Raw genomic sequence first — 72,089 nt, forward strand, 5'->3', positions numbered from 1 at the left:
TCATCAGAATGTAAAAAAAGGCACTGTTGATGATAAGTTGATCATCATCAATGGTGAGTTGGTGATGAGAGCAAAAATTCAGGAATGGGCTAAGACAGTGGCTTCTATGAAAAATGCCTCTGGTTTTGAAAAGAAAAATACATATAGAGAGACTTCTTCTAAATTAGTGTATTAAGTTATTTATCTATTGTTGTTTCCTTAATGGTCAAAAAAAGAAAACTTCTAAAAGAAGTTTGGATCCAAATCCAAGTGGAATGTTGTATTTTCAAATCCATGTTCAAGTATGATCTGGGCAAGTTTGTAGAATTGATCTGCTTGAGGATATCATTGAAGATGCAAGAAATAACAAGGTAGTCTTGCTAGTTTTTCAATTTGTTTATTATGATCATAAGCCACTAATAGTGCAAGTTTACAGAAATTCTTCCTTATTTAACTTTTTGTTGTTAAAAACCCTTCCTTATAATCTCAGGGCAGTGAAAACAAAACCACCTTGCTGTTAAACCTTTTTCAATACTCTGTGTGAGAAATTTGTGCTAAAATTTCTCTGATTTGGTTAATTTTCTCTGCCTTGTTTAAGTTTTTCTGTGTTGTTCAATTTCTCTAGATAGATAGAGGGATTTGAATGTTGATCTAGAGAAATTTGTGAAAGGTTCAAGGTTTTTTATATTAGTCCAGAGATCTAGATAAATTTGAATATTAGTCCAGAGAAATTTCAAAAAGGTTCAAGGATTTTTGATGTTAGTCCAGAGATCCAGAGAAATTTGATGTTAGTCGAAAGATATTTGAATGTTAGTCCAGAGAAATTAGTCCAAAGAAATTTGAATGTTGAAGGTCTTGAACCCAGAGAAATTCCAAGGATTACTTTGTATGTTGAATTCATTATGAATATAGACATAAATATGGTTATTGGATCAAGTCTCTTTTTGTAGTATAAGAATAATGTTGGATCAAATCACTGAAGCCATCAAACTGCAGACAACACAAGTGAATTTCTCTAGTTGGAGGGGATTTTCTCTAGGATTGAGTAAATTTCTCTAGGGTGGAGAGGGAAATTTCTCTGGGTTGAATCCAGAGAAATTCTTTGGTGAGATTTTCTCTGTGATGTATCCAGAGAAATTTGGAATTTTCTCTGGATCAATGTTGAGGGACCTAGACATTATGAAAATATTGAGTGTCCTTTATGTTATAAAATCTTAATACTAGGGACCTTAAAAAAAATTCCTTTTTTTTTTTTTTTTTTTGGTTTAGAAAAGGAAATTAGTAATCACTATTTGTAATCAAATTGAAAACGTGATTACTAATAATTTTTTTTTTTTGAAAAACTATACTACCAACAAAGCTTTTCTAGTAATAAAATAATATTAGGACAAATTACAAAAAAAAAATCCTAAAATTTGACTCGAATAATACAATAAATTCATAACTTCATCAATTTAAATTTCAAATTTTCAATAGCATACCAATTCTAAATATTTGTCCATCTTCGTCTAAATAGACTAACAGTTGAATTTCTTTTTAACACACGTCATTACTTTATTTGACATTTTACATTAGAATAATATTATATGTACTAATTAATGTACTAACTAATGTACTAATTAATGATATGACATAATTTAGGAGGTTTTTGATATTTATAATTTACATAATGAGTGAGATCAATAATAATATCATAACTAGTATTGGTACACTAATTAGTACACTAATTGATACATATCGCACCACCGTTTACATTAATATAAAATAAATATAACTTTTACTCTAAACCCAACCCACCTTATTCTGAACCCTTCCCTCACTTTGTTCCAGCTGCCCACCTCTAGTTGTCCTTTTTTCTCCATCGCCTCTTCATCCTCCTTGTAGAACCACCTTCCCTTGTTGTCTTTCCATCACCCAGCAACCACACTCTTTACATCACTCTTCTATCATCTAGCAACCAACTTCCCCACACTGCCCTTACCCTACTGACCCATCTACTCAGGCATTCCAATTGATGGGGGATCTAGATGATCCAAACCATGGATCCGACTAGATTGAGTGTTTTGATCGGAGTTTTGCAAAGTGAGAATATGAAGATGGACCAAGTTTTGGGATTTGAGAGAAAGGGATGATGGTCGCTTCCACTAGCGACCGCTACCTTTTCTCTTTCCACTGGCGAAACACAGTGTAGCCTTGGCTCTTGTGTCATTACTATTCCAAATAAAGTCGAAGCAAACAAAGTAGAACTATATTTGAGGGATGGAGGGAAGGAAGGAAAGGTGTTGGGGGGGTTAAGATGGATTGCAATTTTGAGGAGGTGGAGAACTATATTTGAGGGAGGAAGGGAGTGAGGGAAAGGTGTTTGGGTCGTTTTTATTTGAATAAGTAAGAAATAAAATAAAAAAAGAAATGATTGTAATTTCTGTTTTTCTTGTTTGATTAGATTTCATAAGAGAAAAGAAAAAAAATTATTTTATTTTATGTTATATTATTAAAATATATTTTTTTTATATTTTGTCAATCATTTTATTTCTTTTATTTTTACAAGAACAAAATTAGTATAATGAAAATATAAAAATCTGTTAATTTCTTTTCTCTTTTAATCTCTTCACTTTTGAGAAGATTGAAAATGAGAATTATAAGAGAAATGAGTTTTTTTCCGTTCCTTTCCATTTTTTTTTTCATTTCTCTCCACTTAAGTTATCTAAACAAGTAAGAAAAATACATACCGTTCTTTTTTTTTATTTTTTTCTTTTCTCTTCAAATCACTCAATCCAAACATATTGTAAAGAATGGAGGCAAGTGGTTGGGGAAATTTGGGTTAGCAATGGCCAATGGAAGGAAATGAGCAGGTTTAGTGCACGGGATGGGGTGGGGTATGGTATGGTATGGTATAGTAACCCACATTCTTGTCTTAATCATGTTCATGTGCATTTGCATTATTTTGTCTTGTTAAGCTTGCATTTGTAGACTTAGACTTGTTTTGCCTAGGTAAAGGTTCTTGTCTTGTCTTGATGCTATCATGTTTTGCCTAAGTATTGTATGCATGCCTTGTTCCTTGCTTGGTGTTGCCTCAAGCCTAGGTCATGTCAAGCCTGTGTCATCTTAAGCCTAGGTCATGTCAAGCCTATGTCATCTTAAGCCTATGTCATGTTAAGCCTAGGTCATGTCAAGCGTATGTCATCTTAAGCCTAGGTCATCTATCCTTGCTGTCTCAAGCCTAAGTCACACCTTTGAACCTCTCACACCTAGGCCATTGCACGCCAACACCTAGAACCATCTTGGAACCACTTTGGTTGACCTCCACCTTCACCCTGGCATATTGGCCGAGATGTCATCATTTAGGCCGATATGTGCATCACCTAGGCCGAGATGTTATCATCTAGGCGTCCTAGATCTTTGATCCTTGCACCTAGCGATCTTGTTCCTGGACTGGTATGACCTAGATCGAGGTGTGGCACAGTTAGGCCAAGTGTTATCCTTCTTGGCCGAGATCAGTGAGACCTTATTTGCCGAAGCCTATGTCCTAATCTGAGATCATTGCCTTGTTAGAGTGCCCATGCCACCTTACTTGTTATACATACTTTGTCATACTCTTGTCTTGTCATTCTGGCACCTTTTTTAGGAGATCCAACCAGACGTTGCCACGTGTCCCAGTAAAGGGTTAAGTCAGCTAGCAGTAGAGAAAACATATCATTTGCTATATCTTTGCCCTAGAAGAGAGAGAAGCTCGAGGAAGAGGAAGAGAAAGAGAAGTTCTTAGAGTGAGAGAGCTAGATTCCAAGCTTAATCTTCACACATTGAACCGTTAGATTCGTGTTTTGAGGTTAGATTCTTGATCTACTCTTGTTGTTCTTTATGTTAATCTGATCACATTGCATGATCTACCACGATTCACGAGCCATGCATCGATTTAAAGTTTGTTTTAGAAAGAGAAAGTGATGTTCATGTGTTCTTGAAGAAAAATCATGTTTTGATCTGAAAGTTTGTATCAAGATCCATGTTTTCGTGTTTGTTTTCATGAAATCTCCAAGTACGGGTACCCAGGTCTATGTTTTTGAACTCATGTCATGAAATCTCAGATTTTGGAATAAAAGTTATGATTTTAGCATTCATGTTTTTCATGTTCATGTTCTTCAAGAGGAAACCCAGATTTCCAGACTTCATTTGCCTAAGTGTGGTCACTGAGACCACTCTTGCCTAGATCTCACACCTAGGCCAAGCATCGTATCTCACCTTGGCCTACCTTGCCTGATCACTCGCACCTTAGCCTATCTTGCATGCACACCTAGGCCAACCACCACACACCTAGGCCGACCATGGTACACCCTTGCCAGCACCTTGTAACATCTCGGCAGGCAGCCGCACACCTAGGCCTAGGAGACCACACCTCGGCCAAGAGGTGTGGGACTTCGTCTAAGAACTAGGCCATTTTTGCCTAGATCGTTTCTGTGCATCCATTCCAAGACCTAGTTGGTACCCAACATGTTTTCCCTAGATGAAAAACAGTGTTTTAACTCCCAACACATGTTTTGCTTTGTCTTGACTTGGTTTTGGAAAGAATTACCGGGATCATTTTCACTCATGTAAAGCTTGTTTTAAGAATGCATTGCACAACCATCTTTGCACATTATTTCTTGTCTTCTTGAAATGCATTCAGTGGACTTTGCCATGTATTTGTAGGTGTTGGATCCTTGCTTTAATCCCCACACCCGAAGAGCTATGTGAGTGATATTTTAATAAAGCTATGTTATAATTAATAAAAGCTTTGCTTTGCTTTGTTTTGGAAAAGTATTTGATCAAGCATGAATGATTATCCCTAGTTTTTGTATCAAGTATTATATTTGTTTTGATGACATTCTTGGAACGTCCTTCCGTGCTAGGGGACGTTAAGCCTATGTAGCACCTTTGTTGAGATATCTTTTTTGCCACCGACGGTCTTGTACGGGTGAGTTTGTCTAATCGATCTCGGGTCGGCCATCGACGGTCGTGAACGGGTGTGCTTTGATTCCGAGATGATTATTCCCTTGTTTTGCCATCGATGGTTTTCCGGGTGGGTTGTCTAACCGATTCCGGGTCGGCCACCGACGGTCGTGAACGGGTGTGCTTCGATTCCGGGACGGTTATTCCTTTGTTTTGTCCGGAATTTCATCCTTTGGTATTATGTAGATGTTATTAACATCCAAGAAGCTTTGAAAGACTTTGATTGATGAACTTGATTCATCCCATGTTTTGTTATAAGCTATGATATGTATTGTTTTGATAAAGATCTCGGATATCATTCATTCAAACCTTTATTACTAATATCATTCACTGAGTATCCAAGCTCACCCTCCCCTTTATATATATGCAGGTGACGAGCAAGAAGGCGGTGATGCCTAAGATGTTATGTGCAAGATGTTTTGATTCATGTTTTGTATCATCTTGAAGATTATGCTTCTTAGTTTGTAACTCATTTCTTTTTGTATATTTCGGCTTGAGAAGCTTTTTGATCAAGATGTAACATGTACTTTATTTTATTCGTGTTCAAGTTATAAAACCATGTTAAGATATATGTCATTTCATTTGATCTATGCACAATTCTTATATGGACTACTTAGATTTAAATTTATTGCTTCCGCACATATAAACCCCATATGTATACTCTGATTGTGTGTGAATTTTTGTGTTGGCCTTTGGTAATCTCGGATTATTGGCCATCACAGCACCATTCTACTAGGGGCGGAATGGGGTCGTGACATATGGTATGGTGGATAAGGGGGGAGGGGGGAGAACTTAAGTTATAAGGGAAAAGAAAATAAATAATTGTGGTTTTTTTCGTTTTTATTTGAATAAGTAAGAAATAAAAGAAAAGAAATGATTGTGATTTCTCTCATTCTTGTTTAATTAGATTTCATAAGGGAAAAGAAAAGAAATTATTTCATGTTATGTTATTAAAATAATTTTTTTTATATTTTATCAATCATTTTATTTCTTTTATTTTTACAAGAACAAAATTGGTATAATGAAAATATAAAAATCAGTTGGTTTCTTTTCTCTCTATCTCTTCACTTTTGAGAAGATTGAAAATGAGAATTATAAGAGAAATGAGTTTTTTTTCCGTTCCTTTCCAATTTTTTTTTTTTCATTTCTCTCCACTTAAGTTATCTAAACAAGTAAGAAAAATACATATCTTTCTATTTTTAGTTTTTTTCTTTTCTCTTCAAATCTCTTAATCCAAACATATTGTAAAGAATGGAGGCAGGTGGTTGGGGAAATTTGGGATAGCAATGGCCAATGGGAGAAAAGGAGATGGGTTTGGTGCAGGGGATGGGGTATGGCATGGTATGGTGGAAGGGGGGGGGGGGGAAAGAACTTAAGTTAAAAGGAAAAAGAAAAGAAAAGAAATAATTGTGGTTTTTTTTTTGTTTTTATTTGAATAAGTAAGAAATAAAAGAAAAGAAAAGAAAAGAAGTGATTGTGATTTCTCTCATTCTTATTTAATTAGATTTCATAAGGGAAAAGAAAAAAAATTATTTTATGTTATATTATTAAAATAATTTTTTTATATTTTGTCGACCATTTTATTTCTTTTATTTTTACAAGAACAAAATTGGTATAATGAAAATATAAAAATTTGTTGGTTTCTTTTCTCTCTATCTCTTTACTTTTGAGAAGATTGAAAATGAAAATTATAAGAGAAATGAGTTTCTCTCTATTTTTTTTTTCTTTTTTCTTCACTTAAGTTATATAAACAAGTAAAAAAATACATATCTTTTTATTTTTTATTATTTTTTTTCTCTTTACATCACTTAATCCAAACATATTGTAAAGAATGGAGGCAGGTGGTTGGGGAAATTTGGGTTAGCAATGGGAGGAAAGGAGGAATCTGGATCCTCTCCTTAACTTTCTTACTTGATTTCTTACTTACTGGACTGTTGAGCCTACTTTTAGACCCAATTTCGATGATCTGAACCATTTACATTTTAAGATTTGTTGAGCATATCATATCTGTAAAAAATCAAGTTGATCGGATATCAGAAAGTATGTGTTCGGAAAATTGTTTATTAAATTTAAAAAAAAAATGATTTTTAGTTAGATGATCCAAACACATAGTTTCTGACATCCGATTAACTTGATTTTTTACAGGTATGATATATTTAATAAAACTTAAAATATGAACAGTTCGAATTATCAAAATTTTGGGCCCAATAACCTAACAAATAAGGAATCAAGGAGAAAAGTAAAGGAGAGAATCTTGATTCGGGAAGGAGATGGGTTTGGTGCAGGGGTGGGGTATGGTGGAAAGGGAGGAAAGTTGCATAGGAATGGCGGTGGAAATGGCCAAATGTAAGAATAAAAAAAACATAAAAATAAAAATACGCCGATTCCGTTAGTTGTGTTTAACGAAAATAGACGGGGGTTTGAAATTAAAACCAAATAGAAAGAATAATGTTTGAATTGATAAAATAAAAATTTTAATTTTGGTTTGTTATTAGAGTCAAATCTTTATTTATTTTTTTATTTTATAATTTATCCATAATATTATTTTTATACAGAAAAAAATTGAAAATCACCTTTTAATTTTATTTATTTATTTTTTATCATTCACATTTTATCTTAATAGGAGAATAAACTAAAATTTCATCTTATTTTTGTAAAGAAAAATTGTTTAGAACACTAAACGAGGAACATTAAAAAACCACTTTGTTTGGTTTGAGTTTTCTAAAACCCTTTTCAAAAAGTTTTCATACTTTTTTTCATTTTTTTTTTCAAATATTTTTTTTAAAATAATTTTTTCCAATTAAACTTTTTTCAAATATTTTTTTAATTAATTTTTTTTCAATTATAATATGTGTGATCCCATTGTCATAAATAATAAATATAAATATAAATATTTTAGGCTTGAACAAACATATTTTTTAGTTTATGTTTTAAATTTTTTTTAAATATTTTGTCTAAACCAAATACGTTTGTAATTTATGTTTTTTTAAAAATAAACAGAAACCAGTTTATAAATTTTTTATAAACATAAACTAAAAATGTAAATGTTACCAAACGCTATCTTAGTGTTTAGGGATAATTTTTTTTTTAATTTTATTTTAGGGTTTATGGTTTAATTCTTAAAATTTATTTATTTTTATTTTTGGGTTTAAGATTTAGGGTTTAAAATTTATAGTTTAATTCTTAAAATTTATTTATTTTTATAAATCCTAAACCCTAAAATAAAAAATAAATAAATTTTAAGAATTAAACCTTAGACCCTAAAATAAAAAAAATAAATTTTATCCCTAAATAGTATAATAAAAAAAATTAAAAATTAAAAATTAAAAATAATTATTTTATATAGTTGATTATTATTTGTTATTATAAATTATTATTATATATATTTAGAGTTGGTCTGGGGTGACCTAAAAAAGTGTACTTTTTGTCTTTTTACGAAAAGATGTGTAAAAAAGTAGAGAGGTCATGTAATAGAAAAAAGATAAAAAGATAGATTATATAGTCTATGCCAAACCAGCCCTTAATATAGGTTTCAATTTTATGAAATAAAATTTATATATATATATATATATTAAATTATAAATATTTATTAAAATTTATATATATAATGTGCGTGTGTGTGAGTCATGTGTGTGTTTGCGTCAGAGAGTCATAGAGAGAGTGTTTGTGAGTGCGTGTGTTTGGTGCATTGAAAGCGTGGTTTCTAACTACGTTTTTTTTACAACACAGTTTAATTAAGAAAGCGTGGTTAGAAATCACGTTTTTTGAAAAAAAAAAAAATTAAAGCCTCGTTTGGGGAGTGGCTATTTTAGCCAAAAAGCTAAAAAATCAACTAAAACTAGTCACATCACCTCTCTACTTTTCTATACATCTTTTCTTAAAAAGTCAAAAAATTACTAAAATAGTCTGTTCCCAAACGAGGCCTTAAAAACGTGATTTGAAACCACACTTTATGATTAATTTAAAAGTGTGATTTGTTAATTAAAAGCATAATTTTTATTATTTCACAAATTTTCTACAAGATAAATCTAAAAACAGTAAAAATGTGATTTGTAATAACGTTTTAACTTAATTTGAAAATTTGCTAAGGCTAATTTGTCCTGTCGAGGGAAATGAGCCCCCAACCTACTTACCTACCCACCCACCCACCCACCCACCCACCCATTCACTAAACCAGCTCAAATCACATTTGTGTGTTTGTGGTTGGATTGACTACTCTATTCTCTTTTCTACCCTACGTATCGTACTCGAATTTCATCCGAAACCAGTTCAAATCGCATATCCGCTTGTCTGTATTCTCTGTATGTATGTAAAATACAATATATATATATATATATATGTGCGTGTGTGAATAGTGTCTGTGTCTCTGTATGTAAATGTAAAATAGTTATACTTGTTGTCGTTGCTGCTGGCAGAATTAGTCGGAGCTGTTTTTCACAGGAAAAGAAAAGAAAAGAAAATGTTGTCTTCGACTGAACACCCTCGTGTCATCACCTGCAAAGGTACGTAAACCTTTCTCATCATTTCAAGTTTATTGTGAAATTGTTCTAACGATTTGCGTACATTTTCAAAAAACCAAGCTGTTTTGTTATATAGATTTTATTGTTTTATTTTTATTTTTAAACCCAAGCAGCGGCGGTGGCATGGGGAGCTGGAGAGGCTTTAGTAATGGAGGAGGTGGAAGTGAGCCCACCCCATCCCATGGAGATTCGGATAAAGGTGGTTTGCACCTCCCTCTGTCGCAGTGATGTCACCGCTTGGCAGTCTCAGGTTCTCTCTCTCTCTCTTTCATCAATTAGTTTTGTTAAATAAATTTCATGCTTCTTTCATCCCTTTATCTGCTCACACATGCTATGTTGAAGGATCATACATGTTTGTACCATATGCAAGTTATTCACAAATGCCATAACTCAATACTATTGAGTCTAACTTAAAATTAACTACTGAGAATAGATGGCTTGTTTGATTAGTGTCAAGAACAAGTGTTGTGAATAATAGATGACTTGTATGATTAGTTGCTTGTGTAGGAGTTACCCACTTATTATCAATTAGGGTAGATTAGCCCTGCATCCAATAGCTTAAAGGCCTCTACTTTCATTTAAAATTCTAATAAGGCTTAAGCCTTATGATTGGCAGCAATCACGTTCATTCAAGTGTTGGGTTCAACCATGGCATTACCATTCACTTGACACAAGTGTACTAATGCTTCAAGCTAAGGTTGTTGAAGCATTGAAAATCCCATTCATTGCTTTTAATGGTTTAGTAGCAATCATTTGTGCACCGTTGCACCATTACCACATAGCTCTAGCACTAATGCTTTACCCTTTTCTATTACATCCTTTTTACTTTAATTGCCAAATTATTCAGTATCACATTGAGCAATGAGGTTCGTGTATTTTCTCTAATGAATCCTGTAGCATACATTGTGCAAAAGGATGTCTTACTCTTCACTTGTTGCATTGTGCAAAAGCATGTCTTCTCTTCACTTGTTGAATTGTGCACAAGCATGTCTTACACTTCTTTACTGGTACAATGCTGGAAACCTTCACTTTTTTTACAGTTCTCGGTATGGGCCTTTTAACAATAGAACCATGCATCACACTTTTGTAAACATGTAATGGCTATTTGACATCAGACCAAGCAATGAAGTTCCTGTACTTGGGCAATAAAAGCACGTCTTGCTCTTAGCTTGGGGAATGTGTGGAAATTGCAGTGCAAATTCTTCAAGATTTTTATGTTCCTTTCTATTTATATTTGTTTCTTTTCCTTCTGTTTTGGGTAACCTAAATCATTCTTGTACATTCATACTCTTTCTTTTCCTTTTAAACATTTCTATTGAACTTATTTTATGACCATTCACACTATGAAGTTTGCATGTCTAACACGTATGTTTGTTTGTGCAGGCACATGCTTCAATATTTCCTCGGATTTTTGGCCATGAAGCTTCAGGGTCATTTCTATATCTTTTCCGTTGGAATTTGAACAACTATTCTTACAGGCCAAAAGACACCTTACAAAAGTTTTAGATAATTTTACAAAGAATGTCTTACTGTTGGGTCGTTGTTAAGTTATTCATTGGCTTTTCATGAGATAATTCAATTGAAATATAGAAACTCTTCCTTCTTGTTTCTTGATCTGTTTGGGATTTTTATAAATGACAAAGACATTATGGTATGCAGTAGTATGGACACCGGAAAGGGGATCAATTGTTTATAAAAGAATTAATCTTTGCAAAAGAGAGTTTTTTGTCATATTTTAAGTCCTTGTTCAAGAGTCCCTGTTTTTGGCAATGAAATAGGAGCAGCTTTTGAAACTTCATTTAAATGGCCTTGGTTTGATCAGTTCAAGTTCCATCTTGTTGGTTGAGATTCTATTTTATGTGACGAAAGAAGATGGTGGACTTGAGATGGACCTTTGTTACTTAGTAACCAAGATTGTTGAGGTAAATGGTTGTGAAAATTCGTGGTGGAAAATAATTGCATTGAAAAGTTGTTCATTTGGAAAGGTGAAGTAGTAGAAAGGTTGGAGAAATTGTTTGGAAAAGAATTGATATCTGCGATGCTTACATGTTTTATGCCCCTATTTAAGATTATGCCTTTTATGGCCATGAGATTGTAAAAGCTTTTGAGACTTTCTTTGATTATATTGGGGGGATGAGTTCAAGTTCCATCTTGCTAACTGCTATTGCTGGAAGAATTCTTGTAAAGAATTGCTTACCTTCTTCAAGGATTTGCCCTGTATATATATTATATTGAAGTGATACTAAGTAGGAAAGGAAAAATAAGAAAAAAGAAATAAGAATAAAACCCTAACAACTCAAAAAACCTATGATACATCAATTAGGTTTCACTCCATGGTTCTTACTCAGTTTTCTACCATTACTAAAATTCTTCGCTTTGATTTGGGGGGTGAGTATCTATTGTTTGAGTTTACAGAGCTTTTAGCTGGTAATGGTACTACCCATCAGTCTGTGCGTAACGGTCGAACTGAACGGAAACATCGCCACCTCCTCAATATAGCTTGATCTCTGCTTCTTTCATCTTCTGTGCCATCTATGTTCTGGGGAGAAGCTGTGCTCGCTGTTGAATATCTTCTCAATATGATCCGTACCCCTTTTCATTCCAGTTCCTCCCTTTATGAGTGCCTCCTTGGTGTCGTTCTCACTTACTCTTTTCTTCGTGTCTTTGACTCTGCATGTTTTGTTCTTCTTCCCAAATGGGATCGCTCCAAGCTGAGTTCCCATTGTGTCTTATGCGTGTTTTTAGGGTATGACATTCATTAGAAGGGTTATTGATGTTATAACCCTGTGACAAAAAGCTCTATGTTTCTCGACATGTCACCTTCTTAGAAAAATTACCCCACTTCACTTTTTTTTCCCCTCCTGCTTCCATTGCCAAGGATAAATTGGTTTATATTGACCTCTTTCTTCCTGATGTACACCCATATAAGTTCGTCTTTGACCTTGAGGTGTTTGACCTACCTCCTGCCAGCTCCTTAGCATTTTCACCGGCTACTCTTCTTGTCTACAAGCATTGCAAGGCCCCTCTATGTTCCCCCTTCTCTGACTCTGTTGCTTCTACTTTTGTCTCTCTGGATCCCGCTCCTCCTGTGCCTCATTATCCCCCTCAGAAACATCATTCCCGGTAAGATTTGGTTTGGCTAATACATGTTTTCATTTCTTCTATCGTTCTTTTCTTTCTTATCTTCATACTTATTATGAGCCCAAGTCCTACAAAGAAGCTTTCCATGTGGGTTACTGCCGTGAATGAGGAGTTAACGATTTTGGCTAAAACTCAGACTTGGGACTTGGTTCCTGGTTCCGTTGCCTGCTAGCAAGAATCTCGTGGGTTGCAAATAAGTCTACAAGGTTAGGACTCTTTCTAATGGCTCTTTTGAACACTACAAAGCCCCGTTTGACTGCAGAGGGGTTTTCTTAAGAATATGGGATAGATTATGGAAAGACTTTTGCTCCAGTTGCCAAGATGACTACTATTTAAACTCTTATTTCTATTGTTGCTACACATCAATGGCCTTTGTTTTAATTAGATGTCAAGAATGCTTTTCTTAATGGACATTTTGCTGAGGAAGTATATATGCGACCTCCCCCTGGCCTTTCTCATCCGTGGGCTTTGTTTGTCATCTTCATCGTGCCCTTTATGGTCCCAAGCAATTCCCAAGGGCATGGTATGAGCGATTTCAGTCTGTTGGTCACCAGATTGGTTTTTGTCCTAGCCTACATGATTATGCTGGTTTTGTTCTTTGTATTTTTGCTGGTCTTGTTTTTCTTTTCTTATATGTGGATGTTATGATCATCAGTACGTCCAACTCTAGTACTATTTAGGAGGTCAAGCACTAGCTTTTTTAGGAATTTGAGATAAAAGATTTGGGATCCTTTCGGTATTCTTGGTATTGTGGTTGCCTCTTCTCCTATTGAGTATCTTTTGTCTGTGACTAAATATGCTAGTGATATCCTTTCTCTCGCCAATCTCATTGAAAAGAAGATTGTGGACACTCCTATTGAATTGCATGCAAAGTTTTCTGTTTCTGATGGTGTTTCTCTTGAGGATCCTACTGTATATTGTGAGTTAGTTGGCTATCTTGTTTACCTTACTGTGACTTGTCCAGATTTCTCTTAAACTGTTCATATTCTTAGCTACTTTGTCTCTGCTTCCCGTTCCACCCACTAGGCAGCCTTGTTACGTGTACTTCGCTACATTCAAGGTACTTTATTACAGTGCACATTGTTGTCTTTCTCTTTGGATTTTACCCTTCATGCCTATGCTGATGTTGATTAGGCTGGTGATATTTTGATCGAAAAACTACCTCCGATTTTGTGATTTCCTTGGCGATTCTCTCATATCTTGAAAAAGTATGAAACAATCTATTGTTGCTTGCTCCACCACTGAGGCTGAGTATGCGCATGCCACTTTTGAAGTGATTTGGCTTCGCTGGCTTCTTTCTGATATGGGTGTTTCTCTGTCTTACCAGACTCTGTTATATTGTGACAATTAGAGTGCTGTTCAAATTGTCCATAATTCAATTTTTCATGAGTGCACGAAGGACGTTGAGATAGATTGTCACTTTGTTTGGAAGCATCTTCAGGCTGACACTCTTACTCTCCCTTTTGTTCCCTCCTCTCTCTTGTTGGCCGACTTCTTTACGAAGACTCACACTACTGTCCGCTTTCATTTCCTTCTTAACAAATTTTCGATACTTTCTACACTTACATCCTATGAAATATGCATTATGTTGTTATTTTATCTTTCACTTAAGGGTAGTTTTGTCCTATAATATGTAATTAGGTCTTTTTTCTTTATTTGGTTTACTTAAATGAGATGGAATGGAATGGAATAGGCATTCCTTTAGCTCCCTTATGGAATGATCATTCCATTATAATGGTGAATGATGATTCCATTTTCAATGAATTTGTCATTATTTTTTTAGTCTAACCAAACATGGGAATGAACATTTGGACGGAATGATCATTCCACTCCACTCCATTCCAGTGGACCAAACACTACCTTAGGGTTTTGGTTGTTTTCCTATTTATGTTGTACTTCTGTCTTTTGCTTATTATTGATTCAATACAATACATATATTTTGGTGACCTCTTGTAGCACTATCAATCATGGGATCCAGAATAATTCTAATTCCAACATTGTTTGTGTAAAAAAGGATGTTGAATTTTGGATAGACATTCCTTGCTTATTAAACAAAATTTGGTGCAGCAAAATGGTTATGAAAATTTGTGGTGGTAAATAATTGTATGTAAAGGTGTTCACTTGGCAATGTAGTTGAAACTAGGAAAGTGGTGGACTTTTGACTATAGAATCATTAAGCCTTTGAAATCTGTCATGTATGGAAGCATATATATATTTTTTTCTGAATTCTTGAAGCCTATATATGCTTCCTTACTGGCTTTTTATCCAAACTGGAGTTCAGGATAAGAGTTGGAATAGGAGTTTGCTACTTATGCTACTTTTCAGTCGAGGATTGAGAGCTATTTGTATTCCAGAATTTGTGGATTGCTTCAATGTTTTGAGTTCCTTGTATAATTGGTTCTTGCCTTGCCTTTTCCTTTTTTTATTTTTTCCTTGTTTTATTTTTTATTGAAAATTCATTTATAAATGTTTTGGATCATCCAAACAAAATTCATCTGTTGGATCCTAAGGTATGTTGAGGATTGAAGACTATATTCCATGGGTGATGGAACTTATTAGAATTATGTTATATTATATGGACTGTATTATGCACCAAACTTACAATGACTAAATCAGACTAGATCAGAATTATTGATATTTTCAGATACTTTCAGTATTCAATAACAAGTTTTGTAAGGAATCTAGTTATGTTAATGCTTTTCACCCCTAAAATATATAATCAAAGAAATGCTGAAGTTTCAGTGGCATTTTGTAGGATTGTTGAGAGCGTGGGGCAAGGAGTATCTGAATTTGAGCAGGGGGACCATGTGCTTACGTTATTTACTGGAGAATGCATGAGCTGCAGACATTGTACCTCTGGTAAAAGCAACATTTGCCAAGTACTGGGTTTGGAAAGGAGAGGTGTAATGCATAGTGATCAAGGGACACGCTTCTCAGTAAAAGGGAGGCCCATCTATCATTATTGTGCGGTTTCAAGTTTCAGTGAGTATACAGTTGTGCACTCTGGATGTGCTGTCAAAGTCAGCTCAGTTGCACCTCTGGAGAAAATATGTCTTCTTAGTTGTGGAGTGGCAGCAGGTAAAATTTCTTTTGTAACGGTATTTTTATCAAGTCGGATTATCTTCAAGTCCTCAGTTTTTGTTTCTGTGCGCAATCCATAAATTTTGCCTGCCTTTGCTTTTTGCCAACTAGTGCCTTTGTTTCAACTTCAGGAACCCTAGCTTTTACACCTGTTAGATAGTGTCTCACAAACCAGGAAATGAGGCTAACAAGCTAAGTTCCATATTTCTTTTACACTCTCAAGTCCTACTGAATTTTGGGGTAAATATAGGGTATTGTGGCTTGAATGGAATTTTTACATTAGAGTTTATGGAAGGTTCTTTATATTGGACTGGATTGGATTTTGAAATAATTTTATTTTATTTGACATCCTTACCAGCATGGATCTCTAGGGTTGAACTTTGTCTATGTTGAATGCAGTTGCATCATTAAGTCGTGTTGGCATGGCTTACTTTTAGAGTTTAGAACTATAGATACTTCAAAATTTATGGTTACAAACTCTTTCTAATAAGCTTGATGGGAAGATTCTTAGAATGGGTAATTTGATAAAGAGAAAGAAAGTCCTTTATTTTTATATTCATGAGGGGGTAGGGAAGTCGGTGGATCATCTTCCCATTCAAGTAGAGTGGCAGGGAAGATGTGTTTTTTTCCTTGTCTTCATTTGGTGTGTCTTGGGTATTTAATAGATCAGTGGCTGATTTTTTCATGGCTGAAGGGGGTGCAGATTTCGTAAGTGGAGAGAGATTAGCATGGTTGGTAGCTCCTCTTTTTGAATGTCTTGTACAAGGGGAGAGGAGGGTTTAGATATCATTGTTCATTTGGTGGTATAACGAAATCTATACATGATAAAAACAAACATCTTTAGGCTGTGTTTGATTTGCGGATTGGATTTGGCAGGATAAGGCATCCTACGACTATGGATCTTGGTCCTTGGCTTTAGTATCCCGCTTATCTGATGTTTGTTTCATCCAATATCTTTATATATATATATATATATATAAGGAAAGAGAAGAACAGGGAAAAAAGAAAGAAATCTGGTTCTCAATGTTCGAGTATGTGTGAATGTAGAATCCCACTTCGGATAAATAGTAATAGAGATAGGTCTTAATATACATAAGATGGGCTCTCTACTTATATTTTAAGTGGGTATGAGTTCCAAATAATAAATGTTGGGCCTTGATGTTAAGCATATGGGCTCTGAAGTTTCTCCTCCACGGATTGGGCTAGTGATTGTTGTGCACTAGTGGGCTTCCCGATTTCCTAACAACTGGTGTCAAAGCTGATGGCATATGATCCATGGGCGGGCTCTTCTGGAGCATCGATGTTGGTGGGCTTGCATGAAAACTCTTGATGGAGCAAAGAAAATTCTTGGTGCACGTGGCAAAGTTGGACCATGACAAGGTGGCTCTCAATGGAGTATGGTGGTTCACAATGGAGTGTGTGGAGGTAGGGGTGCAACTCGGGCGGGCTCAACCCGAGCAACCCGAGCCCAGCCCGAGTTTTTTTAGGGCTTGGGCGACTATATCTTGTAATCTGGACGGGCTTGGGCAGATTTTTGATGTCCGAATTGCAATTCGGGCCGGGCTTGGGCAGAACCAATGGCCAACACGAGCAACCCGAACCCGAATTCAATTTAATATATTATATAATATATAATATATAATATATATATAATTTAATAAATTATGTAATATATATAAATTAAGTAAAAGAGTTAGTCTTAATTTTTATTTTTATTTTTTTTTTGGTTAGTTTTCTATTAAGTAAAAGAGTTAGTCTTAATTTTTATTTTTTATTTTTTTTTTGGTTAGTTTTCTACCATTAGATTAGCATCTTTTATGTCTACCCTTAGATCTACCTACAGGTTTCTGAACTCGGGCAATTCGGGCAATTCGGGCAACCCGAGTTCAAAATACAAAGCTTGGGCCGGGCTTGGGCAACAATGTTCGGGTTCATGGTCGGGCTTGGGCGGGCTTGGGCAGTGCCAAATACAATTCGGGTCGGGCTTGGGCAGACCCCCAACCCGACCGAACCCGCCCGAGTTGCACCCCTATGTGGAGGTGGTCCAAGCTGGACTCGATGTTGGAGAGTTATAGATCAATATTAAAGGGGAGTGCGTATGATCTATGATGAACTTGTTGATGATAGATCAAACTCAAGGGGGAGCAAGGCAAGACCTGATGTTTGGTTCACACATGAAGGGGAGATTGTTGGAGCATGTGTGAAGGTAGTGTTCCACATCGGATAAAGAGTAAAAGAGATAGGTCTTATTATACATAAGATAGGTTCTCCACTTATAGGCTTAAGCTTCTAAGTGGATATGAGTTTCAAATAATGTATGTTGGGCCTTGATGTTAAGCATATGGGCTCTGAAGTTTCTTCTCAATGGATTGGGCCTATGATTATATTTCATGGAACTAATTAGCACTTACAATGTATTTCACTAAGATAATAACTTCTGAATCTGAACTGTATAAGCATCATATATGTGGAGGTGTCGGACATTTGAACCGAAACTAATCCCTGGTTGAAGTTAAAAGACCAACACCCATAGACACAACATAGCTGTAACACTGATCTATGTAACAATAGGAGAGCAGTGTGCCACATTAGAAAAAATTCCTCACAGAAAACATCAAGATAAACAAGGTCTAACTCATGGTGAAACATATCATCTAAACGATCATCACACACACATTTGAGTCAAGGTTCAACAAAATTAAATTCAGTCAATTGAATGGGATGATGTTCCGATGTTGAGAGCTTCAAAATCAGGCAATTGTTGGTTCAGAGACGAGAGAGTGGAAGGAGGCTGTTTTCATTTTTCTTCTAGTTGACAAAACAAAATTTTATTAAAAAGAAGGAAGGAGTACATTAGAGTTCAAGGAGGACAAGAGGTCTTCCAAGAGAAGAATAAGCAAAAGCAAAGTTACAAATCACATAAAGCCCTCCAATTCCTAGAAATAAAAAAACATTGCAATGCCTTTAAAAGGTGATGTCACTGAAGTCCAAAAAGATGACAAATAACAAATCCATCCAATAAACATTTTTACAACTTGAAACTTATCTACAAAATTTTTTGCATTACTTTCCAACCAGATAACCCAAATCACTATACAAATAGCATAATTCCAAATAACTTGGGGCTTCGTAGTGGAACCAAAACCTATATAATCAGTGACAAGCATTTGAACACATAAAACCAGAGCTATCCAATGAATATCCGCCAGGTGAAACATATGTCATAATGCCATGGTCACAGGACAATGGAAAAATAGATGATCAATGCTCTCCTCATTGCGTTTACACATAATGCACCCCTGTGGAAGCAAGTAACAATGGGGTCTTCTTCTCTAAAACATGTCATTAGTATTGAGCTTTACATGAGCCATAGAGCCATGTGGAGATTTGAACCTTAAGGGGCACAAATGCATTTCAAATCTTCTTGAATGAATTAAAACTACCAACACTAAGACTATTATTAATAATAGCTGTTAGATTTGCATAAGAGACAGAAAAGAATGAAAGGAAGGAGAACGACTGAGTTTATTAACACACAATAATAATATTAGGGTTCTCCCCTCTTACACATATTTATAATAGAAGACTAAAGGAACAAAAGATATAACTACCCTTAGACACTAATCCTTAACACTTCCACTCAAGTTGGTGCAAAGACATCTCTGGAAGACCTTACTACTAAGACCCTTAGTAAATACACCAGCCATTGGTCTTCAGACTTAACAAAAGGCATACATATTAAACCCTTATTCAATTTCTCCTTGATGAAATGTCTATTGATCTCAATATGCTTTGTTTTGTCATGTTGAACAAGATTGTGAGAAATACAATGTCAAGGGTTCACTACAAATAAAACCTATATAACTCAACAAGGACTAGAGCCACATCAGTTCACACGAACCATGCGCCATAGCTCTGTATTCTGCCTCTGCACTAGATCTGGACACCACTGCTTGCTTCTTACTACACCATGTGACTAAATTTCCCCTTACAAATGCACAATAACCGGAGGTAGATCGCCTGTCATCTATTGAACTAGCCTAATCTTCATCTGTGAATGCCTACAATCTCTAGTGATCATGATTGGAAATTAAAATCCCTTTTCCAGGAGCGGATTTAAGGTAACTCAAAATGAGATACACAACATCCAAATGAGGTGCACGAGGATCATGCATAAATTGTCTCACTATCTTAACCGCATAGGCAATATCTGGACGAGTGTGGGATAGATATATAAGCCTTTCCGCAAGTCTTTGAAACCTTTCCTTCTTCATAAGATCACCAACACCACTACAAAGATGGTGATTAGCCTCAATTGGCGAATCAGTAGGTCTGTAGCCTAACATTCCAGTTTCCTCAAGAAGATCTAGGGTATACTTCTGTTGAAAAAAAAAGATGCCTTTGTCAGATCTGGCAACTTCAATCCCAAGAAAGTACTTCGACGGACCAAGGTCTTTGATCTCAAATTCCTCGGCCAACATCATCTTAAGATGTGTAACTTCTTTCTCATCATTGCCTGTCATAACTATGTCATCCACATATACTAAGCACAGTTACCTTGTTTGCATTGTGTTTGACAAACATTGTGTGGTCTGCATTACTTTGCTTATAACCGAATCTCAACATAGCCTTTAGGAATCTGTCAAACCAAGCTCGAGGAGATTGTTTCAAACCATATAAAGCCTTTTTTAACCTACAAACTTTCCCAACTGTAAACTAAGATGAGAATCCTGGTGGTAATCCATATATACCTCATCTTCCAAATCACCATGGAGAAATGCATTATTCACATCTAACTGCTGTAAAGGTCATCCTGAATTAGCCACACATGAGAGAATAACTCAAATGGAATTCATCTTTGCTACAGGAGCAAAGGTTTCTGGACCATCAATTCCATGTGTCTCAATAAATCTCTTTACCACTAGTCGTGTTTTGTACTGGTCAATTGTTCCATCTGCTTTCTGCTTAATGGTGAACACCCACTTATACCCTACAGTTTTTTGCACTCGTAAGAGGAACCAACTCTCAAATGTTATTCTTGCTTAGAGCTTGCATCTTTTCTACCATAGCTACTTTTCACTTAGGATCATTGATAGCTTTTTTCCAACCCTGGGGAATACACAAAGAAGACAGAGACGAAACAAAAGCACAATATGTAGAGGAGAATAAATCATATGACACAAATTTAGAAATGGGGTGTTGAGTATAAGCCCTAACCCCCTTTCTAAGAGCAATAGGAAGACTCAAATCACCAATAACAGGACTATTAACTACAGGTGGAGGAATAAATTGAGGTGCATTAACTGTAGAATTGGTTGAAACAGGATCTAGAACCAGCATGAGAGATGATGATTGATTTGGTGGCACAAGAGAAGTCTGCTCTTTCAGACGTGAAGAATAAGTCTTAAGATCAACCTTGTCCAAACGACCACTGATGTCAGGCTTCACATCAAGACTATTAGGCTTCCCCTCACCACAAATAATAGTTTGCTGACTAGGAAGGAAAAATGATAACTCATGTTGATATGCAATCTCCTCATCCGCAATCTCATCCATAACACTCTCCCTCGGAGGAGATAGTAGAGGAGAAGTAAAAAAAACTCAGATTCATGAAAGTTGCATCCATACTAACATACACTTTCTGAATGTGAGGATCATAGTATTTGTAACCCTTCTGAGTAGCAGAATAGCCAATAAAGACACAATGCACAACCTTAGGATCAAGTTTCCCACGAGTACGAGGTTACAGATGAACAAAATAGACACCCAAAAACCCAAGAAGGAAGAGAAGAGGTGTGATATGCCACAGAAAATAGTTGAAGAGGAATCTAGAATTGGAGGACACTTGAAGGCATACGGTTGATAAGGTGAGTAGCGATAAAAACATCACCCCAAAAAGAGTTAAGGACATGCATCGTAAACAAGAGAGAGCAAGCAACTTCAAGGAGATGGCCATTCTTGTGTTTGGTAACTCCATTTTGCTGAGGAGTACCAACACAACTAGTCTGATAAAGAATGTCATGCTCTTCTAGGTATGCCCGAAAAACTTCATCAACATACTTAGTTCCATTATTATTGCGAAGAATTTTGATCTGAGGATTAAAAAGATTGGTCACCATTTTATCAAAAGTTTGGAAACAAGAAAATACTTCACTCTTAGTTCAAAGCAAGTAAATCCAAGTCACTCGGGAATAACAATCAATAAATGTAACAAACCATCGATATCCAGAAGTAGAAACCACCGGGGAAGGGCACTGCACATCAATATGAATAAGCACAAAAGGAAAAGTACTTTTTTTATTAATTGAAGGATAACAAGTACGTTTATACTTTGCGAGTTTACAAGCATCACAACCAAAAATATTCCTAGGACAATCACGAACTAAGGAAGGAAAAAGTTTCTCTAAAACGCTAAAGGGAGGATGACCCAAACGACGGTGCCACTAATGAAGGAGATGAAGAGAGGAGCCAGTAGTGCACTTGAGAGCCTGAGATGGGATGGCAGAGGGAACAACATTCAGAAAATACAGTCCACCTTGTGCTCTACCATTGCAAATCATTTTCCCTGTGGCCAAGTCCTGAAAGACACGATGAGTGGCAAAAAAGGTCACTGAACAATTTAGAGAAGCCATAAGACTACTAACAGAAAGCAGGTTAGTGGAAAAATTAGGAACATGAAGCACAGTGAAAAGAGAAAGTAAAGATGAACAATGAACCAAACCCTTGCCAGAGACAGAAGATAAAGTACCATCAGCCACTTTTAACCTTGTCTCGGCCAGAACATGGAGAATAAGAATAGAAAAGATTAGAGGCACCCGTCATGTGGTCGGTGGCACCAAATCAATAATCTAAGAAGGCAACAAGGATGTGTACTAAGAGCACTAGCAGGAATACATGTGTGGGAAAAATTAGAAGAAGCAAAAGTGGAAGAAACTGTGGTAGATGGAGAATCAAGTTGAGCCCCCTAAGAGTATGTATCTCATACTGGGAAAGAGTACTAGGCTCACAAGAAGGATTAGCAACAATCTCAGACACATGCGCTTGGGGACGAGTTGGACTTCCACGACCTTGGCCTCAAGTGGACAACTACTCAGTTTCCAACAATACTCTCGATCATGTTCGTCTTTCCCACAATAATCACACTTCAATTGATCTTAATCAACCAGTGTACCCTAACTACCAGATTGAACAGGACTAGGCCGAGGAGCTCGAGTGGGAGAAGCAACAACCAAAGCAGAACGATCCTGCATAGAAGAATGAACCATGGCAATACGTCAACTCTCCTCTTGCTAGACAAGTGCATAAGCCTCCCGTAGGGTGGGAAAAGGTGAACAACCTAACACCTGGACACAAATCTGATCATACTCCAAATTAAGACCAGCAAGAAAGTCATACAAACGCTCCTTCTCCATGGTTTGCTGAAACAAAGTAGCATCCCTAGAACAAACAGCTTGGAAGCTTTGGTAATAATCTAGTTCTTGCCACAAACTACTCACTCAGCATAGTATACCACGAGTAATCTATCCTTCTGATCTAAGCCCTAAAGCTTCTTCCTTAACTCATACGCCTATGCATCATTACCCTATTGGGAGTGCATCTGGATTGCATCTGTCCAAATCTTATGAGCGGTATCTAATAAGAGGAAACTCCGACTAATGGTTGATTGCATAGAGTTGATGAGCCAAGTCATAACTAAAGCATCCGGTAGGGGAAGAGAACTAGTAATGTAGCCAGTCAAACGGTGAGCAGCAATCGCAAGACTACAGGAGCGTGACCAAATTAGATAGTTGGAATCATCCAATTTGAAGAGGCTGATTTGAAGAGAGGGACTATCATTAAGAGTAATAACATGATGCATCCCACCCTCGTCACTAATTGTATCCTTAGTCTCACCCTTAGCCATTGAAAAATTAAATCCCCACAATAGAAAAAACAAACACCAGTCCAGAAACCAGCAAAAAACAATCAGAGGCAAATCCGCAAACTTGACTTAGGAACAATATGTTACCTCAAGAGACGAAAACAGAGCTAAAACATGGGCTAGAGAAGCTAAAACTGTTAGAAACTGCGGGAAATTGAGAAAAAACGACCGAAATTGAGTGGAGCCTTGTCAAATCATCGAAACAAAGACTCCAAGCCCTCAGATAGATAGGCCCAGTTAGCTCCCAAGGTACAGGGACGAAGGAAAAAATCAGACCAAAAACAGCCCCAGCAAGGACTTCCAAAAAATGGCCCAGTTTTTCCAAAAAATAACAAAAATTGACAAAAACTCGCAAACACTCGTCAAAAAAATTAATATAAAATTCTGTGGTGAAAACCCATCAAATTTGAACCATGGAGGTCTTTTTTCTTTTTTTTGGTTGTTTTTTTACGGAAAAAACGAAATAGAACAAGCAACAAGGTACAAGAAATCTTCAAGAAGGAAGATGTAGCTCTGATACCATATTAGATTTACATAAGAGAGAGAGAGAGAGAGAGAGAGAGAAAAGAATGAAAGGAAGAAGAAAGATAGAGAATGGCTGAGTTTATTAACACACAATAATAATATTAGGGTTCTCCCCTCTTACACATATTTATAATAGAAGACTAAAGAAACAAAAGACATAACTACCCTTAGACACTAATACCTAGCAATATCAAAGTGCTTATAAGCGCATAAACTAGATGAGGAATAGTCCATTCTCTGCTATCAGCATCTAAAAGAAAAACCATCAATGGGAGATAGCAAAGAAACTAAGGATGGGTTTGGGGTTGGCTTTTTTAGAAGCTAAAAAAGATAATGTGTTTGGGAAGTTGCTAAAAAAGCTGTTTTTTTTTTTTTTGTTTTTTTTTGTTTTTGTTTTTGTTTTTGTTTTTTTGTGAGTGATAAAGTTGATGTGACATTTAGCTTTTTTAACTGATAGCAAACAACTTAGTGCCTTTTTAGCTTTTTTAGCCAAAAGTTGGCTTTTTTAGTGTACCCCAAACGCCCACTAAATTATTGGTCTCACGATGATTAAGGTTTTCTTAAAAGAAAAATAAAATCCTAGAAATCAAAGCCAATTGAGATGAAGCCATAAAAGCAATGGGGACATTATGAGAATAGGAAAGTCGATACATATGAGGCAACAAAAGATTGAAAGAGACGACTCCTATCTAAGTGTCCTTCCAAATTTGAATTCTCTCCCCATTTGCAGCTTTGAAGCAAAGAAGATGAATCCCTTGAGAAAATAGATTTCCATGGAAATCTAGAATTTCCACGACTATCAACATGAGAGTCCTGTCTATTAGCTTGAACCTCATAGTTACTCCCGACAACACAAGATCTTGCTCAATGGGACATCTCCACAATTACTTTCCAAGCAATGCAATATTCTTATACACAACAAAAATAATTTTAGGAAAAATCTTCGCCAATCTATTCAGAAGAAACTTTGTTATGATCTTATTCATAAAATTACAAAAGCTTATCGGCCCTAAACTCATTGCAGAAGATGCATTATCAACTTTAGGAATGAGCACCGTGAACAATGAGGCAAAGAAGAACATGAGAAAATGACTTCGTGTTAATGTTTCAGGATTCTTTCTGGTTCTGGTTCTGTGTTTGTGTGTGAGATGGACTGGAGCTTTCTTATGTGAGTTTTCTTCTCTTGATACTTTCTAGAAAAGAATGATTTAAGGAGTTAAGTTAATAATGTTGAAAGAATATTTTTTAGCTCTATATGTGTGCAGTTCATTCAGGGATATTAGAAAATGTATGTTTGGAAAAAAAAAAATCTTTTGAGTTGAATAGTTTTGGATTATATGTATGAATCTCATGTTAATATGGCTCATACTTCTTTTCATTTCAGCAGTGATGCTATTTTCATGTGCTTTTGTGTTTCATATATAACTTGATTTACTTATTCCATTTACATGTGATTGAGAAAGATTTCTTAGTTTGCAATGAGAATAGTTCATGATTGGGCATACATTATTAGGTCTGGGTGCAGCTTGGAAGGTTGCTGATATAGCTGGAGGCTCAACAGTTGTCATTTTCGGTCTTGGAACTGTAGGCCTTGCTGTAAGTATTAAACTTAGTTACATCCTTTACCATCTATATATGCTCCCAAGATTTCTAGCTGTTATTCACTTATCTTAAGAACTTTTTTGGCCATTTGTGATTTCTTGTGTATAGGTTGCCCAAGGTGCCAAACTAAGGGGAGCATCTCGAATAGTTGGTGTGGATACTAATCCTGAAAAGAGTGAAAAAGGTATCATGGGTTCAGGTCTTTATATTTTTGAATTGTATGGTTTAAAACATTCAAGACTCTCTTATATTGTCCGCGATCTTCTCATGCAGCAAAGGTTTTTGGAATAACAGATTTCATCAATCCACATGACTATGATGAACCAATTCAACAGGTATTTCATAGCTTAGTAGCAGGAAACTCCTATTTGGGTGACATTTATTACTTAGAAATGCAGTTCTGCCCTCCCAAGTAAGAAACCTTTAAGAAACTCTCCCGTTTGGGTAGAAACTCACTCCCAACTGAGATAGAACCTCTCAAACATACAAAAATATCAAAGAGACAAAAGAAAAAGACTCAAACTTGTTATAGTATTTTCTGTTTTCATAATATTTGTTTATATTTAATAAAGACAATTTGTAGTTGACATCAATCTTCAATAACAATTCATATTTTAACACATACATCACAATTAAGTGGGAAAAATAATTGTTGGAATATATTTTTGTATTTATATATAAAAGATACACACTCCTGTAGGTGCTCCTAACCTTGGAAACTTCTATTTGTCCTCATTTTGTTTCCTCCTCTCCCATCCCTACAAACCCCCCCCCCCCCCCCCCCCCCCCCCCCCCCCCCCCCCCCTGTTTCGTGCTACTAAGTTTCATAGGATTCTACTAAATAGTAAGAATAAGATATTATAAGAAAGAAGACTACACCAGATGAACATGTACTACAAGTAACATAATAGGATTTACCAAGATGGTTGAATTTTAAATTTTATTAAAGAATTCATTAATAGAATTTGTTTGTCATATGTCCTATCCTTGTCGTTTTGGGGTTGCGGGCACATATTATGTATCATAATTCTTTCTTTCTAAGTCCATAACTATGGTTTGATAGTATGTTTTTTTTCTTTGGGCAAAAAAAAAAATTTATATATATTCATTAATGAAAATTAAGATAATATAGGTATTTTCTATGATTACATTACATCACCCCAAAAAAATGAAAAACACCTTAAAGCAATGATGTAAATCTCTACCAACGAAAACGACTTAAATTACAAATTAAGGACGACACTCCCTAATCACATCTTTTATTATTTGGCCCATTCTATGCAAGAGATGAAATTGTTGACCAAATACTCCTTTATCCCTCTAAAATGACCTTACCCAACAAGTTAATACAAATTGAAATGCCCAGCTCACACTTCTCCTCAAAACCCAGATATTGAGGAGAAGGAAACTTGAGCCTTATAATTAGTATAGATAGGGCAACTCCAAGCGATGTGTGACACATTCCAACACACTCTCTTGGACCACAACATATAGTAGCCGGACAAACGACACACTAAGGTCAACTCCAGGTGATGTGGGACACATTCTAACATACCCTCTTGGACCACAACATACAGTAGTCAGACAAACGTAATACCAGTCACAGGGCCAACCAAGTTCTGATACTAAATTGAAAAACCAACCCACACTTCTCCTTAAAGCCTATGTATTAAAGAGAGGGAAATTGAAGCTTTATAACCAGCACAGATGGGGTAGCTCTAGGCGATATGGGACACATTCCAACAACACATACTAGAACCACATCGGCAATCTCTCTTTGATCTGAGACATCTTTGCTGAATATCACATTAGTATCACTAGCCACAGACTCCGTAATGTAACAAAAAAAAGAATAATCTCCGAAATTAATTATTTCAACCCTTGAAATTCACCTCTCTCCCCCATACTAATAAGTCAATCAAACCATGTGGCATAACTCATATGATACACCCACTATTTTAAACAGTGGCTCCAACCCTTCCAAGAAAACCAACGAAATAAACATGTGAGGCATCCTCCATCATTGAATCACAAAAACATTTATATGATCTCTATGGAAGACAATGCCTTTTAAGTAAAGAATAACCTCCCAAATTAATTATTTCAACCATTGAAATTCACCAACCTCCACCATACTAATAAGTCAATCAAACCATGTGGCATAACCTACTCTCCGACCCTTCCAAGAAAACCAACGAAATAAACTTGGGAGGCATCCTCCATCATTGAATCACAAAAACATCTATATGAAGATCTCTATGGAAGACAATGTCTTCTAATTAAAAAGATCACAAGTGGTGATCCATTTCCTGAATAGCTAACCAAATTGATGCAGAGTATAAGAAACTTAAGGAATGCTAAATTCAGAGAAGTAATGATAGTTGGACATTGGCATGATTTCATAGAAAAACTGATGGAAATCTTCTATAATTATGTTTCTAGTATTATTAGAGTCTTATTTTATTATTGTTTTTATTTTTCTAGAATTTTTAAGGTTAGGGGTATTTTAGTAATTTTATATTTGCTGACATGGACTGTATGGGTCAGCCATGAGCCGTTTTGTGAGTCAAATTATTCAATTAGTCTTTGTTTTTTATTTGGTCTTAAATTAGTTTTAGAAATCAAAAATATTTTAGTAGTTTCTTCTTTTGGTTGTAAAGCCATGTAATGGAGTTGATATTTTGAAGAATTTCTAGAGCTTTTGAAGCTTCTTTATGGATTGTATGATGCAATCAAACCTAAGGCGTGATGCCTAATTCCTAGGCCTATCTTCTTCTTTTTTTCTTTTCTATTTCAAATTACTATTCTCGGATTATTATTCACAGCCTTCTAAAAGTGCATTTTTCAACAATCACCTCCAAATCAATCCTAATCCCTTCCCCTACCTATTAGCCTTCAATTTAAACCTAAATTACTCACTATCAAGGCCGTTAAATCACTTCTGTTTTCAAAATTCAGCGCTGTCCTACATCAGTTTGGTATCAGAGCCTAAGGTTCCGTCATGATGTTTTCACATTGTGGGAGATCCTATACAAGTGAATTGACTTGGGAAGAGGGTAAAGCGCTTCTTAGAGAAAAAATTTATCTAAGGGATCTTCAAGATGATTTTCTTGATCAATTGTATACTCTTGAGCAAGGTGATATGTGTGTGATTGATTATGCAAGACAGTATAAGTAGTTATTTATCAATTCTAGAGTTGTCGAAAGAGAACGGATGACTATTGCTTGTTTCAAAAGTGGATTGAGATTTGGAATTAAAATAGAGATGTCTCTTGCATATTTAGTAGATCTCTAAGATGCAACTTCAATTGTGTATGGTTTTCATCCCTAAGAACAATGTTTGGTTTTGGTGCATCTTCTTGTGGCTTTTTAGCATCTTCTTGTAGGCACTTTAGCCCATCACCAACCAGTGGAACAAAAAAAAAAAAAAAAAGAAAAGAGAAAAAAAAACCTAGAGACCAATTTAGTCAAGGAAAAAAAAAGAAATCTAGAAGTAGAAAAATAGCAAAAAAAAGAAAAGTTTTTGGCACAAATTTGGAGTGCTTGAAATTTTGATTTTATGGGGCTGTTGCACATATCTTGAAGCAACAAAGCGCTAATTGGATTAAAAAACGGGACATATTCTCTCATAGAAAATTGAGATTAATATTTTTATTTGTTGTGCTTCTTGTTCTTTGCATGCTCTAATTCAAATATATTTATATATATATGATAAAAAATACTTCTTTATTCTTCCCTCTAATTTTCCCTTTCTTTCTTCATCATTCCATCTTGTTTGTGTTGTCATCATCAGTTATTATAGTCCATATTATGTCGTCCTTTAAATAGAACTTGTCCAATCAAAGTTCCACACAATTTTGATGGTACATCAAGCCCTAGTGAATTCTTAGGTTGGTTAAATAATTTGGAAGACTATTTTAGTTGGCATGATTATTGCGTATAATTTGTAACAATGAAATCGAGAGGTTTTCCTAAACAATTTTAGCTATAAATTAAAAGGAGTTGAATATGTTTAAATAGACCACAAACCACTTTATGGGATGAAATGTGACAACTATTGAAGAGAAAATGTCTTGTTCTTACAGAAATCAAGAAATGTGACAATTTATCTTAGGCAACAAACATCTGCTATCTCTAATTAATTATTTTTTTAACAATTTGAATTTTGTAGGAAAATATGGTACATGATTGAATTGTGGATTATTACTTGGTTGAGACTTGAAATCCGTAGTGAGATATGTACCAGATATAACACTTTAGAGGATTCCTATGAAGATGTTTTAGAGGTTGAACATTATCTATCTAGAAAGGCTAGTCGATATGAGCTAGTTTCCTCAAAGATGCCTAGTAGGGTCACACACTCAACTGTTGTTGCACCTTCCCATAATCCTATTACTGATGCTTCCCTTGAGCCTGCGGTTTTATTGGAAAAAGACAATGTTGCTAAGGTTCCATGATTACTTGAATGATATTCATGTTGTGTCAGCACATTTTGCTCATCCCAAAGTGACTACAAATGTAGCGCCGAAAGTGGAATCACTTCCTTTTTTTTTTACTTAGGGAACATGTTAAATCCTATGAAGCACTGATACTTCAAAAAAGGCTCTGATGTAGGACGATTGGGGACAGTGCTGTAAGGACTGTAAAGCTGACTGTCTGTGGGTTTTACGGTGGCTTAAAGCTGAAATCAATAGGGATTTTAGGAGTTGAATTAATGAATGGAACGAACTAGGATTAGGATCAATAAACTGGGTGAAAGAGATCAAAACAGGGGCTGTGAACAGTGTTTTGGGCTGTTAAAAGTGCAGAAAATAAAATAGGGAGAGAAGAAGAAGAAGAAAATAGATCTAAGAATTACTCATAGAATCCCTTAGACATCACACTTAGGGTTTGATTGCATCATACAATCTACAAGAAAACTTCAAAGCTCTGAAAATTCTCTAAAATATTCATAAAATAAGACTATAATAATACTAGAACATGATTATGAATGGTTCCTATCGGTTTTTCTTTGAAATCATGCCAATTTCCAAATATCGCCAGTTCTTTGAATTTACTCTTCCTTGAGCTTCTTATATTCTACATCAGGCTCCATACGAGTATCAGATACGAACACGCGTCCAATACGGTCAGATACATATTGATGTATTTATTGTAATTACTTGCAAGTGCATGAACCTATTGGAGTATAGATAAGGCAAGAACAAGGTCGAACCCAAGGGATTTGATGGTTAAAAATATGAAAGCTCTTTTTATTTATTTTCAGAAAATGTGTTTTTCTTTAGCCAAACGATAGTTTAAAATCAAAACATTCATTAAATCCATCAAAACACAATTTGTATCCGTTTTTAACAAATCATAAAATGAATCTAATGAAACACAATGAAAATCCAATTTTTTTTTATTGAAGACATTAATTTACATGAATAATTATGAATAATCAGATATGTGATTTCATTCTAACCTTAGCATTTATTTAGCCTAACATTCTTGTACTGAAAATAAAAACAATAATTGAAATAAACTTACTTGAATCCATTGCATTAAATAACCAAGGTACAAATGCTTCTCCTTTTTCAATATTTGGAACCCTCTAACAAAATATGGTGAGAAAAAGAACTAAGAAAATAAAAATAATACTAAAAGCTCACCTTCCTCATACAAATGGTAAAATCTTGGCCTAATAACCTTGAGGTTATGGGTTTAAGTCTCGGGGAAACCACTTTGTACACTATGGCAAAAGTTACGTGTGTACCCAATCTTTTCCCTCCCAAACACACATTAATGTGTACTATTTGGGCATTGTTTTTTTTACTAAAAGCTCACCTTCCTCATGCAAATGTCTTCATCCTTATCTCATAATAGGAAGGCTGTTACACACGCGTGCGCGCGTGCGCACACACATTTTATTCCTTAACCTCTTCATCTATCCACTTATTTCTCCACTACCACATCCAGCTTGTCCTCATTTTTCTTATAACAGCTTTTCCATGTGGGGTTCCTCATTGGCCTGCCATTGATTGGTGTAAATTTCTCACTCAAAACTTTCCTCCACAGCACAGATTTTTCTTCAATGAATCTCCACCAGCATTTTTCGAACCCAACAAAATTTGTAACTTTTAAGCACATAACCTGTGCCCCCAAACCCCTTAGCTACCCAAGCTTTCCCCATTTCAGCATACAAAGTTTGCTTTTCCCATCAGAATTGCCCTGAAAGACAGATATCTGGATTTGCTCAATTTGTCTAGCCACTGTTTCTGGAATGTTAAAAAGACGAGATAATAAATAGGCAGGTTCGCAAGAGTAGACTTGATGAGGGTTATTCTACCACCCAAAGAAAGAAAGTTGCTCTTCCATTTTGCTAGCTTCCTTTTAAATTCATCAATAATGGGCTGGCCTGTTGCCACTAATCTTGGATTTGCCCAAGTGGGAGACCCAAATATTTAGTGGGAAGGTCACTAATCTTACATTTAGGAGCCACAGCCAAGTCGTTTATGAAATCATCTTCCATCCCCATCCCCATCCCACACACTATATGATGCCAAACGGCTATCAAGAAATCTGTTGAACAAACCAATTGATTCCAAAACCAGAAATTATGAAGAATTGATCCAAAAGAAAAGATCAAATATCAAGAAGAATAAGAAGTATGAAAGAAAGGATAACAAATGGTCAAAACCCTAATCTCATAAAAAAGGGCACAACTTTAAGCACTAATTAATATTCTCAAAGCTAAGTATTACAATAGAGAGAGCTAATATTTACAAGGTTTAAAACCCTAATTTAAAATAGGAAACTAATCATAACGTTATTTGGAAACTTAATCTCTAATAAAATTAGGGGTGTACATAGATCGGATTGGTCCTATTTAGAGTAAACCACAAACCAAACTCTAGGAACTGGTTCCAAAAAAATTAGAACCGTAACCGATCCGTTAAACTATGGAACCAGACCAGAACCGAACCATTGAAACCGCTTTGGTGCGGTTCGGTTTTACAATTCTAGAAATTTTATATAACAATAAATATAATATATATTTTATGTTGGTAAATAAATTAATGATAATTAATTTGGTTAAGTTGGTAGAGTTTATCAATTTCATAATGAAGACTAGTGTTCAAATCTTATAATAATCTTATAATAGGCTTTTAATATTTTAATTTTTACATATAAAAATATAAAAAATAATAATAAATAAATGTCACTGTCCGGTTCAGTTCAGAACCTTAACCAAAGCCTTGGAACCGAGAACTAGACCGATTTGAACGGTTTTACCATTTTCAGGACCAGAACCGAAACTAATAATAAACAGAGCAAACCAGCAGTTTAGATCGGATTGGATCGGTTTACCGGTTCCACTAGTTTTTTTGTACACACCTAAATAAAATAAGGAAATAAATATATTAAGATCCTAATTAAACTGTCAATAAAAACTAAATAAAATACATATAAAATTACAAAATAAATAAAATCTCCATGGCACATTCCACATCACTATACTTTTATCAAAATTAATCCCAAGTGCCGAAACAAGCTCAAAAAACATCTCAATACATACATCCAACATTTTTCACCTCTTCCAAAACTGCCTTACAAAAATTATCATGTCATGCAAATTGATAGTCTGAACAAGTGCCACCACACTCAGGCACATATATTTTTAAATTTTGAAGTCAAATTATTACAAGTTGAATTTTTTCCAGGTTGTGAAGCGTATTACTGATGGAGGAGCAGACTACTCATTCGAATGTATAGGAGATACAAGAATGATAACTGCTGCTTTACAGTCAAGTTGCGATGTAATTTCTGTGATATTCATGTTTCTTTGTTTATGGGAATTTTTTCTATTCAAACTTTATTTTTAATTTCTATCATTTCCTACTTCCTTAGGGATGGGGACTGGCTGTTACCCTTGGTGTACCAAAAGTGGAGCCAGAGGTATCAGCTCACTATGCATTATTTCTTACTGGGAGAACATTGAAGGGATCACTACTTGGAGGGTGGAAGCCAAAATCTGATCTTCCTTTGTTAGTGGACATGTATTTAAGGGAGGTAAGAACAACTGCATTAATTACCAGGTTATTCGAGCTTCTCCCTCTTTAGTCCTTACTGTACTTTTGTCCAACATGCAAAATCCAACTTTTTTAAGGCGACAAACATTTTAATGCGTGACAACTAACTATTTGAACATAATTTCTGAATTATGGCTATATTTCACACCATGAGATGCATTTAGTTCCATTTGAAAGGATAATATTAAAAATCAACAGATTTGAGTACCTTTACTTTTCAATATGGACATTATTTTGGGACATCCCAAATGGAGTATTGGACAAAAAATATGGGACATGGGGAGTAGTTTTGAATGGAATGGATAATGTTTGCCTTGTGAGCTGTGTCCCTTGGTGCTACCATTTTCGTCCCCATCGTCAAATCACCACCTGAGCTGTCTTCAGCCTTCTCATCTAGCTGGATGATGGACCTCCCGCTAGTAGGTTGGTGGTAGCCAGACGATATGTTGGGATGCCCATGAAATTATGAGGTTGGTGGTCGTAGAGGAGGCTGCAGACTGATTTTTGCAGATGAGGGGATCATGGTCTACAAATGATGGAGCTGCTCACGCATAGACTGCATCTCAGACGGAGAAGGATGATCGGATGTAGAAGTAACAAGAGTAGCTGGAGAGCGGAAGCTACTCTGAGTGGTGGACAGGACACTGGTTGAGAAGGCTGAACAGGCTGATGACTCTTCTTAGGGCATTTATACTTTCAGTGACCTTTTTGATGGTAGAAGGCACACTCATTCATGGCAATGCAAGACTTCGGTTTCCCAGAGATCTTAATGAGTTGCGCATATGGGGTAGGCAACAATAGGGACTGTTAAGAAGCAACAAAGACAGATGGAGAAGTGATCCCGTTGTGAGCAACCTTTTGCAATAAGTTCCCGCACTGCTCCATCACCGGATGACAAGGGTGAACAATAAAGAATTGCTCCACGAAGAGACTCAAGCTGATCCCGAAGTGCCATAAAAAACTGAATGAGTTTATGTTTTTCCCTGTACTGTGTATTAACTGTCTAACAATTGCAATTCAGGAGGTTCTATAAGAGCTAGTTGATACCAAAATCCTGTCATTTCATTGTAGAATTCTTGGATGGACTTGTCCCTTTGCAAAGAACTCCAAATGACATCTCCAACTTGTATTGCTTAGCAAAGTTAGAATCGAGATACAAAGTCTACAGATAATCCCAAACTTTCTGTGTAGTAGGAAATTTGTAGAAATTCATGTCAATACTGGGTTCCACAGAATTGTGTAACCAGGTGAGGACTTGAGCTTTTTTATATCCCATTTTGATATAGCTGTCGGTTGGTAGAGGTGTTAAACCAGTCAAGTACCCTAGGCAACCTTGGCCTAGGACAAGATTTCGGAAAACAGTGGACCAATGAGTAATTGTTCCCATTCAAATGGATATCAATGCACATTATCATCAGACATGATTGATTACCAAGAAAACATGGGCAAATAAGGTAAATATAGAAGAGAGTGGTTCCTTGACCAATTCTTCCAAAACCCAATTCAACCAGTCCAATATCAAAACTTGAATATAACAAATTAGATAAGAACCTAGAGGAGAGAGAAAGCAAACCAGAATTTGCAAGCCAAAGAACTGAGACCGCAGACCAGAGATGTGAACCAGCGGGTGAAGTCAACTTTGAAATCCAGAAACGGGAAGTTGACTTCACAAAGAGAGGAAGTCAAGTTCACACGGAGAGGAAGTCGAGTTCGCACATAGAGATTGATGATCAGCAAGTCACGAATTAGAGGCGGAGCAAATCGTTAGCCAAAGACAGAGCAACCAAAGATTACAACTCAGAAACAGGTCGCGATTCAGTGACAGGACAGGTCATGAATCAGAAACAATAATTCCGGCAACAATTCTAGGGTTCCAGTGGTGGCAGCTGTGGTTCTGATACCATGTAAAAAAACTTGGAGAAACAATATATTATGTATCATATCTAAATTACAAAGTTAAATCTCTTCAAGTAGAGGGACACAAAACAGAAAAAAAGGAAAGAATCAGTAAGGAAAAAACTGAAATAGGAAAACCTAACGCTAATTTGCTAATACTGAAAATATACAATACAAATATACATTCACAGTACATACCTCATTTGATATGAACTTAGAACAGACTCTTAATATATTTCTATATTGTTGATCTTTATAAGCATACATAGAATATTACAAGTATCTTACACCCTGGATGAAAATTTTATATTCTTATGCATTTTCTTAAGAAATGAATGTCCCACCCAACTTAAATTTATTCTAGAAATTTGTGGATTAACTCTTTTTTCTTTTCTTTTTTTTTTTTTTTTTTTTCTTTTTTTTCTTTTTTTTCACATTCCATACTTCATCTGGAACTGGAGACTCTAACATAACTGAAAAAGGATTTGTTTTTTGTTTTTTTGTTTTATGAAGAAAATCTTGATGGATGGCATTGTTGTGGTAACACATGTTTGATGATTGATCATGTCCATGAGTTGAAAACATATATGTGATCAGAATTTATTTTGCTATTTTTTCATGAACAGGAAATCCAGATTGATGAGTTCATCACACATAATTTGTCATTTGAAGAAATTAACAAAGCATTTGATCTTATGAAGGAAGGGAAGTGTCTGCGCTGCGTCCTCCACATGCCAAAGTAGTAGTGTTCTTGTTTAATTATAAAGGGGACAAAAAAGAAGAGTAGAAGTAGTATACCAGCTTAAGCTGGGTGAAGTGAGAAGGAGACATTTGCTGCTGCTGCTTTCTGAAGGATTAGTTGCAGGTTAATAATGCTACTTTTATCATATAGTGCAGGAGTGTCCAATACTTGCTTGTTCATCAAATTGAGTGTCATCCACGAGACCAAAAAAAGAAAAGAAAAAAGAAGTGTTGATTAATGTGTTCAACAAGTTATCATTGGTGGCAAATGAGATTATTATTATTATATTGTTTAGGGAAAATACTTCATAAATTCATATTTCCATCCCTATAAGCCATTAAGGACAATTGTGATTCTATTGGGAACATAAGGACATTTGTTGGTCAAAAGTCTTTTTGTTCCATAAATACCACTTATCTGTTGAAATTTTTATTTTAACTTATCTGTTCATAATTTTATTTTTATTTGTTCGATTTTTTGAACCTACATATTCAAATTTTTGTCTAAAATTATTTTAATATTTTTAATCTATATGTTGAACCTATCTGTTCAATTTTTTTATTTTATTTGTTGGATTTTTTAAAACTATCTATTGAACCTATCTATTCAAATTAAATCTATCTGTCATAGTTTTTTGGGTTATCTTCGTATATTTTGTTCATCTGATTAAGGAATTAGTGAAAAATCATCTCTTCTTAATCTCTGCACAATCAACTTCTTCAAATTGTGGGTTTGCTCTACAACTTCCACACCTTTCAAGCAAGGATCTTAGTCTTGGCATCTGTGACCTGCATATGAATATCTTGCAAAACCAATATATATATATATATAAAGTCAAACCCAAAAAACAAAATTAATAAAATAGTAAAATTTGAAGCCATAAAAGACATGTAAAGTGGAAAATGTGGATTTATGATGAAATTTTAGGGATTGTGAGGAAGAAGGGGAAATGGGTTTGGTTGAGCCTTCAATTTCTCCAAAAACCTCAACGACAACGTACCCCTAGTCTACAAGTGTAAGTACATCATCGACGTACTATGTTAGTCCTTATCACAACTTCCGCCGACTACCGCAAGGTCTCATCTCTCCTCAATTCCTATGCCGCCCGTCTCTTCTCCATCTTCAATTTTGACGGTGACAGTGCCAATATCTCTCTCTCTCTCTCCCTACCATCGCCAGCAACAACTCTGTTTTCGCCTTGCTCTGGTTCTGCATCGCTGCTATACAAATGAACTACCACTATTGCAACCATCGCCACCACTGTGATCGAAGACAACAATCCGAACAAGAGGAGGTAGATTATGTTGGTCGCCAATTGAAATGACCAATCTATGACGATGGAAGAAGAGGAAGCAAATTTGAATCGGAGGCTGAGGTTAAGATTCTTTTTAGAGAGTGTGTATGTGATTGTTTTTAGGGTTTTGTTGGGAGAAGGTGAGAGAGAGGGGTCCAGATTGTGTACATTGTCTGGGCACAATTTGTATAGATAAGCGTTGTCCTTATGGACCTAAGCAAATTATGCGCTGTCTTTATGGACCTAAGCAAATTATGCGCTGTCTTTATGGACCTAAACAAAAATGCCCTTGTAATGATAAAATGGACCTATGGCCAACACCCTATTGTTTAAGTGAGATGTAAGCTCATATATTTCAATAAGTCATTATATATTCCTTAAGAGAGGAAGAGTGGCTGGCTTAGGAGGTTAAATATGTAGCCTAATGGTTAATTTCAACTATCTCAAGTTATTTATTTATTATTTTAAATTTTGTCTATTTAGTTTCTAATGTTTTTTATTTATGTCCATGTGGTTCAACTGGACCAATTGGTGATGATTGTACAAATCAGTAATTATTAAATCCTAATTTGATGGAACTCCAAAGAGTTGGCTTAGTAGTTAAGGCCTAGGGCTTGGAGGGGGTGCTCCCTCCATGGATAGAGCCACAGCTACCACAGAGTTGAGAAATGCTTTTGAATTATATGTAGATTTTGGCTAAAACTTTTGGAGATTTTACAAAATGACCCCAGTAGAATAAGGAAGCATAAATAAATAAATAAAACTTAAACTATATGAGTTTTACAGATTGACCCCAATGGAATGGAAATATCTGGAACACACAACCTACCTACAAACTTTAACACTTGATCTTCTATAGTGAACCCTGACCTCAACTTTGATTCGATTTCATTACAAACTTTCTTGAAAAATTTATCTTTCATTTGTTTCTGCCTGATTTCTTTGATGATTGTTGGTTGAGCCGAAATTGTAGCTAACACTCCTCCTTGTTCACGTGACACAATTTCCACTTCCATTCTTTGCAAATCTTCTGGCATTTCCTTCCGCCTACTGAGTAAGCAAGCCAAGTTTTCCATTGATTTTTTGCTAAGAGCATCTGCCAATGTATTAGCTTTACCAGAATGGTACTGAATTTGCAAGTCATAATGTGACACCCCAAAGAATGTCGCACGCTATGACTATATGATTATCTACCCTTGAATATTCAAAGTTAAATTAACTATCTTATTAGACTAAGTACTCAATGTAAAGCTTATAAATGAGTAGCTAGGAAACTTTGAACATGAGAATCCTACTATCCATAATTAAGACTTAAGAATTAGTCCCTTTTTGAACATAGCAAGTAAGTGTGTATCACATCAAAAGCGCTTTTACATAACATGACCGAATGTTTAATTTAATTTAATTACCTTTCAACACTCTAGAGATAGAAATATGAATTGACAAGATGAAACCCCAGAAGATGAATACAATTGGCAAGAAATTTAGAAATGAAAAACGTGCCTTGATGAGACAAATTTAAGAATAGAAATACTTAAAGATCATTAAGAGTTAGGGGACACCTTAAGTCTAGAATTTGTGAATTCTAGGATGTGCAAATGCACTAATTAAGGAGTTTAAAGATCTTAGACTAATGTACTCATCATTTTAATAATATATGTTATTTTGCTAATCAAGGGTAGTGTTAATTAAACATGATTAGTGGGCCCTAATTAAGACTAATTAAGCTAAATAGGATTAAGCTTAATCTTGATAATTAGTATAAGCCTTGATTGATTCATCCTAACCTAGATTAACTAAGTTAATTAAGTAAGATTAGTTAAGCTAAGCAAATAAAATTAGACAATTTGATTTTTGTCCCTTATAACTCTTTTCTTAGCTTACCTTATATAAGCCAAACCAAGTCAAGAAGAGAGGAGCTTCTGCTGGAGAAAGCAAGAAGAGTTTAGAAGAAAAGAAAGAGCAAGAAGGAGGAGAAAGAAAAGGGAAATAAAAAAAAAAAAGCTTGAAGAACTTCAAGAATTTCAACCTAAATCACCACTTTTGATCATCCTAGAGGTAAAATTAAACCCTAAATCTTGTAGCTAGCCTATCAATCACCTAAGATTAAGAAGAAACTAGAGTTAATTTAGGTTAGTATGGAAGAAATGAAGAGAAAAGACAATGAGGACTTAGGGTAATTGAAGAACAAGTAGAGGGTCTCAAATTCTTGCTAGTTTGATCTTGTTTTTGATGATCTTAGCTCATAGGAAGTTCTATTCTCATGATTTCTCATAGCTTTTAATGATTTTGCATATTTAAATTCATGTTTTGAAGTAGGGAGAGGAAGAAGATTACAGAAGAATTGAAATGAAGCTAGGAAGTTAGAAATCTTGAAGTTTTGATATAGGTTTGATGATCTTATTCTTAAACAAAGTTTATTTTTATGTTTCCTCATGTTTTTCAAGAGTTTTGGAAGCTCAAAAATCATGTCTTCGACCCTAGAAAAAAAAGGAAAAGATGAGAAAAGGAATGGATTTTTGGACTCAAGCCAAGTATTCTGAAGTAGCCAATGGTTTTGTCATGACCCAAACCCCCTAAAAGCTTAGGTCATGACCAGCCTCGAATCTTGACTTGCAATCACAATGCACAAAGCACAACTTATCGAAACATACTATTACTCTCTTGATCAAATTTACTTCTCTTAATCTTTTCTTAATCAAATAAACCGATCCCTTACTTTGTCTTAACCAATTACTTATGTTGGTTCTAAACTCATTAGTCTTCAGTGGGTTATAATCCGTGTTTAGGAAAATAAGAAGAAACGAAAGGAAACTGGGTTAGGAGAGGAAATAGCATGAAACGGTTAGAAAGAAAGGGAACAGCCTTTCACTAATTTGAACATATCTATTTTTGTACTTAGAATTTGGATGTGAGACCACCACCATTGGAAACTAGACTTCCAGGGCTTGAATTTAGGCTCAAGAATCACTTAAAACAGAGTCTGGATGAGGGAGGTATGCCTATCCGAAATTAGGCTAAAACAGGGGAGTTTCGCACGTGCGGGACGAAAACCGCACGTGTAAGAGAGCCAGGGCACGTGCAATTATTTCAGAAGCAAAATAGTTTCTAGAATTAGACTTCCACACATGCGGGAAGCCCTATCGCACATGCAGCTCTGGGCAAAATTCTGCTGCCGAAAATATCTGTTGGTTCTATCACATGTTCTTCCATTTTCCAAGCTAGGTTTCAACTCAAATCACTCAAAAACATGTAAAACTAATAGAAAACATGAGATGATGATTGTTTTCTAAATCAAAACATCAAAAATGCAATAAATCTTCAAGCAAGAAAGATCAAAATCCTTGTTTAGTTCTTTTTCAAACTTTTTCAAAACTTCTTCTTCCAAATTCACATAGATCTTCATTTCATATATAATTTTATGAGTTCAAACCATACAAAACCTAAAGATTAAGGCTCAACTTCTCACAATCAACTTGAAGATAAGCAAATATAAGGGAATTAACTCTCAAATCTAACAAGTGCAAGGAATCCATGTTTAATTTCAAGCGTATAATTTGCTCAAGCTTATGAGTTACAAACCCTAACTCATTTGAGTGTAAAATCTCTAATTTAAGTCTTAATTTTATACAATTGAAGAGGTATTCCAAAAGTTTTAGTTGATTTACACATACCTTGAATTAAATTTTTGAATTCCCTTACAATTCCTTCAATTTCCCCATGTTTCTTCTTCAATCTTGAGTTTTTTCTTCTTTTTCTCTTGCTTTTCTCTCTTCTCTCCAGATTTTTCTTTTCTTTTCTTTTGTTGAGTCTATCTCAACTGAGTTCCATATAATTATATATATAAATAGAAGATATAATATTTAATAAAATCAATTTAATTCATTCTGAATCAAATTTTTACAAAACTTCATACTAGGCTCTAAAAATCATTATGATCATAAATATTTAATTGGTTTTGTTTTCTGGCACCTCTGAGGTCCTCAATTTTTAGTTTAAAGCTATAAATTCAATAGATTTTTCTACAATCAACAAATATAATTTCAAATCTTTATAATTCACATCCTTAGACATGCAATTTCACATCAACAGCATAATTAGCCTAATCATAACTAATCACAAGTCTCACAAAATTTAATTAACCTAATTTGACTTCCATTAGAGCCTAATTAAATATATCAAAATTTATCAGTCTGAATTAGATTTTTTTAACCAAACTCCAAAAAGCTCCAAATATCAAATTAAGCTTATTTCCATCATCAATTTTGATTTCTTACATCAGTAAGGCCTTCAATTTCAAGTCAAACTCAAGATCTCCATCAATAAATTACATACTCCAATTGAATACCTCATAAATAAATTTAATTCGTAATAATCGTAATTCCCACTCCTCATCACGTAATAACTCCAATTCGAACCCAATTAGTCAAATCTCAAGTTTACAAATCTGAATTGAATATTTATTAAACTCTCATATGGTCCGATACTCGAAATTAAAATAATTCGACTTACTACTTATCCTTTCTTGAGCCAATCAGGCTTTCAATTTCTAATTCGAAATAAATCTTCAATAGAATTGTATACGAATCAGTCTTCATAATTTTAATAATTCCCAAATTAAATCAAAATAGTTGGCAATTCAAATTCAAATCCCCATCATTAATTAAATATAAAGTATTACACGATGGGGTTATTACAGGTTTGAACCCCAAAACTCGATTTTCACTACTGCTTAAATCCACCTATGCAACCTCAGAAATCTGCCTGAGTAGATTTCCCTTGTTTTAGCCAACTTTGAATAGGCATATCTCTTTTATCCAGACTTGGTTTAAGCTATTCTTGATTCTAAATTCAATCTCAAGAAGTCTAGTTTCCAATTGTGGTGGTCTTACATCCAAATTCTAAGTACACAAATAAATATGCTCAAATTAGTGCAGGCTGCTCATTCTCTCTCTAACTATTTCAAGTTAATTCCTCTCCTAACTTAGTTTCCTTTCATTTCTTGCTATTTCCTTAAACCTTAAATATGTAAACATGATATTTTCAATACGAAACATATGAAACTGTTGTAGGATACCTAAGGCCCTTCAATATGCATATTTGGTACATGTTTAACACTTGAATTTAAGGGATTAAACAATGTGAATAAAAACTAAGAATGCATTAAGTCACTTAGAACGCTCTCACTAATCTAGAGGCATACAAGTTAAGTCATAGCCAAGCCTTGAACAATTTAGAAAAGAAGTTAGGAAGCATTAAACAAAATTAGAACACTTGAATAAAGATTAAGACTTGCAAGTCGAATTGAATTTAAATGCTTGTTCTTATAGCGATTCTGGTTTAGACCCGACCCGTTGATGTTTTGGATCTAGGTTTCATTGTCTTATATGGTTATTCATGCTTTCTTTCTCCTTATTCCTCATTGAGTTTGGTTATTGGAGGGTCTTGGTTGTGTTTGGGACAGGTCGAGAGTTAGTTTTTCAAAATGGTTCCTGCCCAAATTTTGGCCTCTTTGCTCGAGCAACACTTCTTACGCTCGAGCGATCTTTGGGAGCTCTTAGTACTTGTACAGGCCTGCAAAGATACTGAGAATTGGCATTCTATGCTCAAGTGGTCATTCTTGCACTCAAGCATTGTTCGGTCGTTCTTGGGCTCGAGCGATGGTCCTTAAAACTTCTAGGAGTTTGTATTACTCACTCAAGTGGTAAACTTCTTTGCTTGAGCGGTCCCACTTATTGTGTCTGGTCACTCGAGCAACACTTCTTGCGCTTGAGCAGTTTGCGCGTATATCAGATCGTAAAGTCACCGTTTAAGTCACTTTTTCATCTCTAAACATTTCAAAACCCTATTTTCTCTCTCTTTCTCTCTCTAAAACTCACCTTCTCTCTACAAATACACCTAGATCCATTGATCGCTTCACTCGTGTCCCTTTGATAAAAAGATAGAGCACGGTACGAACTTCGTTCTAATCGGAGCAAAGTTGGATTTCGGCTTCGTTGTGGCTTCTTCTCTCCCTCCTTGGTCTTTTAGCTTTGAAGTAGGGATTCTCCGTACCTTCTTATGTTTTTTAACTTAGTTATTTGCTATTGCTAAAACAACATTGTGATTTGAGGATTTTTGAACAAATCTATGGTTTTTGGTTAAAACTCAAAAGAGGGGTTTTCAAATGGTTTCTTGAAAATGGTTGTGGGACTAGAAATGAAGTTGTGTTGTGATAAAATGGTTGGTTTTGATACGTGAAATTGATTTTGGAAGAAAAGAGGGTTTTGCCCTAAATATACCAAATGTTGATTTTATATAAATTATGGAATTGATGTTGGAAATGTGAAATTGGATTGATATTGATGAGGATGGTGGAGTTGGGTATGTATTACCACTTACATCTTAGAAATTTGGAAAGTTTATCTTTATGAAAATTAATTATCTGTTTAGAGATATTTGTTTTGGGCTATTGGTGGAGGGTAACTATGATTGTTGTAGAAATTGCATGAGAATTAGGGGAATTGAAACTATTTTCTCATCCATCGCATTGAGCATTGTTGCATATTCAACACATTTGGAAATATTGTTATTTTAAGAAAAAAATTGTGAATACCTTGATGAATCTGAGTAGGAGCGTAGTTGTGATATTAAGTTGGTCTGTGTGTTCTTGGTGAAAGACCAAAAACCCGCGCGGATAGGTGTTAAGCCTTCTGGTTAATACCGATAAAAATGGCAAATTACTTGTGTAGTCTACTTGTAGACATGTCCTAGAGATTCACAGTGTTGTATTCATTGCCTTGTTTTCTATTGTAAATGAAATAATATCATATGTTTAGATATAACTTGGCATTGCATGGTTTTGGAAAGAGAAAATGAAAATGTTTTTGCATGGACATTGCATATGCATTCATCTTATATCTTTGTTAAGATTCATATACTGTGTTGAATTATTTCTACTGGGTTTTGGCTCACCCTATGTGGGAAAACCATTTTTAGGTGCTGATGATATACCTCTACCAAGGCAATAGCTTGGGAGGACTTAGAAGCAAGAGCTTTATTCTATATATTTTGTTGTATTTATTTGTACAAGCCTAAGGCTTTAACTATATTGGATTTAGATCCATTTTGTTGTAACTAAGCATTGTCTTGGAAAACTGTAAGCCTTTAGGGCATTTCTCGTTTACTTGATGTTCATTCTATTATATAACATATGCTATAGATTCAGGGGGGACTTGTGAATGTATATTTGCATATATTACTCTTTTGTAAACTCAATTGGAACTATTGAAAGATAATTACTTATTCATGTGTTGTTATTTAATGAATATGATGGATGGTTTATTGTCTTTTATTTCGGGCGTAACAGTTCTTGTTTTGTGTAGGTTAACCTTTGAAGAAGTCACACCCTCGTTCCAGGAGCCATTTGTGAGTAGTAATTTAGTAATGCTATGTTTGACAAATTATGTTTTCAATGCCAAACTTGATTATGTTTACAAGCTTATTATGTTCTACTGTGAATGAACATTCCATACTTTTATATCATCTACCTAGATGGCATTCTTGGACCTAGACCCACAATTGGGGGTATATCCAATCATGTATTATGGCCGAGCTCATCTTGTTATGTTTAGCCGGTACCCGGGTCGGTTAAGCACATTGTTTTCGTTGAATGCTCATTACTATGTATTTTGTTTGCAAGTCAAGCTATGCTTTGTCTTTTCTAAGTATATATATTATTTTGAAAGAATGTTTAAAGCTTTTAGTGATCATTCATTTACTGCCTTACTTTATTACTACTCATTGGATTTTAGCTCACCCCTTTCCATTATATATACGTAGGTGAGCATTTGGGAGATCAAGCTTAGAGTTTTACTTTCAACAACTTTTGTGATGCCTTTGGAAATGCCACATGAGCCGAGGGCACTATTGCCTCATTTGGAAAGTAGCTTTGCGAAATCATTTAATTTAGAATTTTGTAATATGAATGTTTGCTTTTGATGTAATATAATTAATGTGTGTATGTAACTATAAGTATGTGTTTGTCATATCATGTATTCATGCCCCAATATTAAATAAATATTTTCATATTTGGTCAAAGAGGTCGTAGGTAATCTATGATTACTGGTCGGTTACCTCTCTAACCTTTAGGGGCGGGTTGGAGACGTGACACATAATCCTTGATAAGTTCCAACCATCTTCTTTGCCGCACATTGAGCTCTTTTGGTGTGAACAAATACTTCAAGTTTTTGTGATATGTATACATTTCACAAGCAGCTCCATACAAATAATGACGCCAAATTTTCAAAGCAAAAACAACTGTTGCTAATTCTAAATCATGTGCAGGATAGTTCTTTTCATGTGACTTTAATTGACGATAGGCAATGACTTTACCATTTGGAATTAAAACACAAACCAATCCTTTATAAGATGCATTACTATAAATAACAAATCCTTCCATACCTAATGGTAATGTAAGGACCGGTGCTATGACCAACCTTGTCTTCAATTCTTGAAATGTAGATTCCCATCATCTGTCCATTCAAATAGAACTCCTTTATGAGTCAATTGAGTGAGTGGCACTGCAATCTTTGAAAAGTCTTTAACAAATCTCCTGTAATAGCTTGCCAAACCCATAAAACTTCAAATCTCTATTACATTTGTTAGTTTTGGCCAATTCACAATGGCTTCAATTTTCTATGGATTAACTGAAATTCCTTCTCAATTGACATAACCCAAAAACATAACATTATTCAACCAAAACTCACACTTCAACTTGGCATATAGCTTCTTGTCTCTAAGTATTTGGAAGATTATCTTTAAATTTTGTTCATGCTCTTCCTTGATCTTTGAATAAATCAAGATATCATCAATAAATACATTCACAAATTCATCCAAGTAAGGTTTGAAAACCCAATTCATCAAATTCAAAAAAGTAGCTGGTGCATTAATAACTCCAAAAGGCATAATCAAAAATTCATAATGGCCATACCTTGTCTAGAAAGCCGTCTTCTCCACATCTTTTGTCTTAACCTTCAATTGGTGATAGCCGGATCGGAGATCAATCTTTGAAAACACCTGTGCTCCTTGTAACTAATCAAACAAATCATCTATTCTTGGGAATTTTTTTTTTTTTTTTTGACAGTTACCTTATTCAATTCCTGATAATCAATGCACAAGCAAAGTGTCCCATATTTTTTTTGACAAACAATACAAGTGCACCCTATGGTGATATGCTAGGTCGAATGAACCCTTTGTCTAGTTGTTCTTGCAACTGAACTTTCAATTCCTTCAACTTTGCAGGTAATATTCTATATGGAGTTTTTGAAATGGGTTGGGTACTTGACACAATATCAATAGTGAACTCAATTTCCTGATCCACTAAATTGCCTAGCAAGTCATTTGGAAATATACACCTGCAAATTCCCTAACAATTGAAATACTATCCAAACTCATATTTGACATTTGTGTATCTAAAACACTGCACATGTGAGAACTTGTATTTTCATATAATTGATATATTTCAAAAATTGTATTGTATTGCAATTTCATTTATATTCGATTCAATTAATTGTGGTAAATATATTTAGTTGTTTAATTTGCATAATCCAATTTAGAAATTCAACTATAAATTTTAATTATGTAACGTCATTTTAATGTCAATAATTCAATCATTAATTTGTAATATTAAAATTTCATGATTAATAGTAATTTTAAACCATCCTAAATTAATATTTTATGTGTTAATTTTTGTGTCCTAATCAAGTTCGTGAAACTAAATTAATAGGAACTAAATTGAGTAAATAAATATTAACTAGTTAGTTAGGAAGAAACCATCTAGTTAATACGTTTATATATATCAATATTGTATTGGTATACATTGCATTTAAAAAAAAAGAAGTGAAGATGGCATGCATCTATATTCATCCTTACACTTAACTTCTTAGAGAAGGAAATCATGGCATATAGTGGCATTCCAAACCAATGAAGATGTTGCTAAAAAGAGAAAAAAAAAATAAATTTAAAAATGAAAGTTGCCTCCCATATTTCTTACATAAAGGACTTCACCATCAGCCACATTTCACGCACATGGTTGAGAGAAGAAAAAAAATAGAGAAAGAACGAGAAGGAAGGAGGAACAGAGGAAACAAGGTTCAACAACTGACATTTTTAAAGCCTCTTGAGGTATGATTGATGAAGTGTGACATCTCAAAAAATGGAAACCTTAATGAATATATTAATAAATAAATATAGTATTTTTATAAAGTTACAAGTCTATAAATAAATAATGATACATCAAAGTTAAATTTATTATAGACAACGTTGCTGTAATTTTACAAATTACATGTAAAAATAAAATTTCAAAAACGAGATGAAAAATCTGACGTCGGTCCATGTTTGCTACAACTTCTTGAGCCTTTCCACAACATCTTCTTTGCTGGTGAATTCTTCCAAAATCTGGCATTAATGCCAAGGCAACGAAAATAGCCATGAGCACTTGACGCCCTGTAAGAACACACACACACCCCAACTTTCTACATATACGAACACAGTACAAACAAGTAGAAGTACAACATATAATTTGCATAAATAGAAAATTACAGAGAATTATGAATAGTTACATCAATGTATAGTGACAAATAACGGCTAGAAATAACAACAATAAGTCATAGTCGGTTAGTAATGCTTAACAGTCAGTAGCAACAGTGAGATCAAGGCCACTAGAGTCCTCCAAAGAGACCCATCCTTCTAACTGCTAGAACTAGACGTCAGACTATTCGGAACTCCCCCTTTGCTACTTTGTAGACCTTACCATAGATGCCTGCAACAAGTATATACTGTGCAGCACCATTGGTGGACCTCAAAAGGGCCGGCGAAAAGAAAAGGTTTTATCATCCTGAACCCAACCTTATCTCTCAAAAAAAAAAAAAAAAACAAAGGTTTTATCCTCTTGAATATCCCATCTAGACCCATCCTTATCTCATCAAATCAAACCATCGCCTAAAGTCTGAATATGTCTGTTCCATCCCAGGGTTAACGTGACAACCACTTGCACAAGACTTAACTTTAAAGGAATACGTTCCATCATCATTTCATTACTGAAATCCTTTCATCACCCAATCAACAATTACAATTATGATGACCCAAATCTACACTAAGGGTTGTGGTCAAGGGAAAGTCACTAATGAGTCCTATGACTAATAACCAAGTAAGATCCCAGATCGCCGGGGGAGTCAAATTAGCCTCCCTTCTAAGTCCAGCTTTCTTAGGTAGCGCACTACCTTTTTGACAGATCTTAAAAGGTATTGGCAAAAGGTCTCATAAGCAACGTAGGGAATTATATTGGTGTTGGAATATAAATACATAATAATAGAATAAATACAAATATCCTTAATTACAAAAGCTCGTTCCATCAACATTACATTCAAAAGAAAACTTAAAGTTTCATATGAACTTTACAAAACCACAAAAGAAAATCCTAACTTTCTAGGATAGCCAAAAGTCCTCAAAGGTTTCCGATTCGTCGTCTTCTACTGCGTGCTCCTCTTTGACACTTGGCATAATACGCCATGAGCCTTGAATGTCCAGTAAACGCACACACACCCCATCTTTTTTCCCTGGTTCAATACAAAACAACATAAAAAAAAAAAAAAACAGAGGAAGGGATCATGGAATTTAAGTTCATAGCACAGATTATATGGTTAATTGTTAGTAGTCTAGAAATCCCCCAAAGAGATTTCGTCTTCCCAACTCCAAGAATTTGATGCGGATTATTCGGTATGTCCCCTCTTTTACTACTTTGTTTAGACCTTACCTCGGATGCCTACCAACGGTTATATACCACGTAGCGCCAACCGTAAGGCCTCAAAAGAGATAATGATGATGGGCCTTGCCCAAATCCCTCCTTACACCGAACTACCTAGGGTCCAAATACAACCGCTTCATTCAAGGGTTCCGAAATAACCACTTACGCAAGATTTAACTTACCAAAGGGAACGCATCCCACTAACTAATAACTTCTTCTTATAATAACAATCGGGTGATCAAAACCCCATTAGCCACCCCCATTAAGTTTTCTGTTAGATTAATCGTTGTAATTAGTTAGTACAAGCGAGAAGGAAAATAAATTTGCATAAGTGTAAGCATCATTAAAGGACCAAAAAATAAATAACCATGACATGTATAATATCATACCAAGACATGATTATATATAAGTAAGCCCATTCATAAAGTGAAGAGCACAAAACATCAATGCAAACAAAATTTCCGGATTCAGAGTCACTTAAAGATCAAGATTAAAAGAACTATTTCAGATTTTTCCAAAATCCGGCCTTCCTATGGTTCGTAGAGAATTTTATCTAGTTTTTAGAACATTTTTTGGAAATGGAATACCTTTTCCAGATTTTTAGTTATTTCAGAAATACTCCAGCTCTGTCCAGATTCGTCGACCGTTATGAAAATCAGATTCTCTCACAAATCGCTCACTCGTTTTCAATGAAACTAATTTTCCTTGAAAGCTAACAACTTCAGGAATATTTTGAAATAAAATGGAGGTCTAGAAAATTTTTATACAATTTTCTAGAAATTTTGAAATTTGGCTGTAAAACAGATTTTTCTGGCACAATTCATGAAAATAGAAATTTGGTGAGAAACGAGGTCAACTAGGGGAAATTTTCCACTTCTCTTGTGATGAAAACATGATAAATAATATATATTAAACTCAAAAATTTAAGGTGAAGGTGTGCCTTTGGAAATTTTTAGAGTTTGATATGGAAAAAGGTAGTCTTATACCGATTAAGAGAAATACAAGAAGGGTAGAATCAAGGATCAAATCCTATCATTTTTAGCACAAGAATACCATCAAAACACTTCTGAAATGAATGTTTAAAATGTCTAAGAGTATATGTTTGAAAGGAAAAGAAATAAGAGACAGTTGTGTTGTGGCTTACTTGAGAGTTGTTGGAATTGCTAGCAAACTTTTTCTTCCTCTCCTCTCTTCTACCAAGCTCACCCTCCTTCCTCTCTTCTCTCTCAGCTGAATATAGTGTGTATGTGTGTGTTCTTGCATGTAAAATGCTATGGGAGGGGTTGCTTTATAATGAATTTGGTGCAAAAGGTCCTAAATGCCCATTGGTTGAAATTGGATTGGATAGTTTGGATTTAGTTTGAATTCAATGGAATAGTGAAGGATTACAGGCCTTAATTAGGTTCCTAAACATGATATAGTTATGGTTTTCCTCATAATCAGACCAACCTAGTTGCATATATACATATATATAAAAAAATTTGTACCCAGCCAAAGATTTTTTCCTTGAATTATGCAAGCTTGCCTTCAAAAGTACACTCATTTCATCTACATAGGTATTGGCCGGCCATAGCTAGAGATTTGAGGGACTTGTTTTATATTTTTTGTGTGCAATTGTTGGAATTTGTAAAATAAAATGTTTAAAAAAAGATTTTAGGGTACAAGTGTATATATAAGTATATAATGGTACTTGTTTGGGGTCTTTGTGTTATTTAATAAAAATGTGAGGGTTTTGGGTTTAATTATGAATTGAAATCTTTATTTTAGTGTAGAATTAAATTAAATTAGGGTTAGAGAGTCTAATTCGGTATGGATTCTTGTTTCGAATAAAACGGCTATCTATCGACGAATAAAATGAAAACTGAAAAATCTAGGATTTTCGAGTGGCAATTCCACATTTAGGGAGTCAATTAATTAGTATTAGGGTATTAGAATTGATTCCTAAGTTACCGAAATTGATTAGGGTTTGCGTGATTTTAGTTTGCACAAGAAACTGATGGACTACAAAGAAATAATTTAAAAGTAAGGAACTTTTAAGAAAATAAAATTTTCAGGGGCCTCACAACAATCATCTTTCCAAAATATAACAAGTGAACGAAAACCTATTACCTTCCCATTTTCTCTCCACTTCCTTAGATTTATTATGAAATTTAGTTAGAACAACAGTTAATCACAACAGGGTCAACCCAAGCTAAACATAAGACAACTAAGGCATGATAAAATAAGTTCAGAAAATAAGCATATATGATATCACAAAGATAAAACACACTAGAGATATGGCATAGAGATAATAATCCACAATTTCACCAATAATCTCAGATACTTTCTTAAGAATTACTTGGACTATTAAAACACATTTTTTTATACTTTACCAAAAATCACACATGCAATACATATACCAAATAATACCCTATTTAAACATATTTCAATTTCATAATTATTTGCTATTTTAACAATTTCTGAAATAGTAAGGACAACTTATCGAATAAATAAGAAAGCATGTCATAACCACCAATCTCATGCATATATCATTATCAGCCACATAATAGAATAAAAGAAAAAAACAAGATAGAACAAAAAGAGGAGAAATAATGATTTTAAAGGAGTTCTTGTAATGGTTAGGTTGTTAATGATTTATTGTCCAATTTCGGTTTATGATTCTAGCCATAGGGTATGACCGTCTAAATTCCATAGTCATCCTGCTGAAATTTCACGTCAATTGGACACGATCTCACCGTTGATGTTCTATTTGATGCTTTTGAGTTTGTCTGTTGTTGATCACTGTTTGGGCTCGGAATTTGCAGAATCTAACGTCAAAATGGATTCTACAAGTCGAGTGGTCATCCTCAAAATGATCGAACCACCAGATTAACTCAGATGCACCATAACACCAAATGCCGAGAAGCACTGGATAAAATCCAGCATTGTAACACCCCTTAAATAATTAATATTACAAAAATGTTTTGGAGCTCTAATTTGTGAGCTCTAATAGCTCTAATGTGTATTTGGGGCCCATCTAATGTGATGTTTTGGGCTCTTTTTTTTTTTTTTTTTTTTTTTTTTTTTTTGGGACTTTCTACCTCACTAGGGCTCAATTAGAGCTCTAGTTTTAGAGGGGTGTATCATTGTTGTTAATATTAACCTATCTAAATATAGTGCTACAATTGATCAACCATCTCATAACCTCTATTCACTATATCTTTAATCATTACAAAAGATGACATATGCAATATATATTCACCAATCCTAGATTCTGAATTTATAGCATATGACATTTATACAACTGTAATAAGAGAAATAAAACCAAGTAATGAAATGCTTTAATGGCTACAACTTTCCATGACGATACTTAGTTACAACAACATGAGTTTAAACTCAATAGAAGTAAAGCCCTAGGCTTAAACAAAGATAATTACACGAAGAAACCAAAAATGAAGCCTTAAGCTCCTAGTCCTCCCAAGCTACGTCCTTGGTGGAGGCATATCATCAATACTTGAAAATTATTTTCCACATAGGGTGTGCCATATGCGAGTAGAGATACTCTAACACAGTATATGAATCTTAACAAAATTATAAGGTGAATGCATATGCATGCCATTTGTCAAACATTCCTCATTTTTCTATCTCAAAACAATGCAATGCCAAATTATATATCAATTCATGAAAACAATCATTTTGTATAGAAAATATGGCAGTGGATACAACACAATGGGAATCTCTAGGTACGTGTCTACTAGTAGGCTATACAAGCACTACCAAAGTCATTTTACCAGTACTAATTGGAAGGATCGGCACCTAATCGTGCAGGTTTCTGAACTTTCACCAAGGACACACATGCCAACATAATAAAACCACAACCATACTCTCTAACCAGATTCACCACGGTATTCACCCTTTTTTTTTTTCAAAATCAAAACATTTACAATGTTCAATATGAAATTGTGCTCAATGCACAATATATGAGAAATTAGTTTCAATTTAACCTAATCCTTATGCAATGTTTACAACAATCAAGACTATCCTCCACTGATAGCCCAAAACATATATTTATATTTCAAAAGATAATTTCCAATCAAAAGATACAATTTCATCAATTCTAATGGGAGTGATATTACATATCCAACTCTACCATCACCATCAACATAAACATTGTTCAAATTTCACAATACCTAATATCATTTCCCTTCATAATTCCAAATACCCAAAATCTAGGGCAAAACCCCTTTTGTTTTACAAAAATCAATTTCAAGAAGAAATATCCACCAGTTAACATATCTCACTCACAAATACATCCCCACAACCATTTTCAAGAATCCATTTGGAAAACCCCTCTTTTGATTTCGATTCCAAATCCTAGGTTTTTCCCAAAATTTCCCAAATCAATACCCTTTTCAAAGAACAAACAACTAAGCTAAAAATCATATAAAAGAGTCAAGGTATCCTTACCTCAAAGTGAAAGACAAGAAGAAACAATGGGTAGAACTTGATGAAGCCAAAGACATAAATTTCACCGATTAGAACGAAGCCCTTCAACGTGCTCAATCTTTTACTCTAAAGGACTATGGTGAGGAAACCAACGAATTAGGAGTATTTGGAGCTAAAGTACAAGAACTAGAGAGAGAAGGTAAAGATTTTAGGGTTTTGAAATATTTAGAGAGAGAGAGAGAGAGAGAGAGAGAGATAAAAAAGTGATCCAAAAAGTCTTCTTCTCGAACTGATAGACACATAAACCGCTTGAGCGCAAGAATGGTCACTCGAACGACAAACATAATAAGTGACACCGCTTGAGTGACCAAAACCATCGCTCGAGCGTACAATGACCCCTTCCTAGTAGTTCAGACATGTAAAAGATCGCTCGAGCACAAGAAAGACCACTCAATCGAAGATATCAAACTCTCAGTAGTTTTGCAGACTATAAAAGACCGTTCGAGCGTAGGAATGGTCACTCAAGCGAACAAGGAAAATTTTGGGCAACAACTCTTTGAAAAACTGACTTCCCTACCTGTTTTAAGCATAACCAAAACTCCCAATAACCAATCTCAATAAGTAGTAAGATAGAAAAGAGATGAACAACAGTTAAGTACATGGGTTCTCAGATTCAAAAGTCAGAAAATGGGTCGTGTAAACCAGAATCGTTATAATCTCCCCCCTTAAGAAATTTTATCCCCGAAATTAAAAATCAACAACAAACATTGAATAAAATCAGCCATATGCCATCCAGGCTTGTAACAAGGATATATCTAGTGTTTCAACATTGATAATGTTTTAACATTGATAATTACCATTCAAGTCTCCGAAACATATACAATGTTCAATATATATACATTACAACATACATAAAAGTTTTAACATAAGTCTCAAATATCAAAAAATAAGTCCAAATACTTCTCATAAACTTCTGTCTCATGCTCCCAAGTCGCTTCCTCCACCCCGTGGTGTCGCCACAACACCTTGACCAATGGAATAGTCTTGCCTCGCAAGACTTGGTCCCAAGAGTCTAAAACTCGTATTGGTCTCTTCTCATACGAGACATCCTCATCTACTTCTAACTCGGTCTAATCTAACACGTGTGAAGGATTAGGCTCGTACTTCCGGAGCATACAAATATGGAACACGTCATGAACCCTAGACAGTTGGGGTGGCAAGGCCAAATGATAAGCTACCTCCTCGATTAGCTCTAGAATCTCAAAAGGCCTAATAAATCTAGGAGACAACTTTCTGCTCTTCCTAAACCTCATTAAACCCTGTCTTGGTGACATCTTCAGGAACACATGATCTCATATCTCAAAAGACAAGGGTCTCCTCCTACGGTCGGTATAACTTTTCTGATGACTTTGAGCTGAAGCCAATCTCTTACGAATAAGTGCTACCTTCTCAATTGTTTCCTGAACTAATTCAAGACCTAACATAGGTGCGCCACCCACCTCGGCTCAACACACTAGAGATCTACACATACAAGGCCTCAAATGGCACCATACCAACACTCGTCTGAAAGCTGTTATTGTAGGGAAACTCCACTAAAGGTAAGTGCCTCTCCCACAACCCCTTAAAATCAAGAATACAACCCTGAAGCATGTCCTCTAAGATCTGAATGGTTCGTTCAGACTGCTCGTCAATCTGAGGATGATAGGTGGTGCTAAACGTCAATCTAGTGCTCAAGGCATTTTGTAAACTCTGCCACAACCGAGCTATGAAACGAGGATCTTTATCCTAAACGATAGTCATAGGGACCCTATGAACATAAAGGCCGACAAGATAATCTACCGAGTCACTCGTCTGCATAGGCACAAAATGTGCTGATTTAGTTAACCAGTCGACTATCACCCCCACGGCATCATTACCTTGTTAAGTCCTCGAAAGATCTATAACAAAATCCATCGTGACATGCTCCCACTTCCACTTGGCTATAGGTAAGGGTTGCAACAATCCCGCTAGCCGTTGGTGCTCGGCCTTCACTTGTTAACAAGTAAGGCATCTCGAAACAAACAAGGCTACGCCTCTCTATATCCCTCTCCACCAAAATTGGCAGCTAAGGTTGTGGTACATCTTGTGCCTCCCGGGTGTACCACAAGGCGTTATTCTCTACAAGATTTTGGCACGAAAAGAGGGTTCAAATACCTCACACTAGAGTCAGATTGCTTCTCTATCTTTCCACTAGCTATCTTCCCTCGGATAGTCTCTACTTCGAGATCACTTCATTGTGCTTCTATAACTTGGCCCACTAGCTTAGGTTGCACAACTATAGTGAACAAAACGGCTGACTCAATAGACTCGCTAATATGCAAGTTAAACTCGCTAAGAACACCCAACATCTCCCACTCCCGGATGGCAATACTACCTACACTGCTTACGAATTTCCTACTCAAAGCGGCGGCCACTACATTGGCCTTCCCCGGATGATAGTGTAGCTCAACGTCATAATCCTCCATAAACTCCATCAATCTTCTCTACCTCAAATTCAAATCTTTCTGTGAAGACATATATTTCAAACTCTTGTGATTGAAAAACACTTTAAATCTCTTACCATATAAGTAATTCCTTCAAATTTTTAAGGCAAAAATCACTGCCGCTAGCTTTAAGTCGTGAGTAGGATAATTTCTCTCATGAGTTTTCAATTGTCGCGAATTGTAAGCTACCACTTCCCCTCTTGCATCAATACGCAATCCAACCCTTCTCGAGACGCATCACAATAAACTAAATAGCCCAAACCTCTCTCCAGAATAATCAACACTGCAGCAGTGGTGAGTCTAACTTTAAGCTCTTGGAACGACTTTTCACAAGTCTTACTCTACACAAATTTCACCCCCTTCCTTGTCAATCTAGTAAATGGTGAGGCAATCTGGAAATGTCTTTCACAAACGTCTATAATACCCAGCTAAGCCCATGAAACTCCGAATCTCAAAGGCATTTTTAGGATGTTCCCAATCTTGCACTGATTCTATCTTAGAAGAGTTTACTATTACCTCTTCCCTAAATACTACATGGCCTAAGAACTTAACTTCTTTCAACCATAATTTGCACTTCCCGAACTTAGCATATAAACGGTGGGCTCTAAGCAACTCAAGTATGACCCATAAGTGTTCGTCGTGCTCCTCTTCAGAGGGTAAGTAGATCAAGATGTTTTCAACAAAGACAACCACGAAATGGTCTAAAAACTCACGGAAGATTCGATTCATCAAATCCATAAACGAAGCCGGTGCATTGGTTAACCTAAAAGGAATCACCAAGAACTTGTAATGGCCATACCACGTACGAAATACCATTTTCTGAACATCCGTCTCATTCACCATCAACTGGTGATAACTCGATCTCAAATCAATTTTAGAAAAGTAACAAGACCCCTTTAACTGGTCAAACAAATCACCTATGTGAGCTAATGGGTACTTGTTCTTAATAGTTACTCGGTTCAATTTTCGGTAATCAATACACAAACGCAAAGTGCCATCCGTCTTCTTAGCAAAGAGAGTCGGTGCTCCTCAAGGTGATGTACTAGGGCCAATGAAGCCTTATCTAACAACTCTTGGAGTTGAATCTTCAACTTATACAACTCGACAGATGCAAATCTATACGGTGCCATAGAAATCGGTGTTATGCTAGGCATTAAGTCAATGGAGAGTATGATCTCTCGATGGGGTGGCAAACTAGTAAGATCCTCAAGAAAGATGTCCGGGTATTCACAAACTATGCTTAGCAACTCAACTCAGACCACATCACTCTCAGCACCTAAGCAAGCTGCAAAAAGACAACTAAGCTCACTTCGACCACACGAGTCACAAACTGGGGACAATACCCTATCAGCTCAGTCCCCCAGAAAATAAAAATAGTCACCACTCAAGGTGCACACCATAACTCTCTGATGGTAACAATCTATAACAGCTCCGTACGAGGATAACCAATGCATACCCAAAATGACATCGAAACTCGACATATCTAGCAATACAAAAGCAAAAGGAAGTCAGCAATCGACAACCTCAATCTCACAACCGTGACTTCAGCGGGCCAAGTCAACCTTACCTCCAACTAGAGACTCTACCCTAAGTGAAGATGCTAACTGAGCCACTTCTAACCCTAAAACTGATACAAATACACACAAAAAGAATGAATGAGATGCACCAATATCAGTCAACACATTGGTAATAGAATTAAACAACAAGAAGTTACCTCTCAAAATAGAGGGTGCTGGTAACTGATCTGGCATGGTAACAATATACACACGTCCCATAGATCTCTACTCCACCTGCTCGCCCCTCGGAGTGTAAGACTGATAAGCTGATTGAGCCAAAAAGCCTCCCATAGTGGCCCTCGAGGCCTGTACTAATTCGGTAGGCTAATGACTCTATGTCTGCCTCAAACCAGATGTACCAAGTGTGCCACCGGTCTGAGGACAAAACCTCTTCAAGTGCCCCGATTGCCCACATTGTTGCTTTCTTCCTCTCTATGGGCAACCTGGAGACTTGTGGCCCGGCTAACCACACTTAAAATAAGCGATCCCACCTTGACTACTCCTCCCTAAACCATAACTCAATACAGGAAAAGGGGGATCTGAACTATGCTACCTGGGACTACTGTGAGGTGGAACCACTCTACCTCTTGTTGTCCCTCGTCTCCTCCTGAACCTACTAACTCCTCTGCTTAGAACCCCTCATTTTAAATCAAGTTAAGTCAAAGGGATAAAACTTAAACAAAATTAGTTCGATTATTGAACATACGTTACAACGGTATTTATATTCTATTGTGTAGGTTGAGAGCACGGGCCATCTGTGAGTAATATCTCTGTAAAGTTATATTTGAAAAGTGTTTTATTATATGAAAAGCACTTGGTTTATGAAATGTTTATTTATTTAGAATGAATGAATGTTCCACGTTGCAATGAATCTAGTAGTGGCATCTTTTAGTGAGTCCTAGCCATTGGAGGATGTTTATCTATGCGCCATGGCAATTGTTGAGATCTCTTTATGACAACCATGTATGGTTAGATGTGTTACTCTATTGGATGTACCATGTTATCACATTTTCGAGTATATCTTATGAAATGTTCAAACACTTTTGGAATTGTGGAGTGGAATGGATCTTTTGTTAATGATTGGAACTCATTCATCTACACGTTTGCTTTGGTACTATTCACTGGGCTTGGCTCATTATTTTTATATATATGTAGGTGATCAGGAGGAAGAACGCCAGTAGAGGAAGTGGTCATGTTATGAGAAGTCTTTTATTTTATTTCCTTCTTTTGTTTCTTTTGTCTTTTCTTTTTGGAAAACAAGTTTTTGAGAGACGAGTTTGTATGTAATGTGTTTTGTATCTATACATGTAAGTACTTTACTAACTTTTTGTTTATGTACATAATGTAAATTATTCTAAAGATAATCAATGAAAGGTTGTATGTTCATTCCACATTACTTATGTCACAACCCAAACCTGTCCGTATATGTTTAGGATGTAATTGGCTAGTAATCCCAGATTACCCGGCCTTAAAGACAGAATTAACAAAATTATTTAATTAATAACGGGGCCAGAAGCGGAAGCAAAGTATATAATTTGTCCATCGAACTATGCATACATGCAACGAACATAAACATATATGTTATATCTCACATCATACCATAATATTTACAAATATCATCTTATAGATACAAGCCCAGGTTCAAAAACTCATAACATAATAACTTTACAAAACCAAAGCTTCTCTTGGCTAGAACAAAGACTAAGGCCTAAACAGGGAGGCGTAACCCAGGTGGCTTCACAAAAGGCTGACTCCAAAGCAGTTTCTAATGCGGAACTTCCTGATGCTCACCTATATACATATATATAAACGGAGTGAGCTGGAAGCCTAGTGAGTACTCTCAATGTAAAAGGGGTTAGATGAATGAGTTCCATAACTTATTAGAGTAATTCAAAAGGTTCTTGACATAATTAACGCTTGTTTCGAAAACATGTAATAGCAAATACGGTTACCAAACCTTTTATAAATTATCACATTGCGAAGTGCCCAAAGGCCTTATGTTACTTATCGAAATGCCATACAGAACATTCATATTGAATGACTTCATTCGAAACACCCATATTGGTGACTCGTACGAAACGTCGCATTTGATGACTTATGCAGAACATCATTCAGATGACTTATACGGAACATCATTCAGATGACTTATACAGAACATCACATCTGATGGCTTATACAGAATGCAGAACATCATACTTGATGCCATATACAGAATGAGTTCATACAGAACGTCTCATACGTGTAGATTTCATACAGAATGATTGCCATCGAAGTCATACAGAACAATCATCAAGATCAATATCATACAGAACGTTTACAATAGTTCATTAACTTTCACAGAATGCCACTTGCGGATCATAGACCAGATAGTGGGTACCAAATGGTCTAAGCACATTTTCATGTCATCATTCAAAAAGGAAACTCATTCATTCTTAGCAAATTATATTTTTGGAAAGCTTATCTCATTTTACATAATTCAGAGTTTCAGAGCATAGCTTAGTGTCTCAAAGTACTTGTTTGAAAATCTTGAACCATATCTCATTACTTATACAATGTGTAGGTTTTATAGTTCATTACATAGCAAAACTACTTTCAAAGTAATTCATACTAATTCAAGTAGGATGATGTTCTTCCACAATGTTCAAACCTACACAATTCACATATGCACATATTGGAACACATTGTTCGAATCATATAATTCATCTTCTTAATTCAATCATGCATGTGGGGTTTCTAACTTTTTAGTTCCTTATTGAGTCACAATTCTTGCTTAGAAATGCTCCAGAGAAGATGAGAACCAAGATATGAACACATAAAGACTTATCAAAATGTGCTGAAACAAGGGTCTTTGCTCGAGCGCAACTTTGGTCTGCAAAACTCTGCAAAAGTACTGGTTGCTTGAGTTTTAGGCTCGAGCCAACTTTCTGTCACTCGAGCCATGAATGGTGTAAAACAAGGTTCGCTCAAGCACAAGTTTTTCCACTCGAGTCACCGTGCAATTGTCTGCAAAAATACTGGGAGATCATCAAGTTCTCTCGAGCGCACGCTTGGTTGCTCGAGTAGTCTGCAGATTTTCTGGGTATCCCAAATTGCTCTTTGAAGTTCAAAAATGCATCTCTCATGCTTAAAGCTTGCATGGCTTGCTAGAAATATGTAGAAACTCATCATAATACATAAATTCATGGAAATTGTGAAACCACATGCTCAAATCCTTTTCAATTTTCCAAAATAAAGTTCAAAACTCCATGTTCTTGACTTGCATGTAAAGAATTAACTTTCTTTCTTTTTCAAACTCATGAATTTGACAACTTTGAGCTCAAGGGCTCCGTGCATGTACAAAATTCCTTTGCAAAACATGAATTTAGGAATCAACACATGATGGATGAAACATGCATGTACAAATTAACGCATAATTCAAGCTCAACATGGCAAAACTCAACAATTTAGCACGTGCATGTAAAGCTCCTTTACATTCTTGACTTCTCATATCAAACTACATGCAAATGATCAAATATAAACTCAACTCTAAATCACAATATCTTCATGTACTAAGGGTTGAATTCTTACCTAGAGCTTCAAACACAACAATTCTTTGCACAATTGACCAATTCAAGCTTTTTCTTCAAGTTCACCTTCAATCTCTACACACACTCTTTCTTTAGATGAGAGTTCACTCTCTCTAAGAGTATAATCTTAGATTTTTGCACTCAAGGATAAAGAGAAGTGAGCTTAAATGAGCTCAGGGCTCATATTTATAGTTGGAGTCGCTTAAAACAATAATTAGAACATTAGGCAAATTAAACACAACGAGATTGTTAAATTGCATGGAGTACTTATTTCCATTTTCTCGGGTGGAGATTCGAAATTTATATCCAAATTGTGGAAAAGTTTACAAACGGCCATGGGAATAGAATTGAGATTTATTACTGCCTTCCATCCTCAGACAGACGGACAATCTGAAAGAACTATTCAAACATTAGAGGATATACTTCGCTTATGTGCCTTAGATTTTCAAGGGAGATGGGAAACTCATTTGCCATTAGTAGAATTTGCCTACAACAATCGTTTTCAAACTAGTATCGGCATGGCACCTTATGAGGCATTGTATGGGAGAAAATGTAGATCACCTATTTGCTGGACCGAGGTAAGAGACAAAGTATTACTGGGGTCAGAAATTGTACAAGTCACAGCTGACAAGTTCAAGGTCATCCATTAACGAGTCAAGACCATCCAAAGCCGCCAAAAGATTTATGCAGAGTTGTGGAGAAGGGAATTAGAATTTGATGTTGGAGATCATGTGTTCTTGAAGGTCACCCCAATAAAAGGCCAATCTTGTTTTGGGAAAAGAGGTAAATTGGTGCCCTGTTATATTGGACCTTTCCAAATCTTATAGAAAATTGGACCCCAGTGGCTTATCGCCTAGCCTTATTGCTGGGAATCGAACAAATTCACAATGTGTTCCATATTTCTATGATAAGAGATTATGTCTGGGATGCTTTCCATGCCATTGACTGCCATTGGTTAGCTATTGACAAAAATTTGGAGTATGAAGAGCAACCGATCCAAATTGTTAACCGCCAAGTCAAGCAACGGAGGAACAAACTCATACCGTTATTAAAAGTGGAATGGAAAGATCATTATGGGCAACAAGCCACATGGGAAAGAGAGGATGAGATGAGGAAAAGATATTTAGACTTATTTCCTTAGCAAGGTAAGTCAAGTTTGGAGGACTGTCACAACCCAAACTCGTCCCTATAGGTTTAGCATCGTAACCGGTCAGTAATCCTGGGATTACAGAAGGTCCCTGAAACAGATTAACAAAGGGATTGGCGGAAGCAGATATCAAAATACAATGTCCATAGAGCTATGCAGACATATATGGGATAGAAAATTTAAAACTTGATTTACATATATATATATGACGTTATATTTATATCAGTCTTACGTCACCCATACACAGATAAGACAAAACAGAGCTTAGCCTATTTATAAAATATACAGAAACTTGTCCAACAAACAAAAGAAAATAAAGTCGGCATTGATTTCACAAAACTTAAAGCACTTGGAAACCTCCTCGGGAGGCACAATGGTTAGCTTGACAAAACAAAACTCCAGGCTAGTTACTTAGGCCTGGTCTAGCGCTTGATCACCTATATACATAAATAATACAATGAGTTGGAGCCCAATGAATAACAAAGGGTTTATGAATGATGTCCAAAATAAATTCAGAAATCAGAGTTTATATCAGAAACAGATTCAGATTCACGTACTTACACAGATTTCATAAACAGTTATATATGGTACATCTATTAGCTAACAGATCAGATTGGTCAAGAAGACTTACGTGCATAGTCGGTACCGAAGACCATAAAGGTCAACATCTTTGTGCACAAATAGTCACGGTATTGTTTCCCCCAGGCGAGGGCCACGTGAACATAGGCCTCGGTATTGTTACCCCTAAGCAAGGGCCATGTGCATATTGGCCACGGTACTGTTACCCTCAGGCGAGGGCCACATGAACATAAGCCACGGTATTGTTTCCCCCAGGCGAGGGCCACGTAAACATAAGTCATGGTATTGTTTCTCCTAGGCGAGGGCTACGTGAACTAAGGATGCCATAAATACATTTTAGAAAAATGGACATTCATTCATGCTTCATAAAATAGTATTTCAAAAAATAGATCATATCATTTCAGTCAGAAAACACTAATAATCAAACATAGCTTTACAGGATGGTTACTCACAGATACCTCTAGTAGTAGTAGGACAGATCACTTGAACAAAACAGACTGATCGAGTGGACAATAACACAAGACGTACACAAACATGAGTCAGATACACGTCTCAAAGGTTTTTAACTTATCATTCTTCTTCCTTAACATGTGTTTCTAACTCTTATCCTCATTGTTGTAGCTTAAACATGGCCTAGGAATGCTTTAGATGCAATGAGGATGCAAAAATGCACATTGGAACACTTAACCAAAATTTTTAAAATAGGGTAGTTCGCTCAAGTGGTCTGCAAAGTCTGTAAAAGTACTAGGAGCTCTTATTTTACGCTCGAGACAAATTTTGGTCCCTCAAGCCGTGGTTGAAAATAAAGGGTGGTCGCTCGAGCGATATTTCAGTCACTCGAGCCAACTATCAATCTCTACAAAACTTTTAAAAGCTCGAATTTTACGCTCGAGCAGTGAGTCCAAATTTTGGAATTTCCAGATTGCTGTTTAAGATGCAAAACTCAAATTAAAAGCTCAAAATACATTCTTTGGGCCCAAAATGTAAGAAAACATGTAGAAACTCATAACACATCATGACTTGAAAACCATTTTGCAAAATGAAGCCCCAACGCATTGACAATTATCCAAAACTTAACTTGAAATTCAATATATAGAACAAGCATGAATTCATATAAGTTCTCTTCTTCCAAAACAAGAACTATTGAGGTAATTTGGTCTGAAACTTCATGAATTCTCAAAACAAAGTCAAGATGAACACATACATGTGAGAATTCTTTGAAATCAGACTCAAATTGTGGTGAGATGGACATACATGCATGGAATGCTCTTCTTTTCTACTTCCAAGATCAATTCTCATGTTTTAACACTTAAACCTCTTAAATTCATTCACCAACGTCTTGAATATAAAGGTTAAGAGTATGATTCTTATCTAGAGTTCCCAATTCCCTTCAATTCTTCTAACAATTCCTAGCTTGATCTCAATTTCTCTTCAAAGTTGGCTCTAATTTCTCTCTCTCTCTCTCTCTCTCTCTCTCTAACGGTTGAGAGCTCAAAGATGATGAAGGAGTGTGTGTAGATGTGTCCTAGCACTCACATTAGCCTTATATAGGCTTGATTAGCTAGGATCATTATGTGTAATTAGTTCTAATTAATTTATTCTAATTATTTGATTCCGAATTGAATTCTAATTAAACTTACTAGAAAATTCTAAAAATTCTAGATAACATATAAAATAGTCAATTTCATGTTTAGATGTCGATAAGGCCTTTAATTCGCGTATCAAAACAAAAAGCCAAACAGATATTCCTACTAAGAACAAATATAAATGCAAATAATGCATTATACATGTAATTAACTCAAAATGTCCTCTTATTTACTCATTAAGCATTCTTAATCAAGGATTATAGGCTAATCATAGGTTAGGGTTGTCACAGTCTTTCCCCCTTTAAAGAGTTTGGTCCCTAAACTCGAATTAGCTTCATTTTGGAAGAATGTAAGGTCTAAGGGAAACAAGTCTACATATCTTTTCATCATATCTTCCCACGTTTCCCACGTTTCATAGGTTCCTCCATGATTTTGCCAATCTACTTTCACCAACAGAATTTCTTTGTTTCTCAATTTGTTGATCCGACGGTTAACAATTTTGATTGGCCGTTCTTCGTAAGTAAAATCATCTTTCAAAAGTACGTGGATCGGTTCAATCACATGTAATGGATCTTGCATGTAATCCTAAAGCATCGAAACACGAAAAACATTGTGTATATTTTCCATGATTGGAGGTAAGGCCACTTGATACGTCACTGGATTGATTTTCTCAATAATCTCATACGAGCCAATGTAACGCGGTGCCAATTTGCCTTTAACTCCAAATCGTGCCTAACCTTTCATCGGGGCCCACTTTGATGAACACGTGATCACCAACTTCATATTCCCGGTCTCTTCTTTGGACATTAGCATAAATCTTTTGACGACTGCGCAGTTTTCAACTGCTGATGTATTAGTTTCACTTTCTCAGTTGTTTCTTGAACCAATTCTAGTCCCAATAACGATCTATCCCTTATTTCAGCCCAACAGATCAAAGAACGGCATTTTCTACCATACAAAGGTTCATAAGGAGCTATATCGATACATGAGTGGTAGGTATTATTATTGTCACACCCTTAACCCGCCCCTAAAAGTTTGGGCATGACCTATTCAGAAACGGACACTAAACCTGATATACATATCATATGGGGCCTGAATGGAAGCATTGTATATATAAAATATCATATAATAACATACAAAACATCCATTGAGCTATCACTACTATGCCAGGATCACGAACAAAACGTAAGGCAAATAAACGTATAGTGACATGCATAAGAGAATTTAGCTATGTACATATATATACAGACCCAGCCCTCAAGATTGGGCGTATAACAAAACATTGAAAGGTAAAGGGATTATATACACTTCAACCTTAGACAGACATACAGGGTACAAACCAAAAGCTTAGCAAAACCCCATAAAATGAGCTGCCTTCAAAAGTGCCTGGACTCTTTGAGGTTGACAAAAGAGGAATGGATGCCATGGGTTAAAACTGACTTCCAAGTGGAGTGCCTACAGAAACAAACATAACATAAAGTGAGCCAAGCTTAGTGAATAGTAGTACATCAACAATTTAACAATTAACCCGTATCACAATGTACATATTCAGTGCAGAGAGCATATTGTTAACTTTATTTTGTAATTATTTTCAGAACGGCCTTAGGCCCCATTTTTAACCAGAATGACTTTAAGCCCCTGAACAGAATGGCATTACAGCCCTTATCAGAATGGCATTATAGCCCTTATCATGTATGTATGAATTCAAGAGGTGGCTCGCACGGATTCTAGAGGTGACTCGCATGGCAGCACTTAGTTCCGTGCAGCACTTTGTTTCATACTAATAGCTCAAACTGGGAAATGTGAACATCGATAATGTGAGGCTCAGAGTTCTAATCTGTTACTTAGTAAAACAAGTTTGAGGGACCAAACTTATTTAAAGGGGGGAGAGTGTAATAACTCGACCCTCGTACATGTTTTCTTTGATATATTTTCAGTCCTCGTTTTGTGCTTTTAAATGTTTACTGTAAAATTCTATGAGAAATTAAGGTTAAGTAAGTGAAATCCATGTTTACAGATGTCTATTTGTTTAACAAGCAAAGTATCTGTTACATCTCGAATGGTTGAATCAGAAATTGGAAGCCTTAACGGCTTAATTACTTGAAAGTAATTATATATCTGTGATCAGCATAATTTTTAAGTAATATTAAGCATGTTTACGAAATTTCAATTTCGGAATGATTAAACGATTGAATTTTATCTTATATGCTTTTATATATAAACCTATATATCTCTTAAGCTTGATCAAACCTTGAAAGATCTCCTGGGGAGGAAAAACGAAAGAAGAGAAAAAGGGAACAAAGGCAAAGTCAACAAGGAAGGGAATTGGGGTTAAATTAGAAGGATCTTTGAAATTGTTAAAGCTCAAGGTATGTTAAATCTATTGTATGTGAGAATTCTCCTTTCAATTGGGAAGAAAGGTTTGTTAGTTTCATATGTATCTTACCAGGGTTGTAATGGAGAATTGTGTATGATTTATGTTTGATTAAAGAGGGTTCTCATAAATTGGTTGCTTTGACACCTAATTATGTTTATACTTCAACAAACCCCATGAAATTATGTTTATGTCATGTGTTGTGTTTTATGAACATGGAGAACTTGAATTAAAGGATGGAAATTATAAGAATAGTGACTTGATCAAGCTTTTAATCATGTTTATCTTGTGATGTTCAAATAATAATTCATGTTATAGTGAAGTTGGGTCCATATTTGGCATGAATTTCATCTTGAATTGCATGTAAAATGAAGTGGTGATGCTAAACTTTGAGTTAAAATTGAGCTGCCCCAAAATAGGGACACGACCGCTCGAGCGAAGGCCTTGGGCGCTCGAGCAGAGAAGGAAGAAAAAATGGATTTTGGCTACTGTAGTTGGGCTGCTCGAGCGGTGAGGGGGGACCGCACGTGCGGTGCATGGCGGCTCGAGCGGAGGGTCCAGCCGAACATGCGGCCCAGGTCCGAAAAACTGATCTCTTCTGTTTTGCATGCTCAACTCTCTGGTATTTTTAGAATATTTTTCTGATGATCCTAAGATGGTTATAAATTCATGCGAAGTGTCATGACTCAGGAAATGATTTCTTAATGATTTAAGAAGGAAGGGGAACTAATTTGCAAGCTATGATTGTGTGCAGGGCACACTCCGAGAGGAAGCAACACGTCATCTCAACGCTGTGAGTAGTAGTACTTCGATGTAGCTTTAATCGTTTATCGTTATTGACGTTAAATCTTCGTCGTAAGAATTATGTTGACATATATGTTATGCATGCTATGTGAGGTACACTGTGACATTATGGAAACTTCAAAAGGGTTTGTGAAGTTATGTAAGCTATGTGAGAAACATTATGAAATTGTGAAAACATCAAAAGAACTTGTGAAATATGAAGCTATGAGGCCAAGGGCCGACTTGTGACTTATGAAGCTATGAGGCCAAGGGCCAAACTTGTGAACTTGTGAATCCAAAGGGCCTTAGTGCCATATGTTACAAGGGCTTTATGCCACAAGTTTCAAGGGCTTATAGCCACCATGTTTCAAGGGCCTCGTGCAATATGTTTCAAGGGCCTCGTGCCACATGTTTTAAGGGCCTCGTGCCACCATGTTTCAAGGGCTTATAGCCATTATGTTTATGTTGCAGGATTGGGCCTAAGGCCGTCATGTACATAGCACAGAATCAGACTAACTATATGAACTGTGCATTTTTATATGCATTGATATGTATTATGTTTCAAGTTAAGCGTCATTTTAATTACATATTACTATTCACTAAGCCCGGCTCACTCTCTGTTATGTCTGTTTCTGTAGGTTACCAATCAGGTGGTCAGTCCTAGCCAAGACACCCGCTTTCTTGTGTCAACCTTCATATGTCCAGGCACTGTATAAGCCATTTATTTTGTTAAGTTGTTAAGATGTTGACTTGCTTATGGGTGTCCATCTATTTGATGTATATAACTTTCATGTTTGTTTTTGTATACACCCAATCATAGGGCAGGGACTGTAAATATGTATGCATATACTCCGGGATATAGTTTGAAACTTTATCTATTCACTATAATGCATGTGATGAATGAGATCCTGGCATGTAGAAGTAGCTCAATGGAGTTTATATGTTTCACTATTTCCATTTTTTTTTCGTGCTTCCGATAAGGCCCCGTATGTTATGTTATCAGGTTACATGTCTATTTCTGAATAGGTCATGCCCAAACTTTTAGGGGCAGGTTTGGGGCGTGACATTATATGTCCTAGAAATGTTACACTGTCAAACCAGAACTCACATTTGGACAATTTTGCATACAATTTCTTTTCTCTCAAAGACTGTAGCACCATTCTCAAATGATTTTCATGTTCAATCCTGCTTTTGGAATAAATCAAGATATCATCTATGAACACAACAACAAATACAACAAGAAATGTTTTAAAGATTCTGGTCATTAGATCCATAAGGGCAGCAGGTGCATTCATTATCCCAAACGGCATTACCAAAAACTCATAGTGCCCATATCTAGTTCGAAAGGCTGTTTTTTCAATGTCTTCTGCTTTAACCTTTAATTTGTGATACCTACATCTAAGATCGATCTTAGAGAACACTTGTGCCCCTTGAAGTTGGTCAAACATATCGCCTATTCTGGGCAATGGGTATTTATTTTTCACAGTTACTTCGTTTAATTCACGGTAGTCTATACATAGTCTCAAAGTTCAATTTTTCCTTTTAAAAAAACAAAACTGGTGCACCCCAAGGTGAAGTGCTCGGCTAGATAAATTTATTGTCTAATAGTTCTTGAAGTTGGGCTTTCAGTTCTTTTAATTCAGTTATAGACATTCTGTATGGGGTCTTAGAAATTGGTTGGATTCCAGGTACTGCTTTAATAGTGAATTGAATCTCTCTATCAATTAAGTCCCCCAGGTAATTCATTAGGAAAAACATCAGGGAATTTATTGACTATCGGGATATTTTCCACATTAGTACTATCTAGAGTCACAGTCAAGACACTACATAGGTAACTCCTATATCCCTTTCTAAGCAATTTGATGGCTTTCATAGGAAAAATCAAATACGAAAGCGGTACCACACCATTTCCACAAAATGCAAACTCAGGCAAACCAGGTGATCAGAATATAATAGATTTGGCAACGCAATCAATAGTGGCATAGTATTTCGTTAACCAATCCATCCCCAGTATACAATCAAAATGATCAATAGCCATAGGCATCAAGTCGACATATAACAACCTATCACCAATCATAATGTCACACGTAGGATACACATAAGCACATATCATAGAACCCCCAGATGGTGTAGATACTGATAACACATAGTTCATTTGTTCTAGAGGTCTAGTAGATTTATGAGAAAAAACATGCGACACAAACAGATGTGTAGATTTAGAATCTATCAACACGTATGCATTTTGGGCACAGATGGGGAGTATACCTGACATCACATATTTGGTGTTCTGAACATCTCCTGGCACAAATGCAAACACTCTCCCTTGCCTCAATATTTTTTTTCCCATATTGGTTCTTGTATTTGTTCGTAGTACAGAAACAAATCCAGTTGAACTTGCCGCAGGACGGTTGGCACCTTCAGCTATGAGTGGGCAGTCTTTTACCATGTGGCCAATTTTTTCATACCAAAAACAAGAACCAGTTGCACGGTAACAGGCACCTTTATGTCTTCTCCCACCTTCAAAACAAACAGGTGCAAATCCACTACTTTGACTTAAACTGCTAGCAGATCCTGTATTTTGCTTTTTGTTCATGGAAAATGAGCGGCCCTTTTTGAAATTGAACCCAGATCTTTTGTCTCTCCTTTCATTTGTTGGAGCTTTAGTCTGTTTCATTGCTGCTAAGTTAGCTTCTGTCATTAAGGCTCGGTCAAGCACATCCACATACTTAGGCAATTTTGACATGTCGACTCGATTAAACACATCTAGGTTAAGGCCTCCTTCAAACTTTCAGGCTTTCTTGTAATCTGTGTCTACCATGTGAGGAACAAATTGAGCTAATTCAGTGAACTTAGCTTCATACTCAGCAACAGACATGTTGCCTTGCTTAAGTTGTTCAAACTCTGACACTTTTCTATCTCGGAAGCACTGAGGGAAATATTTCTCATAAAAGATCTCTTTAAACTGATTCCATGTGTAGATGTCCCCCGAACGCCCCGGGAGGGTGAGCTCCCGTTCTGTTCATATGTGGGGTCACTACAGCTCGGACTCTCAAATTGTCATGGTTCTTAATCTTGAACCAAAGAGTCCAAATCCGGCAAATCGTTTTGAGAAACAGATTTTTGAAAAGAAGTGCCAAACATGGACTGCTTTGCCAGATACAAAGTCGCCACCTAAATATTTTTAAATGGGGGAATTTAGGAAACCCTGACTCGGTGCCGAAGGTCACATGTCCGTCATCACTGGAGTTGTCTCAGCTCGGGAGCTAGGGTACGATCGGAGAAGGTCAACTATGAGCACCCCCTTTCGCCCGGTCCGAAGACCGGCCTCTACTAACCGTGATATCCATTTTTGAAAACTTTATGTGTTCTTATTCCATTTATTAGCCTAGAATTACTATGTTATGCGCACAGCAAACAAGTATAGACTAGATTGCCTAATTTGGAAACAAGCATTGCATATCCGTTTGTTTTGAAAAGCGCTTTGGAAATTGCTACTCGCAAGTAGGCTAAAATACGGATTTCAACGAGTTTTTCCAACTCAAATAATCCAACCTTGACCCACAGGCATTCAAACAATAATATCACATAAGCATTTAGCCACATGGCAAACATACTGTCATGGCAACATTCACACGCGTGCGAGATGCTAAAGCATAAATACTTACATAGTACTCCGTGTCAAAACAATAAACTAGTTAGCAAACATGCGTGATCCTAGTTCATGTTAGAGTGGCTAATGCAACGCATGCAAAATGCAATTAGAGTAGGCTCGGCTAACCTAAGCATGGCATGTGAAATGCAGTCAATTGATGCACGTATTCAATTTGGAATTGAAGTACAAATGCAGTTAGCATGATGTACTGAGCCCGGTGCATGCAAAGCAAGTGTATGAATGCACGCATGCATTGCATGAGGTATGCTAATTTAAACGTGCCCTAATACTAACCATCAAAGCAGGTAAATAAAAGGGAAGAAAGAAGTGGGGATGGGAAGACATACACACACTCACC

At 35.8% G+C, this 72,089-nt stretch overlaps 1 protein-coding gene and 2 long non-coding RNA genes across 4 annotated transcripts; all 3 read left to right on the forward strand.

The window, feature by feature from the left end:
* Window positions 1-9,025: 9,025 nt before the first annotated feature.
* Window positions 9,026-36,900, forward strand: LOC114262092 (GroES-like zinc-binding dehydrogenase family protein). 2 transcript variants are annotated; one of them, XM_028202444.2, is made up of 11 exons: window positions 9,026-9,263; window positions 9,378-9,464; window positions 9,596-9,732; window positions 10,866-10,912; window positions 15,379-15,701; window positions 25,664-25,746; window positions 25,861-25,936; window positions 26,026-26,087; window positions 33,456-33,551; window positions 33,643-33,804; window positions 36,347-36,900. In XM_028202444.2, exons 2-11 carry the CDS (start codon window positions 9,422-9,424, stop codon window positions 36,461-36,463), a joined length of 1,146 nt encoding a protein of 381 aa, XP_028058245.1. In that variant the 5' UTR covers window positions 9,026-9,263; window positions 9,378-9,421; the 3' UTR covers window positions 36,464-36,900. The 2 variants fall into 2 exon arrangements, with proteins under 2 accessions (XP_028058245.1, XP_028058244.1); XM_028202443.2 differs by having other exon boundaries at window positions 9,047-9,267.
* Window positions 16,070-19,276, forward strand: LOC145824720 (uncharacterized). The gene is made up of 2 exons (XR_014366730.1): window positions 16,070-17,129; window positions 17,744-19,276. It is a non-coding gene; the product is annotated as an uncharacterized LOC145824720 (long non-coding RNA).
* Window positions 36,901-45,114: 8,214 nt separating the features above from the next.
* LOC145824721 (uncharacterized) lies at window positions 45,115-45,835 on the forward strand. The gene is made up of 2 exons (XR_014366731.1): window positions 45,115-45,163; window positions 45,578-45,835. It is a non-coding gene; the product is annotated as an uncharacterized LOC145824721 (long non-coding RNA).
* The last annotated feature ends 26,254 nt before the right edge of the window (window positions 45,836-72,089 follow it).

This window comes from Camellia sinensis, chromosome 4, assembly GCF_055761805.1.
Source record: "Camellia sinensis isolate YWXY chromosome 4, ASM5576180v1, whole genome shotgun sequence".
In the NCBI taxonomy this organism is placed as follows: Eukaryota; Viridiplantae; Streptophyta; class Magnoliopsida; order Ericales; family Theaceae; genus Camellia; species Camellia sinensis.

Coding starts and splice junctions, on each gene's coding strand:
- LOC114262092 (XM_028202444.2), top strand. CDS start 9,422: ATGTTGTCTTCGACTGAACACCCTCGTGTCATCACCTGCAAAG. Junction 25,747..25,860: donor TTGGAACTGTAGGCCTTGCT/GTAAGTATTAAA, acceptor TCTTGTGTATAG/GTTGCCCAAGGTGCCAAACT. Junction 33,552..33,642: donor CTTTACAGTCAAGTTGCGAT/GTAATTTCTGTG, acceptor CTACTTCCTTAG/GGATGGGGACTGGCTGTTAC.